This window comes from Calonectris borealis, chromosome 15, assembly GCF_964195595.1.
Source record: "Calonectris borealis chromosome 15, bCalBor7.hap1.2, whole genome shotgun sequence".
Lineage (NCBI taxonomy): Eukaryota > Metazoa > Chordata > Aves > Procellariiformes > Procellariidae > Calonectris > Calonectris borealis.
Window position 1 is genome coordinate 23,564,479 of NC_134326.1, and position 52,111 is coordinate 23,616,589.

General features: G+C 56.2%; 3 long non-coding RNA genes across 3 annotated transcripts; all 3 read left to right on the forward strand.

Annotated features, from left to right (window-relative positions):
- The first annotated feature begins 749 nt into the window (after nucleotides 1-749).
- On the forward strand, nucleotides 750-10,270 carry LOC142088904 (uncharacterized). The gene is made up of 6 exons (XR_012676062.1): nucleotides 750-2,039; nucleotides 2,570-2,993; nucleotides 5,033-5,096; nucleotides 5,593-7,077; nucleotides 8,335-8,466; nucleotides 9,848-10,270. It is a non-coding gene; the product is annotated as an uncharacterized LOC142088904 (long non-coding RNA).
- Nucleotides 10,271-17,740: 7,470 nt separating this feature from the next.
- On the forward strand, nucleotides 17,741-25,458 carry LOC142088908 (uncharacterized). Its single transcript, XR_012676063.1, has 5 exons — nucleotides 17,741-19,030; nucleotides 19,561-19,984; nucleotides 22,024-22,087; nucleotides 22,584-24,068; nucleotides 25,326-25,458. It is a non-coding gene; the product is annotated as an uncharacterized LOC142088908 (long non-coding RNA).
- Nucleotides 25,459-35,129: 9,671 nt separating this feature from the next.
- Nucleotides 35,130-44,648, forward strand: LOC142088909 (uncharacterized). Its single transcript, XR_012676064.1, has 7 exons — nucleotides 35,130-36,421; nucleotides 36,948-37,371; nucleotides 39,411-39,474; nucleotides 39,971-40,116; nucleotides 40,936-41,455; nucleotides 42,713-42,844; nucleotides 44,000-44,648. It is a non-coding gene; the product is annotated as an uncharacterized LOC142088909 (long non-coding RNA).
- The last annotated feature ends 7,463 nt before the right edge of the window (nucleotides 44,649-52,111 follow it).

Sequence of the window (52,111 nt, forward strand, 5' to 3'; positions counted from 1 at the left end):
CCCGTGGGGACGGGGACCCCCCAGCCCTCCCTGCAGGCAGATGGGCAACCTGTAGGCAATGGAGGCTGCCCGTCCCAGCGAGGTGCTCGAGTGTGGGGGTTTCACGGGCCGAGTCGAGGGAGGAGCTGCTGGAGAGAGGGATTAGAAACGGCCTTCTGCCCCCGAAACTGCTGGAGCATTTTAAGGGGAGGGACAAGTCCACCCCAGGGCCCCAAGGGGAAGACCTCGGAGCAGGGACTTGGGGTTGTTCCAGGAGCAAAAGCTGGTCCCAGCCAGCTCTCCTCTGCTCCCCCGGCACCGGGATCAGCCCCGTTTCTGCCAGAAGCATCACACAAGCGCTTGCCCTCCCCGGGGGCATCTTTGGGACTTGAGAAGAGGCGCAGCAGCTGGGTTTATGGGCTCAGAAATGGGCGCTAAGTGAGCTGGTTTGGGGGCCCAAAGCAGAAGCCGGTTTGGCCGTTTGTGCGGGGGGGTGGGAGGGCATTGGGGGCTGCAGGGGAAAGCAGGGGGTGGGCAGGGTGCGTGGACCCTCCCCAGGGGCGGGGGTCTGGTCCTGCTGGACCCTGAAGTGCGGGAGGCCGGCATGCACCAGGCCAAACTCAACGTCTGGGTGGTCTCTGCTTTTCAGACCCCGCACGCCCTCTTCGAGTCCAGCTCTTCCTTGTTGACTGCTTAGAATAGTTATTAACTAATTAGTTGTACAAACTAATTAATATATATACAATGTACAACTATGATATTTAATCCTAATAGTCAAGGTTTGACAGCGATTGATTTACGACCTTGTCAAAAGCCCAGGCTGTTGCAAATAGCTTGAGCTTGTAAGGAGAAGGAGCTGAAATCAACGGGAGCTTCAGTGCAGAGCTGGAGCTTCAATTAGCCAGAACCGTAGCAAGCAGGAGCTGGAACGAGACGGGGTGTCCGCTGTCTGGGGCATGCCTTAGCCAGAGGCAAAATTACCTGCAGCTGTAATGAGCAGGAGCTGCGATTCGCTGCAGTGTCTATTTGCCAGAGCATCCGTCGGCCGGACTGCACTCCCAGCACGGCTGAAGAGCAGCCAGGCGCAGGCAGGGCTGTCCCCAGCAAGGAGCTCCGAGCGGCAGGGAGGCGAGTTGTCCTTCTGCCAGCGGGCAGCCCGGCCTCTTCCCTCGGGGATTAAATCCACGCCACGTGCCTCTCTCTGCGTGGAGGGTCTCTCCCGGTCCCGTTCCCGAGGGCTGAAGTGAGGTGGGGGTCTCCCGGCTCTCCCAGGGGCCAGGCGGCAGCACGAGGCGGCGGTGTCTCCGCGGTACCTAGCAAAGGGGAGAGAAACCGGCCGGCTGGAGCTCCCGGGGTGCACGGCGTGGCCCCGCACGGCAGAATCCTTCCCTGTGTTTTCACCGTTGGCTGGGTGTGACAAACAGGTTCATTTTGTGCCTCCTCTTTTCCCAGCGTCACCTTCTGCGTCACGTGAAGAAAATCGTGCGTGGCTGATGCCGCTTGCTGCTCGGGTAATGGCACGTGTGGGGCTGGGGGAGCGGGGAGAAACATTGGCGCGTTCAAGGACGCTGCAGCTACTCCACATCAAACCCAGGGAAAAGGCAAATTTGCTGCCAGTGCAGAAAAGCTGATGAACAGTTGCCGTTAACAGAGCATGCCTCGTTCCTGAATTGGTCCCCGGGTAGTTACGAATGTTTTCCTTTCAGGTAAAAGAATGAACTTTCATCTACGATAAATTAAGAGCTGCCTGTGACCTTCTTTAGGGTCAAGTGTTTCTCTTCTGTTTGTTCATACTGATTTTATGGGCAGGTTGGAAATAGCCTTTTATTTTTATATGCATAACTCAATTTTTAGTAATATGTGGTGTCAGTATAGTTGATTTTTGAGCACCTAGGTAACACTAGAAATGTAATGAATGAAACACGACGGAAACTGATATTTAAACTTGATTTTTACTTGATTTTTTTTTTTTTCATTAGAGTGTTGATGGCATGTTGTCCTGTGGCTCAATCCATGTTCTGTTCAGTGGAGTCTTCAATCTAGGACTTTTAAGGAAAAAAGTTTGTGTCGTGGTTTAACCTGGCAGGCAGCCAAATACCACGCAGCCGCTCGCTGACTCCCCCCCCGCCCCCCCGAGTGGGACGGGGAGAGAATCGGAAGGGTAGGAGCGAGAAAAACTCGTGGGTTGAGATAAAGACAGTTTAATAGAACAGAAGAGGGAAAATAATAATAATAATAATGATAGAATATACAAAATGAGTGATACACAATACAATTGCTCACCACCCGCGCTGACCGATAACCAAGTAGCGATCGGTACTTCCTGGATCACGCCTACCGTTCATATACTTGAGCATGACATCACATGGTATGGAATACCCCATTAGCCAGCTGGGCTGGCTGTCCTGATTATGTTCCCTCCCATCTTGTGTACCTAGCTCAGTCAGTAGGCACGGGAGCTGTCCTTGGACTAGGAGGGCACTTAGCAACAACTGAAAACATCAGTGTGTTATCAACATTCTCCTCCTACTAAATCCAAAACACAGCACTAGGAAGAAATTTAACCCTATCCCAGCCGAAACTAGGACAGTTTGTCCTTCCAAAAAAGGGCTAGTCATTCATAGGATCGAGGTATAGACTTGGAGAGTCGCTTAAGTACGTGATCAGAATTAAAGCCAAATGTCGCTTAATGTTGCTGCTGTTGGTCTTCACTTTCATTAATTTCCCCGCTGCTCTGTCATGGTTGGGAGCTGTGAATCTGAATTTTTTTCACATTTTTCTCCCCAAGGAGAGGCTACCTTTAAAAGTTACTTAGTTTCCTCGCAAATGCATCGGTCAATAAAATTGAGTTATGATTCTTAAAACCACAAAAATGACATAAGTCTTACAGATCTGGACTATTTCTGAACACGTATTCATCACATGCAGATGTCATCGGGATACAGATCGTCTGCACTTCATGCTCTGACAAGACAACATGCTGAGACAGGGACGAGCTCCAAAAGAAAAAAAAGGTACAACGTCAAGGTTTTGTTTTGTTGTTGGTTTTTGTGGGGTTTTTGTGTTTGTGTTGGGTTTTGTTTGTTTGTTTTTTAAGAGTGCGCTGTTGACCGGTGGCAGCCTGCAGAGCTCTCTCGCTGCCTGACCTCTCCTTTTCTTCTCTGTCACTCCTCTTTCGTGGCTGTAATTTTCACTCGGGTAGTTTTAGAAGAGCAACGTAGTTACTTGCCTGTGTAAATGTGCTGGTAATACCTGGAAGGTAAATGCTTGAACCAGTAGCGAATAACGTGGCTACAAGTAGAATTTCTGAAGGAAGAACAACAACAACAGGAAGCAAGTAGCAAGTTACCACAAATTTGTATGCGTCAAACACATCAAAGTCTTACTGCCAAACATCGTTTGGCAATGTGTTCCAAATGGCTAGTTTTGGTAAACATAAACTTTCAGGAAGTTCAGGGTTGTGTGTGGAAAAACATGCCCCTCTGTCTAGGTGTCCTGCTATGTAAATAGCATCAGTCAGTAGCGCATCCAGTGGCAGGGCTGTTGTTCCCTACTCTCGATATTGCCGTAGTAGTGTTGTGATATTTCGACCTAAGAGACGGGTATAGGAATGGAAGGAGAATGCCTGCGTTCTGCAAGGGCTACGAATGCCGACCCTTTTCTCTGCCTGCTGCTTTCCTGTGCGTGAGATGAAACTGTATTGTTTTTCTCCCTTGTTCCCGGTCGAAATATTTCTGAAGCTGTCGCTACTGTGGGTTTGCAATTTGTGTTACTGCGTTTTTGTAGAGTTCTGGTTACGGATCATTTCTACCGTGGCAAAGTGTCAAGATACGGTTTTCAGTTTAAAGCTTTGAAAACTGCATTTGCTGAAATCGGAGTAGGTGAAGCGGATTGTTGTGGTTTAACCTGGCAGGCAGCTAAACACCACGCAGCTGCTCGCTCACTCCCCCTGCCCCCAAAGTGGGATGGGGGAGAGAATCGGAAAAAAAAGTGAAGTTCGTGGGGTGAGGTAAAGACAGTTTAATAGGACAGAAAAGGAAGGGGAAACAATCATAATGATAAAAGGATATACAAAATAAGCGATGCACAATGCGATTGCTCACCGCCCGCCGACGGATGCCCAGCCGGTCCCCGAGCGGCGGTCGCCGCCCCCCGGCCAACTCCCCCAGCGTATATACTGAGCGCGACGTCATATGGTATGGACTATCCCTTTGGCCGGTTTGGGTCAGCTGTCCTGGCTAAGGTCCCTCCCAGCTTCTCGCTGGCAGGGCATGAGAAGCTGAAAAGCCCTTGACTAGCGTAAGCGCTGCTTAGCAACAACTAAAACATCAGCGCGTTATCCACATTTTTCTCGTACTGAATCTAAAACAGAGCGCTATACCAGATACCAGGAAGAAAATTAACTCTATCCCAGCCGAAACCAGGACACCGATCTTGCGCGTGATCCCGCTGTGCTCGCAGGGGTGCTCAGTGGCTCCTCATCAAAACAGCGAGGTGTGTGTGTGGACGTCCGTAGGGTTGCGCTCGGGGTCTGAGAGCGTTATGTATTTTTGCTGTTGGAAGACGGAATAGAGCGTGTGCCCGTGAAATCTAATGACGGTCGAAGGTTGGGAGGGACCCTGAGCAGGTTTGGTGGCACAACTGCAGTTTTAAAAGATCTTGACCGTTTGGAGAAACGGCCTGGAAAAAAGGATTCCTCTTTTGCAGCGAGTTCACGAGGACAGATGGGTTGCTGTACTCTTTAACAAAAACACTCAACTTGGGACGTATAGGGTGAGGAAATCTCGGCTATGCTTAGGCTTGGGAAAACGTATGTAGGTATCTGTGTCTGTCACCTGCGTGTCTCTAGGAAAGTGAGTTCTAGCGAAACTAAAACTGCCAATGAGCCAACAAAAAGGCACGGTTGTCTAAAACATGTAGAAGCTCTAGCGGCCTGTCTCAACAACTGTACCAAAGATGATGCAAAATACTTTTTCCTCCTCTCAGTTGTAGTCTTCACAGAAAAGGAAGCTTTGTGCTAAACGTTGGGTTTTTTTTCCATTCGTCTCAGCAGAATGACAACTGCCGTGAAAGTACGAGACAGATGGAAAGGATCCATAGTGGTCTGCAAGTACGAGGTACGTCTGTGATACGTGTCTGCATTTTTCCTAAGGTGCTTGTAGTATGGACTTTACAGTTAACGTTAAGAATGTGGCAACTCTCCTTCTATATTTTTTTTTATGTGAAATATTTTAACACAAATACTAAAAATAAATAAGGTCTGTTCTGGAGCGTGGTACGCCTATGCAAAGCTTGCTTCCCTCCGTCTATTTTCTCTTCCTGCAAGCACAGTCTTCTGTTTCTGTGTGCTTACTATTAAAGGGTGCTGCGAAAGTAATGTTGGACTAGAAGAGGAAAGGAACCGTTTGTAGGAGTTCGGATGTTCGGGAGAAACAGACTTTGTATTCACGATAAAAGCTTTATGCTTTTTCGGTCAGTAGGTGTTTAAAATACCTTACAGTAGTACTCGAAAACCTTACTGAGATACTAGCATCTGTGCTAAAAGCCATCAAGGTCAAAGAAGAGACGTGGACAAAACGGGACAAATCGGCGTCGCTTCGGTGTGTTTTCCAGGCTTTCCCGAGAAGCGTTAGCAGCCTCATAACTAGCGACAGCGAGTCCTGACGTGTTTCCCATCAGAATGCATCTTCAGAGATGATGTACTTGGCAGAAGTCATCCGCAACGAGACTTTTCACTCTCTCTGGAAAAAAACAAAGTAGTAAGTCGATTTCCTTCCAAAGACCTAAGCGCAGCACGTCTTCCAACAGTCGATGTATCGCTGATCTTTGGTTCTCAGGTGTAACAGTCGAGATATCATAAAAACGCGTTCCTCCGCATGCTTGGGTACAGCCAAAAGCATTAGCAAATCTGCCAATCCCTTTTGGTAGCCTTATCTATTGCAGCAGTGGGGATTTCATATTCCCCACCGCCTGCTCCCCGCTCCCCCCCCCCCCCCCCCCCCCAAAAAAAAAAGTGAAACTATATGGGAGATCTCTTATCTCACTGATTTTTCTATCATAAATGAATTTTAAAAAAGAAAGTTAAAACTGTATAATTTACAAACTGATTTGCGTTGTTTAAACTGCAACTGCCGAATAGCTGTAGCGTATAATTTATTAGGTGTACTTAAGCAGTTAGGTAGTTGTTCTAAATGTTTAAAAAGAGGCAACTGAACGTTACGGGTTTTTTTTCCCAATCTTTTGGCAGAGTGCTCTGAAGTCCTTTATTTCTGTCTCGCTTTCAATGGCGCTTTTCCCCGGCAGTTCGGTAGCATCGGTCTCGGCGCAGCTGGCCAGGCGTCCCTCCTAGTCATGTAACACACGCAAAACCCCTGGTCAAATGATAGCTGTGTATTTTGGAGGTAGATAATTTAACGGTATGAATTCACAGCTATGCAATTTAAATTAATGCAAAAGGAAAATCAAATATTTTTATAGCATAAGTATTCTTCTTGTACGTGTATAAACATACGCGCACCTTTTTAGCATAAAATGAATTGCTGAGATTTGTTCTTTCTTTTTCATTTTACTCTTCAAAGTTTTACACTTCACTTTCAGCTTTATTGACCAAGCAAGCAAGATGCGCAGCAGCAGCAGCAGCAGCGCAAGGGCTGGAGCTGTGGTGGTGGATCCGTGAGCGTAGATTCTGATTACGGTACACCCTTGTCCTGCAGCCTCACGGGGTTATCTCCCTGCAGCGGTGCTGTAAGGAAGGGACGAGGCGTTTTCCAACACCAGCAAGAGCGTTTACTTCTCTGCGAAGAACGTGTTCAAAATCGTGTCAATTAGTCTTAATGCTGATTTTAAGCGTTCGAATCGCTCGAGCTTTTAAAGGCCGTGTTGTATTTCGAGCTGACCTGTTTGCCTAGCATCCTCCTTTAGCTCAACTACTACCCTATCCCTTATCCGACTGAATTCCTCTGCTTCCTTCGGTGCTGCTATTTTTTTAATATGCTGAAATGTCATTTGGGATTTTTGTTTTTCAGATGTAAGCGTCCCGTGCTGCTCAAGAGAGACCCCCAGCCCAGGTTTGCCTGCCGGTCGTTAGGCGTGCTGATGGTAAGGGGCCAGCTGCCAGCCTGCGGGACAGGGGCTGGGGGGGGGGGGGCTGCAACCGTTTGGGGGGGGCCGCCCCTCCTTTATTTTTCTAGCAGAGCCCCCCTTTTTGGCGGGGGTGCGTGCGTACATACGTAAATGGCATTATTAAAGTAACGAGCTGCCGGTTGGGGCCGTTTCCCTCGTTTTGTGCCTTTTTGGGGGGGTGATGATGTCATTTGGGGCACCCCAACATCACCGCGGGGGTGATGATGCCGTGGAGGAGCAGGTGAGTGGGGAATGGGGGGTCATGGGGGGGATCCCCCCCAAAAAAGGGGGTCACAGCCCAAAAAATGCCTGAAAATTCATGGGGGGGGGGGGTTAAAAATTTTTAAAAACTGTAAATACGTGTGTGAGGCCTTGAAATAGAGAAAAGTCTCTCGTTGTTATATATATTGAAAAATAATATTCATTTATATGTATAAAAGGATTTCAAAATAAGAACCTATATCTGTCATAGTATATAAAGGATTTTAGAGTATAAAAAAATTTGGAAGACATATATAGGGTTTTAAAATACAAAAATAACTCGTGTATATATATAAATTAAAAAATAAAGGACTTTAAAATGCAAAAAGGATGATATATTTTATATACGAAGGAATTTAAAATAGAAAAAAGTCTGAATAGATATAGCTATCTACACTTACTACGTGTTACCTAGAGAGTCTAAATAGATATTGTATGTAATCTAAGAGATTATATCTAAGTCTAAATAGATATCTAAGTCTAAATAGATATCTAAGTCTAAATAGATATCTAAGTCTATAAAACTCGACACACCCCACCCCGTCCCCCGAAACACCTCTCTGCTGAAGATATAAAAGCGCTTTCAAAAGCTGCCTCTTCCCTGTTCTCCTTTTCCGCCTTTTCCCATCCTGGTTTGGGGCCAGTTCCCCCAACAGGGACTTTCCCCTGCAGGACCGTGCACAGAGAGCGGGACCTGCCGCCATGGCATAAAAATACCACAAAACCCCTGATTCAGGGCCTGCAAGGGCTGAAAAAAAAACAACCCACAATTCTGGGGGAAAAATACCCAACTTGGAGCTCCCGGGAGAGCCAAATCCACCTGGATTTGGGCAGCCGGAAAGCAAAAAAACCCCCATTTTCATGCACAAAACCAAAAGCAAAAATCACCAATTTTTGTTGTGAATAAGCATTGAAAAACCTCCAAATTGAATATTTTGGAAAAGGAAAAAAACCCCAATTTTTATATTATAGAAAAGCAAAAAACCCCCCAATTTGGGGTGAAACACCAGCCATTTGAGGGGCATCGCTCATGGTCATCCAGTGTGGGTCATCCAGTGTGGGTCAGTTATCGGGAACTGTTTTATCTGTTGCGGAGTATCCCAGGTGAGTTATCTGCTGTGGATGGTCCTGGGTGGACCCCCTGGTGTAGGTCATCCCCACGCATGTTCCCCCATGCATGTTTCTACCCACACACACCCCTCCCAGTGTCCGCCCCTCCTTTCCCGCGCGAGGTTGTTTCCCCCGCGCGAGGTTGTTGTTTCCCCCGCGCCACGCCCCCCATATCCCCTGCCCTCCTACCTCGTGCCGCACTGCCCTCCTCTCTCCTCTCCCTCCTCCCACCCCCCCGTGTTCCGCACTGCCTCCCCGTAACCCCTCTGCCCCGGACCCCTGGGGTGCTGCCTGCCCCGCCAACCTGCCCTCCGCCCAACTCTGACACCCCCCTCCCACTCCCCTGCACCCCACTCCCACCCCGCTCTCCCTCCTCCTGCGTTTTGGGTATGTGCTGAAAACAGCGTTCATGACGCAGGGGTGTGTTAGTTCCTGCTGAGCAGCGCTTGCACAGCGCTGGGGGCTGTTCTGTTCCTCAGCCTGCCCTGCCAGCGAGCAGGCTGGGGGTGCACAAGGGTTTGGGAGGGGACACAGCTGGGAGAGCTGACCCCAACTGACCCAAGGGATATTCCAGACCGTATGATGTCATGTAATAAAACTAGGGGGGAGGTTGCCAGGGGGGCCGCTGCTGGGCTGCGGCTGGCTGGGCATCGGTCGGTTGGTGGCGAGCAATTGTTTTCATTTGTACTGCTTGCCTGTCTTGGGTTTTTCTCTGTTGTTGTTTTTTTGGTCCCCCCCCCCCTTTTCCTTATAAGTGGAGTTTTTTCACTTTTGCCCTTCCAATTCTCTACCCCATTCCACTGAGGGAGGGGAGCGAGTGAGTGGTTGTGTGGTGCTTAGATGCCGGCTGGGATTAAACCATGACACAAGGTGAGTTGCAAGCCCTGCCTGGCTTAAATGCTTTAGGCTCTCCGTGTTATTCCTGCCATCTTGCTAGGCCATCCTTGTTCTTTCCTGCTGCTTTAAAGTGCCTTGTGCTCCATAAGCAGGCTGGGAAGTATGGTTGTTGCAGAAACTGCTACACCCTGTGCCTCCTTCTCAGGTTGTTAGCTTTGCCCGTTGTATGGGCTGCCGAGGTCGTCGGCTCTGCACGGGACGCAGGCAGCCTGCAGAGCTTAACGCCAAGCCATTCCTTTCCCCTCTGCGCAGCAGCGGTTCTGCCGCTGCTACAGGCAGCCACTCGCTCGAGGGCGAGGGGCTGGGATGACGACAGGCTGCTGCACGCTTCAGTCGAACTAAGACGCCCCCCAAGCTACTGGGAAGAAAGTTAACCCAGTCCCAGCTGGAACCAGGACAGCAGCTAAGGGAACCGAGCTGCTCACCTGTCACGTTGGCAGAACAGCCCCTCCAGCCCACTAAGTACTGCGTGTTGCAGGCAGCAAAGTGCAACTGTGACGCTTGCTGGCAGGAGCGGCAAGGAGTGCAGAGCTACGCGCCCTGTACAGAGCAAGGATGGAACCTGCCGGCTCTACGGTCATCTGCTGAGGACACCTAATACACCAACATGCCTCTTCGCTTTCCCTGCTTCATTTCTAATTACTTTGCACGCTGGAGGGCAGGGTGGTAAGTGACGTCGTGCAGTGTCTCTCCTCCAAGTGACAAGCCCTGCATGGCAAGCCTTGTGTGTGTGCAGGATGAGGAGAGCAGAGTGCTGATAGCACAGAGGTGAGGAAAGGTGCAAACACCACAACAAAGCCCCAGGACCACCAGCGTATCGCTCGTTTGCAGATCAGCCACTGGCACCGGGTCTGCTCAGAAGCGCGGTTTCCTGATCGACATAGCTGCCCCTCTCCTGCTTTCAGGGTGTCACCTGTGTTGCCTTATTTTTTTTTTAAATCTCTCTCCGGCATCTGTTGAGTCGCTGCTGTCACTGCCACAACCCAGATGCCACATGCAGACCGAGACAGCAATCCCTGGGGCTTCCTCTGGGTTAGAAAGAAACCTGTTCCACGGGTTCCCCGTGCTGCTTCTCCTCCCCAGGTAATGGTCTGGGGGGCACAGACTGATACCACCGGACTTTTAAAGCAGCCGAAGGGAAAGGACTGAAATGCTGGAGCCACCGGGTGTTTTTGATACAGAGGTGACGAAGATTAGTGCCCGGGCCGCGAGTGGGAAAAGGGCAGAGAAATCTAAGCCCAGTGCCCCCAGTAAGCAGTTACCATCTTTCGATGGTACGAACTGGGCGGAGAGATGGGGAAAGGGTCGGTGAGACGGCGGTGGCACCCGGCGGCCAGAATTGGGTACTGCAGCTCTTGAGACGCGCATGCGCAGTAGCGCGTTTTTCTTTGCTCGCTGCTGCCACCGAGCGAACAGAATTCGGTACTGCAGCTCGGGAGCCGCGCATGCGCAGTGGCGCGCTTTTCTTTGCTCGCTGCTGCCACCGAGCGACCAGAATTCGGTACTGCAGCTCGGGAGCCGCGCATGCGCAGTGGCGCGCTTTTCTTTGCTCGCTGCTGCCACCGAGCGACCAGAATTCGGTACTGCAGGTCTTGAGCCGCGCATGCGCGCTGGTGCGCCTCTTTTTGCTCGCTGCTGCCACCGAACGATCAAAACTGGGTACTGCAGCCCTTGAGCCGCGTATGCGCGGTGGCGCGCTTTTCTTTGCTCGCTGCTGCCACCGAGCGACCAGGATTCGGTACTGCAGCGTGGGAGCCGCGCATGCGCAGGGGCGCGCTATTCTTTGCTCGCTGCTGCCACCGAGCGACCAAAATTTCCTACTGCAGGTCTTGAGCCGCGCATGCGCGCTGGCGCGCTTGTCTTTGCTCGCTGCTGCCACCGAGCGACCAAAATTTGGTACTGCAGCTCTTGAGCCGCGCATGCGCGCTGGCGTGCTTTTTCTTTGCTCGCTGCTACCACCGAGCGACCAGAACTCGGTACTGCAGCGCGGGCGCGACGCATGCGCAGTTGCGCGCTTTTCTTTGCTCGCTGCTGCCACCGAGCGACCAAAATTCGGTACTGCAGCTCTTGAGCCGCGCATGCGCGCTGGCGCGCTTTTCTTTGCTCGCTGCTGCCACCGAGCGACCAAAATTCGGTACTGCAGCTCGGGAGCCGCGCATGCGCGTTGGCGCGCTTTTCTTTGCTCGCTGCTGCCACCGAGCGAACAGTATTCGGTACTGCAGGTCGGGAGCCGCGTATGCGCGGTGGCGCGCTATTCTTTGCTCGCTGCTGCCACCGAGCGACCAGAATTTGGTACTGCCGCGTGGGAACTGCGCATGCGCGTTGGCGCGCTTTTCTTTGCTCGCTGCTGCCACCGGGCGACCAAAATTTCCTACTGCAGGTCTTGAGCCGCGCATGCGCGCTGGCGCGCTTTTCTTTGCTCTCTGCGGCCACCGAGCGACCAAAATTTGGTACTGCAGCTCTTGAGCCGCGCATGCGCGCTGGCGCGCTTTTCTTTGCTCGCTGCTGCCACCGAGCGACCAATATTCGGTACTGCAGCTCTTGAGCCGCGCATGCGCGCTGGCGCGCTTTTCTTTGCTCGCTGCTGCCACCGAGCGACCAAAATTCGGTACTGCAGGTCTTGAGCCGCGCATGCGCGCTGGTGCGCCTCTTTTTGCTCGCTGCTGCCACCGAACGATCAAAACTGGGTACTGCAGCCCTTGAGCCGCGTATGCGCGGTGGCGCGCTTTTCTTTGCTCGCTGCTGCCACCGAGCGACCAGGATTCGGTACTGCAGATCGGGAGCCGCGCATGCGCAGGGGCGCGCTATTCTTTGCTCGCTGCTGCCACCGGGCGACCAAAATTTCGTACTGCAGGTCTTGAGCCGCGCATGCGCGCTGGCGCGCTTGTCTTTGCTCGCTGCTGCCACCGAGCGACCAAAATTTGGTACTGCAGCTCTTGAGCCGCGCATGCGCGCTGGCGTGCTTTTCTTTGCTCGCTGCTGCCACCGAGCGACCAGAACTCGGTACTGCAGCGCGGGCGCGACGCATGCGCAGTTGCGCGCTTTTCTTTGCTCGCTGCTGCCACCGAGCGACCAAAATTCGGTACTGCAGCTCTTGAGCCGCGCATGCGCGGTGGCGCGCTTTTCTTTGCTCGCTGCTGCCACCGAGCGACCAGTATTCGGTACTGCAGGTCGGGAGCCGCGCATGCGCGGTGGCGCGCTTTTCTTTGCTCGCTGCTGCCACCGAGCGACCAGAATTCGGTACTGCCGCGTGGGAACTGCGCATGCGCGTTGGCGCGCTATTCTTTGCTCGCTGCTGCCACCGGGCGACCAAAATTTCGTACTGCAGGTCTTGAGCCGCGCATGCGCGCTGGCGCGCTTTTCTTTGCTCTCTGCGGCCACCGAGCGACCAAAATTTGGTACTGCAGCTCTTGAGCCGCGCATGCGCGCTGGCGCGCTTTTCTTTGCTCGCTGCTGCCACCGAGCGACCAAAGCTCGGTACTGCAGGTCTTGAGCCGCGCATGCGCGCTGGCGCCCCCCTTCTCCGCGCTGCCGCCCGCCAGTAACGCCAATGTCGTACTGTGGTTCCTGCGGGGTGATGCCGCCGCTTTCGTTGCTTCGTCCGGGTAAGGATACGCTGCTGCCGCCCCACGTGCGCGGTGCCGGCGGGCGCTGGGCGCGCAAAGCGCGGACTTGCAGCGCCGGTGCCGCCCCCGGGCACGCGCCGCCCGGCGGGTGCTCGCTGGTGCTGCCGCCCCGTGGCCGAATCGCGGTACTGCAGCGCCGGCACCGCACAGGTGCGCAGCCGCGCCGCCGCCGCCGCCTTCGCTGCTGCCGCCCCGAAGCCGAAGCGTGGTACTGCAGCCCGGCGTCCGCGCGCCGGCTCTGGCCCCTCCATTCGCGGTCCCCATCCCGGTGCATCCCTCATCCCGGTGCATTCCTCATCCCGGGCGGCAACAGTTAGGTTGCCCCCCCTCGCATGCCAGCGCCCCCAAGAGTGTCGGCGTGTCCCGGTCCTGTCCCCAGCCCTGGGGCAGCTCCCCGTCCCCTGTCCCTGTGGCTGATCTTTGGGCTCTGTGTTCCCCCAATAAAACACGGGGACGGAGGGCACCCCTGGGGACAGGGGGCGGGGACCCCCAGAGAGTGGGCTGTGCTGCCATCGCTCCTTGGTGCTGGCCCTGCTTGTCCCCTGACCCCCCAGCGGTGACCAGCTCCGGGCCACTGGCGGGAACCCTCACTGTCACCTTCCCCCCATGCCGGTTGCCACCAGCGACAGGGACAGCAAGGCCCCCCCCCCCCCCGCCACGCACACGGGTGTGCAGGGGCACAGGCCACCCCCGTCAGGTGGACACGCTGGGGACACCGTCTGCCCCAGGGGTGTTTGGGGTCCCCAGGGTGGGAGCGGTGCTGCAGGATGCCGGATCCCCCCTGCGCAAGCCCTGCAGACCCAGGTGGAGCACAGGCATCCCCCAGCCCTGTCTCCGCGTGGCCGTGGGTCAGTGCTGCCATTGCGTGGCCAGCGGCTGGGAGGACACAGCTCCCGCCGGCTGGGGCCAGAGGAGCCCGGCAGCCTGGGGACCCCCGGGAAGGGCTGGCTGGGGTGGGGACTCGGCGCCCAGGGCCCAGGGCACCCCAGAGACCCGACAACAGGGTGCAGCATGAACTATTTTATTACCTGTGCAGTATCCATGAGTGAGTCCCTGTCGTGGTTTAACCCCAGCCAGCAAAAATAAACGCCACGCAGCCGCTCGATCACACCCCCCCCGGTGGGATGGGGGAGAGAATCGGGAGGGCACAAGTAGGAAAGCTCCCGGGTTGAGATAAAAACAGTTTAATAATTGAAATAAAACTAAGTAGAACAGTAATAATAACAATGAGAACAACAACAATAACAGAATACACAAAGCAGGCAATGCACAACACAACCGCTCACCGACCGCCGACCGCGTGTCACGAACGGGGGGCGAGCCCCCCCACATACCTGTTTTTTATACTGAGCATGATGTCACATGGTATAGAATACTCCATTGGCCAGCTGGGTCCACCACTCCGGCTGTGCTCCCCACTCCCGGTGCAAGCATCACCCAGCAACAGCCAAAGCATCAATGGGCCATCAACGTTCCTTTCACACCGAACCTAAAACACAGCACACCCCCCAAGCTACTGGGAAGAAGGTTAACTTTGTCCCAGCCGGAACCAGGACAGTCCCCATCATTCCCATCCTGTTCCCCCAGTGGGTCGGGGTCCCAGCTGCCGCTGGGGGTCGCTGCAGGTGTGGGGGGTGGGATCCCTTCTCCCCAGAGTGCCCCCCACCTCCCCAGGGTCATCCCTCCCAGTCTCAACCCCCCACATGGCGTCCCCAATCTCCCGAGAAACACCTCTGTCCCCAAATGTCCCCCTACTCCACTCCCAGGGTCCTTCTCGGACCCCAGGATTCCCCCTCCCGCCCCATCCCGAGGCCCCCCCCCCATCCCCACGGTCACCCCCAGCCCTGAGACACACCCCCCCCCTCCTCTCAGCACGGCAGGTGCCTGGGGAGATGCTGGGAAGAGCCGGCACCGCCGTCTCGGGGTCCCGCTGACCCTCATCCCCCCTAAAGTCTTGCACCATGCTCTGCTCCTTAGGGGGAGTGCCCACAGTCGGGGGGGTGGGGGCTCCCCTCCTCCCCAGGGAACCCCCCCAATCTGTCCAGGGCACCCTCTGCCACCTCCCCAGGGTCCAATCACCGTAACAGGGTCTGACCCTGAGATCCCGCTGGTTAACATCAGGTCCAAGAGTAGGTTCCTCATTACTCCTTGATTAGTTCTTAGGTGCCAGCTCGAGCTGGGTGCCTCCAGAGAGGGACCCCTACCCCGGATCGCCCTCCTTGCACACCCGCACCCGTTGCAGGAGGGTCCACGCACACCATGGGAGCCACGTGAGAACCGGAGGCGGCCTCGAGCCTGCCCAGCAGCAGTCAAAACACCCCAGTGGTTTCAGACACCGGCTGTTTTGCTCCCAAACCCAAGAGAAAAATAACCACCACTGTCACACGAGGGTCCTGCACAACTACCGCTGTCACACGAGGGTCCTGCACAATCGCCACCATCGCACAAGGGTCCCCGTGCACCTGCCCGCCATTGCACAAGGGTCCCCTGCACACCAACCAGTTGCATAAGGGTCTTCCTGCACTGCCCCCCCCATCGCACGGGGGTCTCCACACACCGACCCCCCGTGCGCAAGGGTCCCTACACAATCACCACCGTTGCACGGGGGTCCCTGCACAGCCCCCCGCACTGCACAAGGCGCCGTGCGCATGCGTACTTCCGGGGCGGGGACTACAACTCCCGGCGTGCCCCCCGCGGGCGGCCCGGAGGAGCCGCGCGCTGATTGGCTGCGGAGGATATTTCAACAGGGCGCGCGGCGGGGTCTGCACCCAGGCGGCGGCGGCGGCGGCGGCGGCGGCGGCGGCGGCGGCGGCGGCGGCGGCGGCGGCGGCGGCGGCGGCGGCGGCGGCGGCGGCGGCGGCGGCGGCGGCGGCGGCGGCGGGCTGAGGGGAGACCGGGGGCCGTGGGGCTTGGGGGGCTGCGTGCCCTAGATGCGCTGGGGAGTGGGGCTGCGTGCCCTAGATGCGCTGGGGAGTGGGGCTGCGCGTCCCGGAGGGGGCCGGGGAGTGGGGCTGGGGGGGGGCTGCGCGTCCCGGAGGGGGCCGGGGAGTGGGGCTGGCGGGGGGCTGCGCGTCCCGGAGGGGGCCGGGGAGTGGGGCTGGCGGGGGGCTGCGCGTCCCGGAGGGGGCCGGGGAGTGGGGCTGGGGGGGGCTGCGCGTCCCGGAGGGGGCCGGGGAGTGGGGCTGGGGGGGGCTGTGCGTCCCGGGGGGGCCGGGGAGTGGGGCTGGGGGGGTTGTGTATCCCGGGGGGGCCGGGGAGTGGGGCTGGGGGGGCTGTGTGCCCTAGATGCGCTGAGGAGTGGGGCTGTGTGTTCTAGGGGGGCTGGGGAGTGGGGCTTGGGGGGGCTGCGGTGCCCCAAGGAGCTGGGGAATGGGGCTGTGGGTCCTGGCGGGACTTGCGAGTGGGGCTTGGGGCTCCCAGGGGGCTGGAAAATGGTTGTGGGTCGGGTGCTGTGAACACCGGGGGTCCTGGGGCTGGGAGGTGCTTGCAAACACTGGGGAGGGGCTGCGAGCATGGGGGGCACAAGGGTTGCACCAGGGTCGGTGCACGATCACCACCATTGTACGGGTATCGATGTAGAGGCAGCCGCGCTGCACGAGGCGCCGTGCGCATGCGCACTCCGGAGGCGGGGACTACAACTCCCGGCGTGCCCCGCGCGGGCGGTCCGGTGGAGCCGCGCGCTGATTGGCTGCGGAGGGTATTTCAACGGGGCGCGCGGCGGGGTGTGCACCGAAGCGGCGGCGCAGCGTGAGTGTGAGGGGCCGCGGGCCCGGGGAGCCGAGGAGTGGGGCTGTGGCGGGGGGGGCGGTCCTGCAGGCTCCGCGGAGGGGGGCTGGGGGGGGGCTCCAGGCGGAGGAGGGGCTGTGAGCATCTGGGGAGTGGGGCTGGGGGGGGGGCTGTGTGCCCTAGGGGGGCCGCGCAGTGGGGCCGGGGGGGGGGAGGGGCGGCGGCGGCGCTGTGTGCAAACAGACCCCCCCTGCGAGTTCCTACTGTAGCCCCGTGGGGACGGGGACCCCCCAGCCCTCCCTGCAGGCAGATGGGCAACCTGTAGGCAATGGAGGCTGCCCGTCCCAGCGAGGTGCTCGAGTGTGGGGGTTTCACGGGCCGAGTCGAGGGAGGAGCTGCTGGAGAGAGGGATTAGAAACGGCCTTCTGCCCCCGAAACTGCTGGAGCATTTTAAGGGGAGGGACAAGTCCACCCCAGGGCCCCAAGGGGAAGACCTCGGAGCAGGGACTTGGGGTTGTTCCAGGAGCAAAAGCTGGTCCCAGCCAGCTCTCCTCTGCTCCCCCGGCACCGGGATCAGCCCCGTTTCTGCCAGAAGCATCACACAAGCGCTTGCCCTCCCCGGGGGCATCTTTGGGACTTGAGAAGAGGCGCAGCAGCTGGGTTTATGGGCTCAGAAATGGGCGCTAAGTGAGCTGGTTTGGGGGCCCAAAGCAGAAGCCGGTTTGGCCGTTTGTGCGGGGGGGTGGGAGGGCATTGGGGGCTGCAGGGGAAAGCAGGGGGTGGGCAGGGTGCGTGGACCCTCCCCAGGGGCGGGGGTCTGGTCCTGCTGGACCCTGAAGTGCGGGAGGCCGGCATGCACCAGGCCAAACTCAACGTCTGGGTGGTCTCTGCTTTTCAGACCCCGCACGCCCTCTTCGAGTCCAGCTCTTCCTTGTTGACTGCTTAGAATAGTTATTAACTAATTAGTTGTACAAACTAATTAATATATATACAATGTACAACTATGATATTTAATCCTAATAGTCAAGGTTTGACAGCGATTGATTTACGACCTTGTCAAAAGCCCAGGCTGTTGCAAATAGCTTGAGCTTGTAAGGAGAAGGAGCTGAAATCAACGGGAGCTTCAGTGCAGAGCTGGAGCTTCAATTAGCCAGAACCGTAGCAAGCAGGAGCTGGAACGAGACGGGGTGTCCGCTGTCTGGGGCATGCCTTAGCCAGAGGCAAAATTACCTGCAGCTGTAATGAGCAGGAGCTGCGATTCGCTGCAGTGTCTATTTGCCAGAGCATCCGTCGGCCGGACTGCACTCCCAGCACGGCTGAAGAGCAGCCAGGCGCAGGCAGGGCTGTCCCCAGCAAGGAGCTCCGAGCGGCAGGGAGGCGAGTTGTCCTTCTGCCAGCGGGCAGCCCGGCCTCTTCCCTCGGGGATTAAATCCACGCCACGTGCCTCTCTCTGCGTGGAGGGTCTCTCCCGGTCCCGTTCCCGAGGGCTGAAGTGAGGTGGGGGTCTCCCGGCTCTCCCAGGGGCCAGGCGGCAGCACGAGGCGGCGGTGTCTCCGCGGTACCTAGCAAAGGGGAGAGAAACCGGCCGGCTGGAGCTCCCGGGGTGCACGGCGTGGCCCCGCACGGCAGAATCCTTCCCTGTGTTTTCACCGTTGGCTGGGTGTGACAAACAGGTTCATTTTGTGCCTCCTCTTTTCCCAGCGTCACCTTCTGCGTCACGTGAAGAAAATCGTGCGTGGCTGATGCCGCTTGCTGCTCGGGTAATGGCACGTGTGGGGCTGGGGGAGCGGGGAGAAACATTGGCGCGTTCAAGGACGCTGCAGCTACTCCACATCAAACCCAGGGAAAAGGCAAATTTGCTGCCAGTGCAGAAAAGCTGATGAACAGTTGCCGTTAACAGAGCATGCCTCGTTCCTGAATTGGTCCCCGGGTAGTTACGAATGTTTTCCTTTCAGGTAAAAGAATGAACTTTCATCTACGATAAATTAAGAGCTGCCTGTGACCTTCTTTAGGGTCAAGTGTTTCTCTTCTGTTTGTTCATACTGATTTTATGGGCAGGTTGGAAATAGCCTTTTATTTTTATATGCATAACTCAATTTTTAGTAATATGTGGTGTCAGTATAGTTGATTTTTGAGCACCTAGGTAACACTAGAAATGTAATGAATGAAACACGACGGAAACTGATATTTAAACTTGATTTTTACTTGATTTTTTTTTTTTTCATTAGAGTGTTGATGGCATGTTGTCCTGTGGCTCAATCCATGTTCTGTTCAGTGGAGTCTTCAATCTAGGACTTTTAAGGAAAAAAGTTTGTGTCGTGGTTTAACCTGGCAGGCAGCCAAATACCACGCAGCCGCTCGCTGACTCCCCCCCCGCCCCCCCGAGTGGGACGGGGAGAGAATCGGAAGGGTAGGAGCGAGAAAAACTCGTGGGTTGAGATAAAGACAGTTTAATAGAACAGAAGAGGGAAAATAATAATAATAATAATGATAGAATATACAAAATGAGTGATACACAATACAATTGCTCACCACCCGCGCTGACCGATAACCAAGTAGCGATCGGTACTTCCTGGATCACGCCTACCGTTCATATACTTGAGCATGACATCACATGGTATGGAATACCCCATTAGCCAGCTGGGCTGGCTGTCCTGATTATGTTCCCTCCCATCTTGTGTACCTAGCTCAGTCAGTAGGCACGGGAGCTGTCCTTGGACTAGGAGGGCACTTAGCAACAACTGAAAACATCAGTGTGTTATCAACATTCTCCTCCTACTAAATCCAAAACACAGCACTAGGAAGAAATTTAACCCTATCCCAGCCGAAACTAGGACAGTTTGTCCTTCCAAAAAAGGGCTAGTCATTCATAGGATCGAGGTATAGACTTGGAGAGTCGCTTAAGTACGTGATCAGAATTAAAGCCAAATGTCGCTTAATGTTGCTGCTGTTGGTCTTCACTTTCATTAATTTCCCCGCTGCTCTGTCATGGTTGGGAGCTGTGAATCTGAATTTTTTTCACATTTTTCTCCCCAAGGAGAGGCTACCTTTAAAAGTTACTTAGTTTCCTCGCAAATGCATCGGTCAATAAAATTGAGTTATGATTCTTAAAACCACAAAAATGACATAAGTCTTACAGATCTGGACTATTTCTGAACACGTATTCATCACATGCAGATGTCATCGGGATACAGATCGTCTGCACTTCATGCTCTGACAAGACAACATGCTGAGACAGGGACGAGCTCCAAAAGAAAAAAAAGGTACAACGTCAAGGTTTTGTTTTGTTGTTGGTTTTTGTGGGGTTTTTGTGTTTGTGTTGGGTTTTGTTTGTTTGTTTTTTAAGAGTGCGCTGTTGACCGGTGGCAGCCTGCAGAGCTCTCTCGCTGCCTGACCTCTCCTTTTCTTCTCTGTCACTCCTCTTTCGTGGCTGTAATTTTCACTCGGGTAGTTTTAGAAGAGCAACGTAGTTACTTGCCTGTGTAAATGTGCTGGTAATACCTGGAAGGTAAATGCTTGAACCAGTAGCGAATAACGTGGCTACAAGTAGAATTTCTGAAGGAAGAACAACAACAACAGGAAGCAAGTAGCAAGTTACCACAAATTTGTATGCGTCAAACACATCAAAGTCTTACTGCCAAACATCGTTTGGCAATGTGTTCCAAATGGCTAGTTTTGGTAAACATAAACTTTCAGGAAGTTCAGGGTTGTGTGTGGAAAAACATGCCCCTCTGTCTAGGTGTCCTGCTATGTAAATAGCATCAGTCAGTAGCGCATCCAGTGGCAGGGCTGTTGTTCCCTACTCTCGATATTGCCGTAGTAGTGTTGTGATATTTCGACCTAAGAGACGGGTATAGGAATGGAAGGAGAATGCCTGCGTTCTGCAAGGGCTACGAATGCCGACCCTTTTCTCTGCCTGCTGCTTTCCTGTGCGTGAGATGAAACTGTATTGTTTTTCTCCCTTGTTCCCGGTCGAAATATTTCTGAAGCTGTCGCTACTGTGGGTTTGCAATTTGTGTTACTGCGTTTTTGTAGAGTTCTGGTTACGGATCATTTCTACCGTGGCAAAGTGTCAAGATACGGTTTTCAGTTTAAAGCTTCGAAAACTGCATTTGCTGAAATCGGAGTAGGTGAAGCGGATTGTTGTGGTTTAACCTGGCAGGCAGCTAAACACCACGCAGCTGCTCGCTCACTCCCCCTGCCCCCAAAGTGGGATGGGGGAGAGAATCGGAAAAAAAAGTGAAGTTCGTGGGGTGAGGTAAAGACAGTTTAATAGGACAGAAAAGGAAGGGGAAACAATCATAATGATAAAAGGATATACAAAATAAGCGATGCACAATGCGATTGCTCACCGCCCGCCGACGGATGCCCAGCCGGTCCCCGAGCGGCGGTCGCCGCCCCCCGGCCAACTCCCCCAGCGTATATACTGAGCGCGACGTCATATGGTATGGACTATCCCTTTGGCCGGTTTGGGTCAGCTGTCCTGGCTAAGGTCCCTCCCAGCTTCTCGCTGGCAGGGCATGAGAAGCTGAAAAGCCCTTGACTAGCGTAAGCGCTGCTTAGCAACAACTAAAACATCAGCGCGTTATCCACATTTTTCTCGTACTGAATCTAAAACAGAGCGCTATACCAGATACCAGGAAGAAAATTAACTCTATCCCAGCCGAAACCAGGACACCGATCTTGCGCGTGATCCCGCTGTGCTCGCAGGGGTGCTCAGTGGCTCCTCATCAAAACAGCGAGGTGTGTGTGTGGACGTCCGTAGGGTTGCGCTCGGGGTCTGAGAGCGTTATGTATTTTTGCTGTTGGAAGACGGAATAGAGCGTGTGCCCGTGAAATCTAATGACGGTCGAAGGTTGGGAGGGACCCTGAGCAGGTTTGGTGGCACAACTGCAGTTTTAAAAGATCTTGACCGTTTGGAGAAACGGCCTGGAAAAAAGGATTCCTCTTTTGCAGCGAGTTCACGAGGACAGATGGGTTGCTGTACTCTTTAACAAAAACACTCAACTTGGGACGTATAGGGTGAGGAAATCTCGGCTATGCTTAGGCTTGGGAAAACGTATGTAGGTATCTGTGTCTGTCACCTGCGTGTCTCTAGGAAAGTGAGTTCTAGCGAAACTAAAACTGCCAATGAGCCAACAAAAAGGCACGGTTGTCTAAAACATGTAGAAGCTCTAGCGGCCTGTCTCAACAACTGTACCAAAGATGATGCAAAATACTTTTTCCTCCTCTCAGTTGTAGTCTTCACAGAAAAGGAAGCTTTGTGCTAAACGTTGGGTTTTTTTTCCATTCGTCTCAGCAGAATGACAACTGCCGTGAAAGTACGAGACAGATGGAAAGGATCCATAGTGGTCTGCAAGTACGAGGTACGTCTGTGATACGTGTCTGCATTTTTCCTAAGGTGCTTGTAGTATGGACTTTACAGTTAACGTTAAGAATGTGGCAACTCTCCTTCTATATTTTTTTTTATGTGAAATATTTTAACACAAATACTAAAAATAAATAAGGTCTGTTCTGGAGCGTGGTACGCCTATGCAAAGCTTGCTTCCCTCCGTCTATTTTCTCTTCCTGCAAGCACAGTCTTCTGTTTCTGTGTGCTTACTATTAAAGGGTGCTGCGAAAGTAATGTTGGACTAGAAGAGGAAAGGAACCGTTTGTAGGAGTTCGGATGTTCGGGAGAAACAGACTTTGTATTCACGATAAAAGCTTTATGCTTTTTCGGTCAGTAGGTGTTTAAAATACCTTACAGTAGTACTCGAAAACCTTACTGAGATACTAGCATCTGTGCTAAAAGCCATCAAGGTCAAAGAAGAGACGTGGACAAAACGGGACAAATCGGCGTCGCTTCGGTGTGTTTTCCAGGCTTTCCCGAGAAGCGTTAGCAGCCTCATAACTAGCGACAGCGAGTCCTGACGTGTTTCCCATCAGAATGCATCTTCAGAGATGATGTACTTGGCAGAAGTCATCCGCAACGAGACTTTTCACTCTCTCTGGAAAAAAACAAAGTAGTAAGTCGATTTCCTTCCAAAGACCTAAGCGCAGCACGTCTTCCAACAGTCGATGTATCGCTGATCTTTGGTTCTCAGGTGTAACAGTCGAGATATCATAAAAACGCGTTCCTCCGCATGCTTGGGTACAGCCAAAAGCATTAGCAAATCTGCCAATCCCTTTTGGTAGCCTTATCTATTGCAGCAGTGGGGATTTCATATTCCCCACCGCCTGCTCCCCGCTCCCCCCCCCCCCCCCCCCCCCAAAAAAAAAAGTGAAACTATATGGGAGATCTCTTATCTCACTGATTTTTCTATCATAAATGAATTTTAAAAAAGAAAGTTAAAACTGTATAATTTACAAACTGATTTGCGTTGTTTAAACTGCAACTGCCGAATAGCTGTAGCGTATAATTTATTAGGTGTACTTAAGCAGTTAGGTAGTTGTTCTAAATGTTTAAAAAGAGGCAACTGAACGTTACGGGTTTTTTTTCCCAATCTTTTGGCAGAGTGCTCTGAAGTCCTTTATTTCTGTCTCGCTTTCAATGGCGCTTTTCCCCGGCAGTTCGGTAGCATCGGTCTCGGCGCAGCTGGCCAGGCGTCCCTCCTAGTCATGTAACACACGCAAAACCCCTGGTCAAATGATAGCTGTGTATTTTGGAGGTAGATAATTTAACGGTATGAATTCACAGCTATGCAATTTAAATTAATGCAAAAGGAAAATCAAATATTTTTATAGCATAAGTATTCTTCTTGTACGTGTATAAACATACGCGCACCTTTTTAGCATAAAATGAATTGCTGAGATTTGTTCTTTCTTTTTCATTTTACTCTTCAAAGTTTTACACTTCACTTTCAGCTTTATTGACCAAGCAAGCAAGATGCGCAGCAGCAGCAGCAGCAGCGCAAGGGCTGGAGCTGTGGTGGTGGATCCGTGAGCGTAGATTCTGATTACGGTACACCCTTGTCCTGCAGCCTCACGGGGTTATCTCCCTGCAGCGGTGCTGTAAGGAAGGGACGAGGCGTTTTCCAACACCAGCAAGAGCGTTTACTTCTCTGCGAAGAACGTGTTCAAAATCGTGTCAATTAGTCTTAATGCTGATTTTAAGCGTTCGAATCGCTCGAGCTTTTAAAGGCCGTGTTGTATTTCGAGCTGACCTGTTTGCCTAGCATCCTCCTTTAGCTCAACTACTACCCTATCCCTTATCCGACTGAATTCCTCTGCTTCCTTCGGTGCTGCTATTTTTTTAATATGCTGAAATGTCATTTGGGATTTTTGTTTTTCAGATGTAAGCGTCCCGTGCTGCTCAAGAGAGACCCCCAGCCCAGGTTTGCCTGCCGGTCGTTAGGCGTGCTGATGGTAAGGGGCCAGCTGCCAGCCTGCGGGACAGGGGCTGGGGGGGGGGGGGCTGCAACCGTTTGGGGGGGGCCGCCCCTCCTTTATTTTTCTAGCAGAGCCCCCCTTTTTGGCGGGGGTGCGTGCGTACATACGTAAATGGCATTATTAAAGTAACGAGCTGCCGGTTGGGGCCGTTTCCCTCGTTTTGTGCCTTTTTGGGGGGGTGATGATGTCATTTGGGGCACCCCAACATCACCGCGGGGGTGATGATGCCGTGGAGGAGCAGGTGAGTGGGGAATGGGGGGTCATGGGGGGGATCCCCCCCAAAAAAGGGGGTCACAGCCCAAAAAATGCCTGAAAATTCATGGGGGGGGGGGGTTAAAAATTTTTAAAAACTGTAAATACGTGTGTGAGGCCTTGAAATAGAGAAAAGTCTCTCGTTGTTATATATATTGAAAAATAATATTCATTTATATGTATAAAAGGATTTCAAAATAAGAACCTATATCTGTCATAGTATATAAAGGATTTTAGAGTATAAAAAAATTTGGAAGACATATATAGGGTTTTAAAATACAAAAATAACTCGTGTATATATATAAATTAAAAAATAAAGGACTTTAAAATGCAAAAAGGATGATATATTTTATATACGAAGGAATTTAAAATAGAAAAAAGTCTGAATAGATATAGCTATCTACACTTACTACGTGTTACCTAGAGAGTCTAAATAGATATTGTATGTAATCTAAGAGATTATATCTAAGTCTAAATAGATATCTAAGTCTAAATAGATATCTAAGTCTAAATAGATATCTAAGTCTATAAAACTCGACACACCCCACCCCGTCCCCCGAAACACCTCTCTGCTGAAGATATAAAAGCGCTTTCAAAAGCTGCCTCTTCCCTGTTCTCCTTTTCCGCCTTTTCCCATCCTGGTTTGGGGCCAGTTCCCCCAACAGGGACTTTCCCCTGCAGGACCGTGCACAGAGAGCGGGACCTGCCGCCATGGCATAAAAATACCACAAAACCCCTGATTCAGGGCCTGCAAGGGCTGAAAAAAAAACAACCCACAATTCTGGGGGAAAAATACCCAACTTGGAGCTCCCGGGAGAGCCAAATCCACCTGGATTTGGGCAGCCGGAAAGCAAAAAAACCCCCATTTTCATGCACAAAACCAAAAGCAAAAATCACCAATTTTTGTTGTGAATAAGCATTGAAAAACCTCCAAATTGAATATTTTGGAAAAGGAAAAAAACCCCAATTTTTATATTATAGAAAAGCAAAAAACCCCCCAATTTGGGGTGAAACACCAGCCATTTGAGGGGCATCGCTCATGGTCATCCAGTGTGGGTCATCCAGTGTGGGTCAGTTATCGGGAACTGTTTTATCTGTTGCGGAGTATCCCAGGTGAGTTATCTGCTGTGGATGGTCCTGGGTGGACCCCCTGGTGTAGGTCATCCCCACGCATGTTCCCCCATGCATGTTTCTACCCACACACACCCCTCCCAGTGTCCGCCCCTCCTTTCCCGCGCGAGGTTGTTTCCCCCGCGCGAGGTTGTTGTTTCCCCCGCGCCACGCCCCCCATATCCCCTGCCCTCCTACCTCGTGCCGCACTGCCCTCCTCTCTCCTCTCCCTCCTCCCACCCCCCCGTGTTCCGCACTGCCTCCCCGTAACCCCTCTGCCCCGGACCCCTGGGGTGCTGCCTGCCCCGCCAACCTGCCCTCCGCCCAACTCTGACACCCCCCTCCCACTCCCCTGCACCCCACTCCCACCCCGCTCTCCCTCCTCCTGCGTTTTGGGTATGTGCTGAAAACAGCGTTCATGACGCAGGGGTGTGTTAGTTCCTGCTGAGCAGCGCTTGCACAGCGCTGGGGGCTGTTCTGTTCCTCAGCCTGCCCTGCCAGCGAGCAGGCTGGGGGTGCACAAGGGTTTGGGAGGGGACACAGCTGGGAGAGCTGACCCCAACTGACCCAAGGGATATTCCAGACCGTATGATGTCATGTAATAAAACTAGGGGGGAGGTTGCCAGGGGGGCCGCTGCTGGGCTGCGGCTGGCTGGGCATCGGTCGGTTGGTGGCGAGCAATTGTTTTCATTTGTACTGCTTGCCTGTCTTGGGTTTTTCTCTGTTGTTGTTTTTTTGGTCCCCCCCCCCCTTTTCCTTATAAGTGGAGTTTTTTCACTTTTGCCCTTCCAATTCTCTACCCCATTCCACTGAGGGAGGGGAGCGAGTGAGTGGTTGTGTGGTGCTTAGATGCCGGCTGGGATTAAACCATGACACAAGGTGAGTTGCAAGCCCTGCCTGGCTTAAATGCTTTAGGCTCTCCGTGTTATTCCTGCCATCTTGCTAGGCCATCCTTGTTCTTTCCTGCTGCTTTAAAGTGCCTTGTGCTCCATAAGCAGGCTGGGAAGTATGGTTGTTGCAGAAACTGCTACACCCTGTGCCTCCTTCTCAGGTTGTTAGCTTTGCCCGTTGTATGGGCTGCCGAGGTCGTCGGCTCTGCACGGGACGCAGGCAGCCTGCAGAGCTTAACGCCAAGCCATTCCTTTCCCCTCTGCGCAGCAGCGGTTCTGCCGCTGCTACAGGCAGCCACTCGCTCGAGGGCGAGGGGCTGGGATGACGACAGGCTGCTGCACGCTTCAGTCGAACTAAGACGCCCCCCAAGCTACTGGGAAGAAAGTTAACCCAGTCCCAGCTGGAACCAGGACAGCAGCTAAGGGAACCGAGCTGCTCACCTGTCACGTTGGCAGAACAGCCCCTCCAGCCCACTAAGTACTGCGTGTTGCAGGCAGCAAAGTGCAACTGACGCTTGCTGGCAGGAGCGGCAAGGAGTGCAGAGCTACGCGCCCTGTACAGAGCAAGGATGGAACCTGCCGGCTCTACGGTCATCTGCTGAGGACACCTAATACACCAACATGCCTCTTCGCTTTCCCTGCTTCATTTCTAATTACTTTGCACGCTGGAGGGCAGGGTGGTAAGTGACGTCGTGCAGTGTCTCTCCTCCAAGTGACAAGCCCTGCATGGCAAGCCTTGTGTGTGTGCAGGATGAGGAGAGCAGAGTGCTGATAGCACAGAGGTGAGGAAAGGTGCAAACACCACAACAAAGCCCCAGGACCACCAGCGTATCGCTCGTTTGCAGATCAGCCACTGGCACCGGGTCTGCTCAGAAGCGCGGTTTCCTGATCGACATAGCTGCCCCTCTCCTGCTTTCAGGGTGTCACCTGTGTTGCCTTATTTTTTTTTTAAATCTCTCTCCGGCATCTGTTGAGTCGCTGCTGTCACTGCCACAACCCAGATGCCACATGCAGACCGAGACAGCAATCCCTGGGGCTTCCTCTGGGTTAGAAAGAAACCTGTTCCACGGGTTCCCCGTGCTGCTTCTCCTCCCCAGGTAATGGTCTGGGGGGCACAGACTGATACCACCGGACTTTTAAAGCAGCCGAAGGGAAAGGACTGAAATGCTGGAGCCACCGGGTGTTTTTGATACAGAGGTGACGAAGATTAGTGCCCGGGCCGCGAGTGGGAAAAGGGCAGAGAAATCTAAGCCCAGTGCCCCCAGTAAGCAGTTACCATCTTTCGATGGTACGAACTGGGCGGAGAGATGGGGAAAGGGTCGGTGAGACGGCGGTGGCACCCGGCGGCCAGAATTGGGTACTGCAGCTCTTGAGACGCGCATGCGCAGTAGCGCGTTTTTCTTTGCTCGCTGCTGCCACCGAGCGAACAGAATTCGGTACTGCAGCTCGGGAGCCGCGCATGCGCAGTGGCGCGCTTTTCTTTGCTCGCTGCTGCCACCGAGCGACCAGAATTCGGTACTGCAGCTCGGGAGCCGCGCATGCGCAGTGGCGCGCTTTTCTTTGCTCGCTGCTGCCACCGAGCGACCAGAATTCGGTACTGCAGGTCTTGAGCCGCGCATGCGCGCTGGTGCGCCTCTTTTTGCTCGCTGCTGCCACCGAACGATCAAAACTGGGTACTGCAGCCCTTGAGCCGCGTATGCGCGGTGGCGCGCTTTTCTTTGCTCGCTGCTGCCACCGAGCGACCAGGATTCGGTACTGCAGCGTGGGAGCCGCGCATGCGCAGGGGCGCGCTATTCTTTGCTCGCTGCTGCCACCGAGCGACCAAAATTTCCTACTGCAGGTCTTGAGCCGCGCATGCGCGCTGGCGCGCTTGTCTTTGCTCGCTGCTGCCACCGAGCGACCAAAATTTGGTACTGCAGCTCTTGAGCCGCGCATGCGCGCTGGCGTGCTTTTTCTTTGCTCGCTGCTACCACCGAGCGACCAGAACTCGGTACTGCAGCGCGGGCGCGACGCATGCGCAGTTGCGCGCTTTTCTTTGCTCGCTGCTGCCACCGAGCGACCAAAATTCGGTACTGCAGCTCTTGAGCCGCGCATGCGCGCTGGCGCGCTTTTCTTTGCTCGCTGCTGCCACCGAGCGACCAAAATTCGGTACTGCAGCTCGGGAGCCGCGCATGCGCGCTGGTGCGCCTCTTTTTGCTCGCTGCTGCCACCGAACGATCAAAACTGGGTACTGCAGGTCGGGAGCCGCGTATGCGCGGTGGCGCGCTTTTCTTTGCTCGCTGCTGCCACCGAGCGACCAGGATTCGGTACTGCAGCGTGGGAGCCGCGCATGCGCAGGGGCGCGCTATTCTTTGCTCGCTGCTGCCACCGAGCGACCAAAATTTCCTACTGCAGGTCTTGAGCCGCGCATGCGCGCTGGCGCGCTTTTCTTTGCTCGCTGCTACCACCGAGCGACCAGAATTCGGTACTGCAGCGCGGGCGCGACGCATGCGCAGTTGCGCGCTTTTCTTTGCTCGCTGCTGCCACCGAGCGACCAAAATTCGGTACTGCAGCTCGGGAGCCGCGCATGCGCGTTGGCGCGCTTTTCTTTGCTCGCTGCTGCCACCGAGCGAACAGTATTCGGTACTGCAGGTCGGGAGCCGCGTATGCGCGGTGGCGCGCTATTCTTTGCTCGCTGCTGCCACCGAGCGACCAGAATTTGGTACTGCCGCGTGGGAACTGCGCATGCGCGTTGGCGCGCTTTTCTTTGCTCGCTGCTGCCACCGGGCGACCAAAATTTCCTACTGCAGGTCTTGAGCCGCGCATGCGCGCTGGCGCGCTTTTCTTTGCTCTCTGCGGCCACCGAGCGACCAAAATTTGGTACTGCAGCTCTTGAGCCGCGCATGCGCGCTGGCGCGCTTTTCTTTGCTCGCTGCTGCCACCGAGCGACCAATATTCGGTACTGCAGCTCTTGAGCCGCGCATGCGCGCTGGCGCGCTTTTCTTTGCTCGCTGCTGCCACCGAGCGACCAAAATTCGGTACTGCAGGTCTTGAGCCGCGCATGCGCGCTGGTGCGCCTCTTTTTGCTCGCTGCTGCCACCGAACGATCAAAACTGGGTACTGCAGCCCTTGAGCCGCGTATGCGCGGTGGCGCGCTTTTCTTTGCTCGCTGCTGCCACCGAGCGACCAGGATTCGGTACTGCAGATCGGGAGCCGCGCATGCGCAGGGGCGCGCTATTCTTTGCTCGCTGCTGCCACCGGGCGACCAAAATTTCGTACTGCAGGTCTTGAGCCGCGCATGCGCGCTGGCGCGCTTGTCTTTGCTCGCTGCTGCCACCGAGCGACCAAAATTTGGTACTGCAGCTCTTGAGCCGCGCATGCGCGCTGGCGTGCTTTTCTTTGCTCGCTGCTGCCACCGAGCGACCAGAACTCGGTACTGCAGCGCGGGCGCGACGCATGCGCAGTTGCGCGCTTTTCTTTGCTCGCTGCTGCCACCGAGCGACCAGAATTCGGTACTGCAGCTCTTGAGCCGCGCATGCGCGGTGGCGCGCTTTTCTTTGCTCGCTGCTGCCACCGAGCGACCAGTATTCGGTACTGCAGGTCGGGAGCCGCGCATGCGCGGTGGCGCGCTTTTCTTTGCTCGCTGCTGCCACCGAGCGACCAGAATTCGGTACTGCCGCGTGGGAACTGCGCATGCGCGTTGGCGCGCTATTCTTTGCTCGCTGCTGCCACCGGGCGACCAAAATTTCGTACTGCAGGTCTTGAGCCGCGCATGCGCGCTGGCGCGCTTTTCTTTGCTCTCTGCGGCCACCGAGCGACCAAAATTTGGTACTGCAGCTCTTGAGCCGCGCATGCGCGCTGGCGCGCTTTTCTTTGCTCGCTGCTGCCACCGAGCGACCAAAACTCGGTACTGCAGGTCTTGAGCCGCGCATGCGCGCTGGCGCCCCCCTTCTCCGCGCTGCCGCCCGCCAGTAACGCCAATGTCGTACTGTGGTTCCTGCGGGGTGATGCCGCCGCTTTCGTTGCTTCGTCCGGGTAAGGATACGCTGCTGCCGCCCCACGTGCGCGGTGCCGGCGGGCGCTGGGCGCGCAAAGCGCGGACTTGCAGCGCCGGTGCCGCCCCCGGGCACGCGCCGCCCGGCGGGTGCTCGCTGGTGCTGCCGCCCCGTGGCCGAATCGCGGTACTGCAGCGCCGGCACCGCACAGGTGCGCAGCCGCGCCGCCGCCGCCGCCTTCGCTGCTGCCGCCCCGAAGCCGAAGCGTGGTACTGCAGCCCGGCGTCCGCGCGCCGGCTCTGGCCCCTCCATTCGCGGTCCCCATCCCGGTGCATCCCTCATCCCGGTGCATTCCTCATCCCGGGCGGCAACAGTTAGGTTGCCCCCCCTCGCATGCCAGCGCCCCCAAGAGTGTCGGCGTGTCCCGGTCCTGTCCCCAGCCCTGGGGCAGCTCCCCGTCCCCTGTCCCTGTGGCTGATCTTTGGGCTCTGTGTTCCCCCAATAAAACACGGGGACGGAGGGCACCCCTGGGGACAGGGGGCGGGGACCCCCAGAGAGTGGGCTGTGCTGCCATCGCTCCTTGGTGCTGGCCCTGCTTGTCCCCTGACCCCCCAGCGGTGACCAGCTCCGGGCCACTGGCGGGAACCCTCACTGTCACCTTCCCCCCATGCCGGTTGCCACCAGCGACAGGGACAGCAAGGCCCCCCCCCCCCCCGCCACGCACACGGGTGTGCAGGGGCACAGGCCACCCCCGTCAGGTGGACACGCTGGGGACACCGTCTGCCCCAGGGGTGTTTGGGGTCCCCAGGGTGGGAGCGGTGCTGCAGGATGCCGGATCCCCCCTGCGCAAGCCCTGCAGACCCAGGTGGAGCACAGGCATCCCCCAGCCCTGTCTCCGCGTGGCCGTGGGTCAGTGCTGCCATTGCGTGGCCAGCGGCTGGGAGGACACAGCTCCCGCCGGCTGGGGCCAGAGGAGCCCGGCAGCCTGGGGACCCCCGGGAAGGGCTGGCTGGGGTGGGGACTCGGCGCCCAGGGCCCAGGGCACCCCAGAGACCCGACAACAGGGTGCAGCATGAACTATTTTATTACCTGTGCAGTATCCATGAGTGAGTCCCTGTCGTGGTTTAACCCCAGCCAGCAAAAATAAACGCCACGCAGCCGCTCGATCACACCCCCCCCGGTGGGATGGGGGAGAGAATCGGGAGGGCACAAGTAGGAAAGCTCCCGGGTTGAGATAAAAACAGTTTAATAATTGAAATAAAACTAAGTAGAACAGTAATAATAACAATGAGAACAACAACAATAACAGAATACACAAAGCAGGCAATGCACAACACAACCGCTCACCGACCGCCGACCGCGTGTCACGAACGGGGGGCGAGCCCCCCCACATACCTGTTTTTTATACTGAGCATGATGTCACATGGTATAGAATACTCCATTGGCCAGCTGGGTCCACCACTCCGGCTGTGCTCCCCACTCCCGGTGCAAGCATCACCCAGCAACAGCCAAAGCATCAATGGGCCATCAACGTTCCTTTCACACCGAACCTAAAACACAGCACACCCCCCAAGCTACTGGGAAGAAGGTTAACTTTGTCCCAGCCGGAACCAGGACAGTCCCCATCATTCCCATCCTGGTCCCCCAGTGGGTCGGGGTCCCAGCTGCCGCTGGGGGTCGCTGCAGGTGTGGGGGGTGGGATCCCTTCTCCCCAGAGTGCCCCCCACCTCCCCAGGGTCATCCCTCCCAGTCTCAACCCCCCACATGGCGTCCCCAATCTCCCGAGAAACACCTCTGTCCCCAAATGTCCCCCTACTCCACTCCCAGGGTCCTTCTCGGACCCCAGGATTCCCCCTCCCGCCCCATCCCGAGGCCCCCCCCCCATCCCCACGGTCACCCCCAGCCCTGAGACACACCCCCCCCCTCCTCTCAGCACGGCAGGTGCCTGGGGAGATGCTGGGAAGAGCCGGCACCGCCGTCTCGGGGTCCCGCTGACCCTCATCCCCCCTAAAGTCTTGCACCATGCTCTGCTCCTTAGGGGGAGTGCCCACAGTCGGGGGGGTGGGGGCTCCCCTCCTCCCCAGGGAACCCCCCCAATCTGTCCAGGGCACCCTCTGCCACCTCCCCAGGGTCCAATCACCGTAACAGGGTCTGACCCTGAGATCCCGCTGGTTAACATCAGGTCCAAGAGTAGGTTCCTCATTACTCCTTGATTAGTTCTTAGGTGCCAGCTCGAGCTGGGTGCCTCCAGAGAGGGACCCCTACCCCGGATCGCCCTCCTTGCACACCCGCACCCGTTGCAGGAGGGTCCACGCACACCATGGGAGCCACGTGAGAACCGGAGGCGGCCTCGAGCCTGCCCAGCAGCAGTCAAAACACCCCAGTGGTTTCAGACACCGGCTGTTTTGCTCCCAAACCCAAGAGAAAAATAACCACCACTGTCACACGAGGGTCCTGCACAACTACCGCTGTCACACGAGGGTCCTGCACAATCGCCACCATCGCACAAGGGTCCCCGTGCACCTGCCCGCCATTGCACAAGGGTCCCCTGCACACCAACCAGTTGCATAAGGGTCTTCCTGCACTGCCCCCCCCATCGCACGGGGGTCTCCACACACCGACCCCCCGTGCGCAAGGGTCCCTACACAATCACCACCGTTGCACGGGGGTCCCTGCACAGCCCCCCGCACTGCACAAGGCGCCGTGCGCATGCGTACTTCCGGGGCGGGGACTACAACTCCCGGCGTGCCCCCCGCGGGCGGCCCGGAGGAGCCGCGCGCTGATTGGCTGCGGAGGATATTTCAACAGGGCGCGCGGCGGGGTCTGCACCCAGGCGGCGGCGGCGGCGGCGGCGGCGGCGGCGGCGGCGGCGGCGGCGGCGGCGGCGGCGGCGGCGGCGGCGGCGGCGGCGGCGGCGGCGGCGGCGGCGGCGGCGGCGGCGGCGGGCTGAGGGGAGACCGGGGGCCGTGGGGCTTGGGGGGCTGTGTGCCCTAGATGCGCTGGGGAGTGGGGCTGCGTGCCCTAGATGCGCTGGGGAGTGGGGCTGCGCGTCCCGGAGGGGGCCGGGGAGTGGGGCTGGGGGGGGGCTGCGCGTCCCGGAGGGGGCCGGGGAGTGGGGCTGGCGGGGGGCTGCGCGTCCCGGAGGGGGCCGGGGAGTGGGGCTGGCGGGGGGCTGCGCGTCCCGGAGGGGGCCGGGGAGTGGGGCTGGGGGGGGCTGCGCGTCCCGGAGGGGGCCGGGGAGTGGGGCTGGGGGGGGCTGTGCGTCCCGGGGGGGCCGGGGAGTGGGGCTGGGGGGGTTGTGTGTCCCGGGGGGGCCGGGGAGTGGGGCTGGGGGGGCTGTGTGCCCTAGATGCGCTGAGGAGTGGGGCTGTGTGTTCTAGGGGGGCTGGGGAGTGGGGCTTGGGGGGGCTGCGGTGCCCCAAGGAGCTGGGGAATGGGGCTGTGGGTCCTGGCGGGACTTGCGAGTGGGGCTTGGGGCTCCCAGGGGGCTGGAAAATGGTTGTGGGTCGGGTGCTGTGAACACCGGGGGTCCTGGGGCTGGGAGGTGCTTGCAAACACTGGGGAGGGGCTGCGAGCATGGGGGGCACAAGGGTTGCACCAGGGTCGGTGCACGATCACCACCATTGTACGGGTATCGATGTAGAGGCAGCCGCGCTGCACGAGGCGCCGTGCGCATGCGCACTCCGGAGGCGGGGACTACAACTCCCGGCGTGCCCCGCGCGGGCGGTCCGGTGGAGCCGCGCGCTGATTGGCTGCGGAGGGTATTTCAACGGGGCGCGCGGCGGGGTGTGCACCGAAGCGGCGGCGCAGCGTGAGTGTGAGGGGCCGCGGGCCCGGGGAGCCGAGGAGTGGGGCTGTGGCGGGGGGGGCGGTCCTGCAGGCTCCGCGGAGGGGGGCTGGGGGGGGGCTCCAGGCGGAGGAGGGGCTGTGAGCATCTGGGGAGTGGGGCTGGGGGGGGGGCTGTGTGCCCTAGGGGGGCCGCGCAGTGGGGCCGGGGGGGGGGAGGGGCGGCGGCGGCGCTGTGTGCAAACAGACCCCCCCTGCGAGTTCCTACTGTAGCCCCGTGGGGACGGGGACCCCCCAGCCCTCCCTGCAGGCAGATGGGCAACCTGTAGGCAATGGAGGCTGCCCGTCCCAGCGAGGTGCTCGAGTGTGGGGGTTTCACGGGCCGAGTCGAGGGAGGAGCTGCTGGAGAGAGGGATTAGAAACGGCCTTCTGCCCCCGAAACTGCTGGAGCATTTTAAGGGGAGGGACAAGTCCACCCCAGGGCCCCAAGGGGAAGACCTCGGAGCAGGGACTTGGGGTTGTTCCAGGAGCAAAAGCTGGTCCCAGCCAGCTCTCCTCTGCTCCCCCGGCACCGGGATCAGCCCCGTTTCTGCCAGAAGCATCACACAAGCGCTTGCCCTCCCCGGGGGCATCTTTGGGACTTGAGAAGAGGCGCAGCAGCTGGGTTTATGGGCTCAGAAATGGGCGCTAAGTGAGCTGGTTTGGGGGCCCAAAGCAGAAGCCGGTTTGGCCGTTTGTGCGGGGGGGTGGGAGGGCATTGGGGGCTGCAGGGGAAAGCAGGGGGTGGGCAGGGTGCGTGGACCCTCCCCAGGGGCGGGGGTCTGGTCCTGCTGGACCCTGAAGTGCGGGAGGCCGGCATGCACCAGGCCAAACTCAACGTCTGGGTGGTCTCTGCTTTTCAGACCCCGCACGCCCTCTTCGAGTCCAGCTCTTCCTTGTTGACTGCTTAGAATAGTTATTAACTAATTAGTTGTACAAACTAATTAATATATATACAATGTACAACTATGATATTTAATCCTAATAGTCAAGGTTTGACAGCGATTGATTTACGACCTTGTCAAAAGCCCAGGCTGTTGCAAATAGCTTGAGCTTGTAAGGAGAAGGAGCTGAAATCAACGGGAGCTTCAGTGCAGAGCTGGAGCTTCAATTAGCCAGAACCGTAGCAAGCAGGAGCTGGAACGAGACGGGGTGTCCGCTGTCTGGGGCATGCCTTAGCCAGAGGCAAAATTACCTGCAGCTGTAATGAGCAGGAGCTGCGATTCGCTGCAGTGTCTATTTGCCAGAGCATCCGTCGGCCGGACTGCACTCCCAGCACGGCTGAAGAGCAGCCAGGCGCAGGCAGGGCTGTCCCCAGCAAGGAGCTCCGAGCGGCAGGGAGGCGAGTTGTCCTTCTGCCAGCGGGCAGCCCGGCCTCTTCCCTCGGGGATTAAATCCACGCCACGTGCCTCTCTCTGCGTGGAGGGTCTCTCCCGGTCCCGTTCCCGAGGGCTGAAGTGAGGTGGGGGTCTCCCGGCTCTCCCAGGGGCCAGGCGGCAGCACGAGGCGGCGGTGTCTCCGCGGTACCTAGCAAAGGGGAGAGAAACCGGCCGGCTGGAGCTCCCGGGGTGCACGGCGTGGCCCCGCACGGCAGAATCCTTCCCTGTGTTTTCACCGTTGGCTGGGTGTGACAAACAGGTTCATTTTGTGCCTCCTCTTTTCCCAGCGTCACCTTCTGCGTCACGTGAAGAAAATCGTGCGTGGCTGATGCCGCTTGCTGCTCGGGTAATGGCACGTGTGGGGCTGGGGGAGCGGGGAGAAACATTGGCGCGTTCAAGGACGCTGCAGCTACTCCACATCAAACCCAGGGAAAAGGCAAATTTGCTGCCAGTGCAGAAAAGCTGATGAACAGTTGCCGTTAACAGAGCATGCCTCGTTCCTGAATTGGTCCCCGGGTAGTTACGAATGTTTTCCTTTCAGGTAAAAGAATGAACTTTCATCTACGATAAATTAAGAGCTGCCTGTGACCTTCTTTAGGGTCAAGTGTTTCTCTTCTGTTTGTTCATACTGATTTTATGGGCAGGTTGGAAATAGCCTTTTATTTTTATATGCATAACTCAATTTTTAGTAATATGTGGTGTCAGTATAGTTGATTTTTGAGCACCTAGGTAACACTAGAAATGTAATGAATGAAACACGACGGAAACTGATATTTAAACTTGATTTTTACTTGATTTTTTTTTTTTTCATTAGAGTGTTGATGGCATGTTGTCCTGTGGCTCAATCCATGTTCTGTTCAGTGGAGTCTTCAATCTAGGACTTTTAAGGAAAAAAGTTTGTGTCGTGGTTTAACCTGGCAGGCAGCCAAATACCACGCAGCCGCTCGCTGACTCCCCCCCCGCCCCCCCGAGTGGGACGGGGAGAGAATCGGAAGGGTAGGAGCGAGAAAAACTCGTGGGTTGAGATAAAGACAGTTTAATAGAACAGAAGAGGGAAAATAATAATAATAATAATGATAGAATATACAAAATGAGTGATACACAATACAATTGCTCACCACCCGCGCTGACCGATAACCAAGTAGCGATCGGTACTTCCTGGATCACGCCTACCGTTCATATACTTGAGCATGACATCACATGGTATGGAATACCCCATTAGCCAGCTGGGCTGGCTGTCCTGATTATGTTCCCTCCCATCTTGTGTACCTAGCTCAGTCAGTAGGCACGGGAGCTGTCCTTGGACTAGGAGGGCACTTAGCAACAACTGAAAACATCAGTGTGTTATCAACATTCTCCTCCTACTAAATCCAAAACACAGCACTAGGAAGAAATTTAACCCTATCCCAGCCGAAACTAGGACAGTTTGTCCTTCCAAAAAAGGGCTAGTCATTCATAGGATCGAGGTATAGACTTGGAGAGTCGCTTAAGTACGTGATCAGAATTAAAGCCAAATGTCGCTTAATGTTGCTGCTGTTGGTCTTCACTTTCATTAATTTCCCCGCTGCTCTGTCATGGTTGGGAGCTGTGAATCTGAATTTTTTTCACATTTTTCTCCCCAAGGAGAGGCTACCTTTAAAAGTTACTTAGTTTCCTCGCAAATGCATCGGTCAATAAAATTGAGTTATGATTCTTAAAACCACAAAAATGACATAAGTCTTACAGATCTGGACTATTTCTGAACACGTATTCATCACATGCAGATGTCATCGGGATACAGATCGTCTGCACTTCATGCTCTGACAAGACAACATGCTGAGACAGGGACGAGCTCCAAAAGAAAAAAAAGGTACAACGTCAAGGTTTTGTTTTGTTGTTGGTTTTTGTGGGGTTTTTGTGTTTGTGTTGGGTTTTGTTTGTTTGTTTTTTAAGAGTGCGCTGTTGACCGGTGGCAGCCTGCAGAGCTCTCTCGCTGCCTGACCTCTCCTTTTCTTCTCTGTCACTCCTCTTTCGTGGCTGTAATTTTCACTCGGGTAGTTTTAGAAGAGCAACGTAGTTACTTGCCTGTGTAAATGTGCTGGTAATACCTGGAAGGTAAATGCTTGAACCAGTAGCGAATAACGTGGCTACAAGTAGAATTTCTGAAGGAAGAACAACAACAACAGGAAGCAAGTAGCAAGTTACCACAAATTTGTATGCGTCAAACACATCAAAGTCTTACTGCCAAACATCGTTTGGCAATGTGTTCCAAATGGCTAGTTTTGGTAAACATAAACTTTCAGGAAGTTCAGGGTTGTGTGTGGAAAAACATGCCCCTCTGTCTAGGTGTCCTGCTATGTAAATAGCATCAGTCAGTAGCGCATCCAGTGGCAGGGCTGTTGTTCCCTACTCTCGATATTGCCGTAGTAGTGTTGTGATATTTCGACCTAAGAGACGGGTATAGGAATGGAAGGAGAATGCCTGCGTTCTGCAAGGGCTACGAATGCCGACCCTTTTCTCTGCCTGCTGCTTTCCTGTGCGTGAGATGAAACTGTATTGTTTTTCTCCCTTGTTCCCGGTCGAAATATTTCTGAAGCTGTCGCTACTGTGGGTTTGCAATTTGTGTTACTGCGTTTTTGTAGAGTTCTGGTTACGGATCATTTCTACCGTGGCAAAGTGTCAAGATACGGTTTTCAGTTTAAAGCTTCGAAAACTGCATTTGCTGAAATCGGAGTAGGTGAAGCGGATTGTTGTGGTTTAACCTGGCAGGCAGCTAAACACCACGCAGCTGCTCGCTCACTCCCCCTGCCCCCAAAGTGGGATGGGGGAGAGAATCGGAAAAAAAAGTGAAGTTCGTGGGGTGAGGTAAAGACAGTTTAATAGGACAGAAAAGGAAGGGGAAACAATCATAATGATAAAAGGATATACAAAATAAGCGATGCACAATGCGATTGCTCACCGCCCGCCGACGGATGCCCAGCCGGTCCCCGAGCGGCGGTCGCCGCCCCCCGGCCAACTCCCCCAGCGTATATACTGAGCGCGACGTCATATGGTATGGACTATCCCTTTGGCCGGTTTGGGTCAGCTGTCCTGGCTAAGGTCCCTCCCAGCTTCTCGCTGGCAGGGCATGAGAAGCTGAAAAGCCCTTGACTAGCGTAAGCGCTGCTTAGCAACAACTAAAACATCAGCGCGTTATCCACATTTTTCTCGTACTGAATCTAAAACAGAGCGCTATACCAGATACCAGGAAGAAAATTAACTCTATCCCAGCCGAAACCAGGACACCGATCTTGCGCGTGATCCCGCTGTGCTCGCAGGGGTGCTCAGTGGCTCCTCATCAAAACAGCGAGGTGTGTGTGTGGACGTCCGTAGGGTTGCGCTCGGGGTCTGAGAGCGTTATGTATTTTTGCTGTTGGAAGACGGAATAGAGCGTGTGCCCGTGAAATCTAATGACGGTCGAAGGTTGGGAGGGACCCTGAGCAGGTTTGGTGGCACAACTGCAGTTTTAAAAGATCTTGACCGTTTGGAGAAACGGCCTGGAAAAAAGGATTCCTCTTTTGCAGCGAGTTCACGAGGACAGATGGGTTGCTGTACTCTTTAACAAAAACACTCAACTTGGGACGTATAGGGTGAGGAAATCTCGGCTATGCTTAGGCTTGGGAAAACGTATGTAGGTATCTGTGTCTGTCACCTGCGTGTCTCTAGGAAAGTGAGTTCTAGCGAAACTAAAACTGCCAATGAGCCAACAAAAAGGCACGGTTGTCTAAAACATGTAGAAGCTCTAGCGGCCTGTCTCAACAACTGTACCAAAGATGATGCAAAATACTTTTTCCTCCTCTCAGTTGTAGTCTTCACAGAAAAGGAAGCTTTGTGCTAAACGTTGGGTTTTTTTTCCATTCGTCTCAGCAGAATGACAACTGCCGTGAAAGTACGAGACAGATGGAAAGGATCCATAGTGGTCTGCAAGTACGAGGTACGTCTGTGATACGTGTCTGCATTTTTCCTAAGGTGCTTGTAGTATGGACTTTACAGTTAACGTTAAGAATGTGGCAACTCTCCTTCTATATTTTTTTTTATGTGAAATATTTTAACACAAATACTAAAAATAAATAAGGTCTGTTCTGGAGCGTGGTACGCCTATGCAAAGCTTGCTTCCCTCCGTCTATTTTCTCTTCCTGCAAGCACAGTCTTCTGTTTCTGTGTGCTTACTATTAAAGGGTGCTGCGAAAGTAATGTTGGACTAGAAGAGGAAAGGAACCGTTTGTAGGAGTTCGGATGTTCGGGAGAAACAGACTTTGTATTCACGATAAAAGCTTTATGCTTTTTCGGTCAGTAGGTGTTTAAAATACCTTACAGTAGTACTCGAAAACCTTACTGAGATACTAGCATCTGTGCTAAAAGCCATCAAGGTCAAAGAAGAGACGTGGACAAAACGGGACAAATCGGCGTCGCTTCGGTGTGTTTTCCAGGCTTTCCCGAGAAGCGTTAGCAGCCTCATAACTAGCGACAGCGAGTCCTGACGTGTTTCCCATCAGAATGCATCTTCAGAGATGATGTACTTGGCAGAAGTCATCCGCAACGAGACTTTTCACTCTCTCTGGAAAAAAACAAAGTAGTAAGTCGATTTCCTTCCAAAGACCTAAGCGCAGCACGTCTTCCAACAGTCGATGTATCGCTGATCTTTGGTTCTCAGGTGTAACAGTCGAGATATCATAAAAACGCGTTCCTCCGCATGCTTGGGTACAGCCAAAAGCATTAGCAAATCTGCCAATCCCTTTTGGTAGCCTTATCTATTGCAGCAGTGGGGATTTCATATTCCCCACCGCCTGCTCCCCGCTCCCCCCCCCCCCCCCCCCCCCCAAAAAAAAAGTGAAACTATATGGGAGATCTCTTATCTCACTGATTTTTCTATCATAAATGAATTTTAAAAAAGAAAGTTAAAACTGTATAATTTACAAACTGATTTGCGTTGTTTAAACTGCAACTGCCGAATAGCTGTAGCGTATAATTTATTAGGTGTACTTAAGCAGTTAGGTAGTTGTTCTAAATGTTTAAAAAGAGGCAACTGAACGTTACGGGTTTTTTTTCCCAATCTTTTGGCAGAGTGCTCTGAAGTCCTTTATTTCTGTCTCGCTTTCAATGGCGCTTTTCCCCGGCAGTTCGGTAGCATCGGTCTCGGCGCAGCTGGCCAGGCGTCCCTCCTAGTCATGTAACACACGCAAAACCCCTGGTCAAATGATAGCTGTGTATTTTGGAGGTAGATAATTTAACGGTATGAATTCACAGCTATGCAATTTAAATTAATGCAAAAGGAAAATCAAATATTTTTATAGCATAAGTATTCTTCTTGTACGTGTATAAACATACGCGCACCTTTTTAGCATAAAATGAATTGCTGAGATTTGTTCTTTCTTTTTCATTTTACTCTTCAAAGTTTTACACTTCACTTTCAGCTTTATTGACCAAGCAAGCAAGATGCGCAGCAGCAGCAGCAGCAGCGCAAGGGCTGGAGCTGTGGTGGTGGATCCGTGAGCGTAGATTCTGATTACGGTACACCCTTGTCCTGCAGCCTCACGGGGTTATCTCCCTGCAGCGGTGCTGTAAGGAAGGGACGAGGCGTTTTCCAACACCAGCAAGAGCGTTTACTTCTCTGCGAAGAACGTGTTCAAAATCGTGTCAATTAGTCTTAATGCTGATTTTAAGCGTTCGAATCGCTCGAGCTTTTAAAGGCCGTGTTGTATTTCGAGCTGACCTGTTTGCCTAGCATCCTCCTTTAGCTCAACTACTACCCTATCCCTTATCCGACTGAATTCCTCTGCTTCCTTCGGTGCTGCTATTTTTTTAATATGCTGAAATGTCATTTGGGATTTTTGTTTTTCAGATGTAAGCGTCCCGTGCTGCTCAAGAGAGACCCCCAGCCCAGGTTTGCCTGCCGGTCGTTAGGCGTGCTGATGGTAAGGGGCCAGCTGCCAGCCTGCGGGACAGGGGCTGGGGGGGGGGGGGCTGCAACCGTTTGGGGGGGGCCGCCCCTCCTTTATTTTTCTAGCAGAGCCCCCCTTTTTGGCGGGGGTGCGTGCGTACATACGTAAATGGCATTATTAAAGTAACGAGCTGCCGGTTGGGGCCGTTTCCCTCGTTTTGTGCCTTTTTGGGGGGGTGATGATGTCATTTGGGGCACCCCAACATCACCGCGGGGGTGATGATGCCGTGGAGGAGCAGGTGAGTGGGGAATGGGGGGTCATGGGGGGGATCCCCCCCAAAAAAGGGGGTCACAGCCCAAAAAATGCCTGAAAATTCATGGGGGGGGGGGGTTAAAAATTTTTAAAAACTGTAAATACGTGTGTGAGGCCTTGAAATAGAGAAAAGTCTCTCGTTGTTATATATATTGAAAAATAATATTCATTTATATGTATAAAAGGATTTCAAAATAAGAACCTATATCTGTCATAGTATATAAAGGATTTTAGAGTATAAAAAAATTTGGAAGACATATATAGGGTTTTAAAATACAAAAATAACTCGTGTATATATATAAATTAAAAAATAAAGGACTTTAAAATGCAAAAAGGATGATATATTTTATATACGAAGGAATTTAAAATAGAAAAAAGTCTGAATAGATATAGCTATCTACACTTACTACGTGTTACCTAGAGAGTCTAAATAGATATTGTATGTAATCTAAGAGATTATATCTAAGTCTAAATAGATATCTAAGTCTAAATAGATATCTAAGTCTAAATAGATATCTAAGTCTATAAAACTCGACACACCCCACCCCGTCCCCCGAAACACCTCTCTGCTGAAGATATAAAAGCGCTTTCAAAAGCTGCCTCTTCCCTGTTCTCCTTTTCCGCCTTTTCCCATCCTGGTTTGGGGCCAGTTCCCCCAACAGGGACTTTCCCCTGCAGGACCGTGCACAGAGAGCGGGACCTGCCGCCATGGCATAAAAATACCACAAAACCCCTGATTCAGGGCCTGCAAGGGCTGAAAAAAAAACAACCCACAATTCTGGGGGAAAAATACCCAACTTGGAGCTCCCGGGAGAGCCAAATCCACCTGGATTTGGGCAGCCGGAAAGCAAAAAAACCCCCATTTTCATGCACAAAACCAAAAGCAAAAATCACCAATTTTTGTTGTGAATAAGCATTGAAAAACCTCCAAATTGAATATTTTGGAAAAGGAAAAAAACCCCAATTTTTATATTATAGAAAAGCAAAAAACCCCCCAATTTGGGGTGAAACACCAGCCATTTGAGGGGCATCGCTCATGGTCATCCAGTGTGGGTCATCCAGTGTGGGTCAGTTATCGGGAACTGTTTTATCTGTTGCGGAGTATCCCAGGTGAGTTATCTGCTGTGGATGGTCCTGGGTGGACCCCCTGGTGTAGGTCATCCCCACGCATGTTCCCCCATGCATGTTTCTACCCACACACACCCCTCCCAGTGTCCGCCCCTCCTTTCCCGCGCGAGGTTGTTTCCCCCGCGCGAGGTTGTTGTTTCCCCCGCGCCACGCCCCCCATATCCCCTGCCCTCCTACCTCGTGCCGCACTGCCCTCCTCTCTCCTCTCCCTCCTCCCACCCCCCCGTGTTCCGCACTGCCTCCCCGTAACCCCTCTGCCCCGGACCCCTGGGGTGCTGCCTGCCCCGCCAACCTGCCCTCCGCCCAACTCTGACACCCCCCTCCCACTCCCCTGCACCCCACTCCCACCCCGCTCTCCCTCCTCCTGCGTTTTGGGTATGTGCTGAAAACAGCGTTCATGACGCAGGGGTGTGTTAGTTCCTGCTGAGCAGCGCTTGCACAGCGCTGGGGGCTGTTCTGTTCCTCAGCCTGCCCTGCCAGCGAGCAGGCTGGGGGTGCACAAGGGTTTGGGAGGGGACACAGCTGGGAGAGCTGACCCCAACTGACCCAAGGGATATTCCAGACCGTATGATGTCATGTAATAAAACTAGGGGGGAGGTTGCCAGGGGGGCCGCTGCTGGGCTGCGGCTGGCTGGGCATCGGTCGGTTGGTGGCGAGCAATTGTTTTCATTTGTACTGCTTGCCTGTCTTGGGTTTTTCTCTGTTGTTGTTTTTTTGGTCCCCCCCCCCCTTTTCCTTATAAGTGGAGTTTTTTCACTTTTGCCCTTCCAATTCTCTACCCCATTCCACTGAGGGAGGGGAGCGAGTGAGTGGTTGTGTGGTGCTTAGATGCCGGCTGGGATTAAACCATGACACAAGGTGAGTTGCAAGCCCTGCCTGGCTTAAATGCTTTAGGCTCTCCGTGTTATTCCTGCCATCTTGCTAGGCCATCCTTGTTCTTTCCTGCTGCTTTAAAGTGCCTTGTGCTCCATAAGCAGGCTGGGAAGTATGGTTGTTGCAGAAACTGCTACACCCTGTGCCTCCTTCTCAGGTTGTTAGCTTTGCCCGTTGTATGGGCTGCCGAGGTCGTCGGCTCTGCACGGGACGCAGGCAGCCTGCAGAGCTTAACGCCAAGCCATTCCTTTCCCCTCTGCGCAGCAGCGGTTCTGCCGCTGCTACAGGCAGCCACTCGCTCGAGGGCGAGGGGCTGGGATGACGACAGGCTGCTGCACGCTTCAGTCGAACTAAGACGCCCCCCAAGCTACTGGGAAGAAAGTTAACCCAGTCCCAGCTGGAACCAGGACAGCAGCTAAGGGAACCGAGCTGCTCACCTGTCACGTTGGCAGAACAGCCCCTCCAGCCCACTAAGTACTGCGTGTTGCAGGCAGCAAAGTGCAACTGTGACGCTTGCTGGCAGGAGCGGCAAGGAGTGCAGAGCTACGCGCCCTGTACAGAGCAAGGATGGAACCTGCCGGCTCTACGGTCATCTGCTGAGGACACCTAATACACCAACATGCCTCTTCGCTTTCCCTGCTTCATTTCTAATTACTTTGCACGCTGGAGGGCAGGGTGGTAAGTGACGTCGTGCAGTGTCTCTCCTCCAAGTGACAAGCCCTGCATGGCAAGCCTTGTGTGTGTGCAGGATGAGGAGAGCAGAGTGCTGATAGCACAGAGGTGAGGAAAGGTGCAAACACCACAACAAAGCCCCAGGACCACCAGCGTATCGCTCGTTTGCAGATCAGCCACTGGCACCGGGTCTGCTCAGAAGCGCGGTTTCCTGATCGACATAGCTGCCCCTCTCCTGCTTTCAGGGTGTCACCTGTGTTGCCTTATTTTTTTTTTAAATCTCTCTCCGGCATCTGTTGAGTCGCTGCTGTCACTGCCACAACCCAGATGCCACATGCAGACCGAGACAGCAATCCCTGGGGCTTCCTCTGGGTTAGAAAGAAACCTGTTCCACGGGTTCCCCGTGCTGCTTCTCCTCCCCAGGTAATGGTCTGGGGGGCACAGACTGATACCACCGGACTTTTAAAGCAGCCGAAGGGAAAGGACTGAAATGCTGGAGCCACCGGGTGTTTTTGATACAGAGGTGACGAAGATTAGTGCCCGGGCCGCGAGTGGGAAAAGGGCAGAGAAATCTAAGCCCAGTGCCCCCAGTAAGCAGTTACCATCTTTCGATGGTACGAACTGGGCGGAGAGATGGGGAAAGGGTCGGTGAGACGGCGGTGGCACCCGGCGGCCAGAATTGGGTACTGCAGCTCTTGAGACGCGCATGCGCAGTAGCGCGTTTTTCTTTGCTCGCTGCTGCCACCGAGCGAACAGAATTCGGTACTGCAGCTCGGGAGCCGCGCATGCGCAGTGGCGCGCTTTTCTTTGCTCGCTGCTGCCACCGAGCGACCAGAATTCGGTACTGCAGCTCGGGAGCCGCGCATGCGCAGTGGCGCGCTTTTCTTTGCTCGCTGCTGCCACCGAGCGACCAGAATTCGGTACTGCAGGTCTTGAGCCGCGCATGCGCGCTGGTGCGCCTCTTTTTGCTCGCTGCTGCCACCGAACGATCAAAACTGGGTACTGCAGCCCTTGAGCCGCGTATGCGCGGTGGCGCGCTTTTCTTTGCTCGCTGCTGCCACCGAGCGACCAGGATTCGGTACTGCAGCGTGGGAGCCGCGCATGCGCAGGGGCGCGCTATTCTTTGCTCGCTGCTGCCACCGAGCGACCAAAATTTCCTACTGCAGGTCTTGAGCCGCGCATGCGCGCTGGCGCGCTTGTCTTTGCTCGCTGCTGCCACCGAGCGACCAAAATTTGGTACTGCAGCTCTTGAGCCGCGCATGCGCGCTGGCGTGCTTTTTCTTTGCTCGCTGCTACCACCGAGCGACCAGAACTCGGTACTGCAGCGCGGGCGCGACGCATGCGCAGTTGCGCGCTTTTCTTTGCTCGCTGCTGCCACCGAGCGACCAAAATTTGGTACTGCAGCTCTTGAGCCGCGCATGCGCGCTGGCGTGCTTTTTCTTTGCTCGCTGCTACCACCGAGCGACCAGAACTCGGTACTGCAGCGCGGGCGCGACGCATGCGCAGTTGCGCGCTTTTCTTTGCTCGCTGCTGCCACCGAGCGACCAAAATTCGGTACTGCAGCTCTTGAGCCGCGCATGCGCAGTGGCGCACTTTTCTTTGCTCGCTACTACCACCGAGCGACCAAAATTCGGTACTGCAGGTCTTGAGCCGCGCATGCGCGCTGGTGCGCCTCTTTTTGCTCGCTGCTGCCACCGAACGATCAAAACTGGGTACTGCAGGTCGGGAGCCGCGTATGCGCGGTGGCGCGCTTTTCTTTGCTCGCTGCTGCCACCGAGCGACCAGGATTCGGTACTGCAGCGTGGGAGCCGCGCATGCGCAGGGGCGCGCTATTCTTTGCTCGCTGCTGCCACCGAGCGACCAAAATTTCCTACTGCAGGTCTTGAGCCGCGCATGCGCGCTGGCGCGCTTTTCTTTGCTCGCTGCTACCACCGAGCGACCAGAATTCGGTACTGCAGCGCGGGCGCGACGCATGCGCAGTTGCGCGCTTTTCTTTGCTCGCTGCTGCCACCGAGCGACCAAAATTCGGTACTGCAGCTCGGGAGCCGCGCATGCGCGTTGGCGCGCTTTTCTTTGCTCGCTGCTGCCACCGAGCGAACAGTATTCGGTACTGCAGGTCGGGAGCCGCGTATGCGCGGTGGCGCGCTATTCTTTGCTCGCTGCTGCCACCGAGCGACCAGAATTTGGTACTGCCGCGTGGGAACTGCGCATGCGCGTTGGCGCGCTTTTCTTTGCTCGCTGCTGCCACCGGGCGACCAAAATTTCGTACTGCAGGTCTTGAGCCGCGCATGCGCGCTGGCGCGCTTTTCTTTGCTCTCTGCGGCCACCGAGCGACCAAAATTTGGTACTGCAGCTCTTGAGCCGCGCATGCGCGCTGGCGCGCTTTTCTTTGCTCGCTGCTGCCACCGAGCGACCAATATTCGGTACTGCAGCTCTTGAGCCGCGCATGCGCGCTGGCGCGCTTTTCTTTGCTCGCTGCTGCCACCGAGCGACCAAAATTCGGTACTGCAGGTCTTGAGCCGCGCATGCGCGCTGGTGCGCCTCTTTTTGCTCGCTGCTGCCACCGAACGATCAAAACTGGGTACTGCAGCCCTTGAGCCGCGTATGCGCGGTGGCGCGCTTTTCTTTGCTCGCTGCTGCCACCGAGCGACCAGGATTCGGTACTGCAGATCGGGAGCCGCGCATGCGCAGGGGCGCGCTATTCTTTGCTCGCTGCTGCCACCGGGCGACCAAAATTTCGTACTGCAGGTCTTGAGCCGCGCATGCGCGCTGGCGCGCTTGTCTTTGCTCGCTGCTGCCACCGAGCGACCAAAATTTGGTACTGCAGCTCTTGAGCCGCGCATGCGCGCTGGCGTGCTTTTCTTTGCTCGCTGCTGCCACCGAGCGACCAGAACTCGGTACTGCAGCGCGGGCGCGACGCATGCGCAGTTGCGCGCTTTTCTTTGCTCGCTGCTGCCACCGAGCGACCAAAATTCGGTACTGCAGCTCGGGAGCCGCGCATGCGCGGTGGCGCGCTTTTCTTTGCTCGCTGCTGCCACCGAGCGACCAGTATTCGGTACTGCAGGTCGGGAGCCGCGCATGCGCGGTGGCGCGCTTTTCTTTGCTCGCTGCTGCCACCGAGCGACCAGAATTCGGTACTGCCGCGTGGGAACTGCGCATGCGCGTTGGCGCGCTATTCTTTGCTCGCTGCTGCCACCGGGCGACCAAAATTTCGTACTGCAGGTCTTGAGCCGCGCATGCGCGCTGGCGCGCTTTTCTTTGCTCTCTGCGGCCACCGAGCGACCAAAATTTGGTACTGCAGCTCTTGAGCCGCGCATGCGCGCTGGCGCGCTTTTCTTTGCTCGCTGCTGCCACCGAGCGACCAAAACTCGGTACTGCAGGTCTTGAGCCGCGCATGCGCGCTGGCGCCCCCCTTCTCCGCGCTGCCGCCCGCCAGTAACGCCAATGTCGTACTGTGGTTCCTGCGGGGTGATGCCGCCGCTTTCGTTGCTTCGTCCGGGTAAGGATACGCTGCTGCCGCCCCACGTGCGCGGTGCCGGCGGGCGCTGGGCGCGCAAAGCGCGGACTTGCAGCGCCGGTGCCGCCCCCGGGCACGCGCCGCCCGGCGGGTGCTCGCTGGTGCTGCCGCCCCGTGGCCGAATCGCGGTACTGCAGCGCCGGCACCGCACAGGTGCGCAGCCGCGCCGCCGCCGCCGCCTTCGCTGCTGCCGCCCCGAAGCCGAAGCGTGGTACTGCAGCCCGGCGTCCGCGCGCCGGCTCTGGCCCCTCCATTCGCGGTCCCCATCCCGGTGCATCCCTCATCCCGGTGCATTCCTCATCCCGGGCGGCAACAGTTAGGTTGCCCCCCCTCGCATGCCAGCGCCCCCAAGAGTGTCGGCGTGTCCCGGTCCTGTCCCCAGCCCTGGGGCAGCTCCCCGTCCCCTGTCCCTGTGGCTGATCTTTGGGCTCTGTGTTCCCCCAATAAAACACGGGGACGGAGGGCACCCCTGGGGACAGGGGGCGGGGACCCCCAGAGAGTGGGCTGTGCTGCCATCGCTCCTTGGTGCTGGCCCTGCTTGTCCCCTGACCCCCCAGCGGTGACCAGCTCCGGGCCACTGGCGGGAACCCTCACTGTCACCTTCCCCCCATGCCGGTTGCCACCAGCGACAGGGACAGCAAGGCCCCCCCCCCCCCCGCCACGCACACGGGTGTGCAGGGGCACAGGCCACCCCCGTCAGGTGGACACGCTGGGGACACCGTCTGCCCCAGGGGTGTTTGGGGTCCCCAGGGTGGGAGCGGTGCTGCAGGATGCCGGATCCCCCCTGCGCAAGCCCTGCAGACCCAGGTGGAGCACAGGCATCCCCCAGCCCTGTCTCCGCGTGGCCGTGGGTCAGTGCTGCCATTGCGTGGCCAGCGGCTGGGAGGACACAGCTCCCGCCGGCTGGGGCCAGAGGAGCCCGGCAGCCTGGGGACCCCCGGGAAGGGCTGGCTGGGGTGGGGACTCGGCGCCCAGGGCCCAGGGCACCCCAGAGACCCGACAACAGGGTGCAGCATGAACTATTTTATTACCTGTGCAGTATCCATGAGTGAGTCCCTGTCGTGGTTTAACCCCAGCCAGCAAAAATAAACGCCACGCAGCCGCTCGATCACACCCCCCCCGGTGGGATGGGGGAGAGAATCGGGAGGGCACAAGTAGGAAAGCTCCCGGGTTGAGATAAAAACAGTTTAATAATTGAAATAAAACTAAGTAGAACAGTAATAATAACAATGAGAACAACAACAATAACAGAATACACAAAGCAGGCAATGCACAACACAACCGCTCACCGACCGCCGACCGCGTGTCACGAACGGGGGGCGAGCCCCCCCACATACCTGTTTTTTATACTGAGCATGATGTCACATGGTATAGAATACTCCATTGGCCAGCTGGGTCCACCACTCCGGCTGTGCTCCCCACTCCCGGTGCAAGCATCACCCAGCAACAGCCAAAGCATCAATGGGCCATCAACGTTCCTTTCACACCGAACCTAAAACACAGCACACCCCCCAAGCTACTGGGAAGAAGGTTAACTTTGTCCCAGCCGGAACCAGGACAGTCCCCATCATTCCCATCCCATCCTGGTCCCCCAGTGGGTCGGGGTCCCAGCTGCCGCTGGGGGTCGCTGCAGGTGTGGGGGGTGGGATCCCTTCTCCCCAGAGTGCCCCCCACCTCCCCAGGGTCATCCCTCCCAGTCTCAACCCCCCACATGGCGTCCCCAATCTCCCGAGAAACACCTCTGTCCCCAAATGTCCCCCTACTCCACTCCCAGGGTCCTTCTCGGACCCCAGGATTCCCCCTCCCGCCCCATCCCGAGGCCCCCCCCCCATCCCCACGGTCACCCCCAGCCCTGAGACACACCCCCCCCCTCCTCTCAGCACGGCAGGTGCCTGGGGAGATGCTGGGAAGAGCCGGCACCGCCGTCTCGGGGTCCCGCTGACCCTCATCCCCCCTAAAGTCTTGCACCATGCTCTGCTCCTTAGGGGGAGTGCCCACAGTCGGGGGGGTGGGGGCTCCCCTCCTCCCCAGGGAACCCCCCCAATCTGTCCAGGGCACCCTCTGCCACCTCCCCAGGGTCCAATCACCGTAACAGGGTCTGACCCTGAGATCCCGCTGGTTAACATCAGGTCCAAGAGTAGGTTCCTCATTACTCCTTGATTAGTTCTTAGGTGCCAGCTCGAGCTGGGTGCCTCCAGAGAGGGACCCCTACCCCGGATCGCCCCTCCTTGCACACCCGCACCCGTTGCAGGAGGGTCCACGCACACCATGGGAGCCACGTGAGAACCGGAGGCGGCCTCGAGCCTGCCCAGCAGCAGTCAAAACACCCCAGTGGTTTCAGACACCGGCTGTTTTGCTCCCAAACCCAAGAGAAAAATAACCACCACTGTCACACGAGGGTCCTGCACAACTACCGCTGTCACACGAGGGTCCTGCACAATCGCCACCATCGCACAAGGGTCCCCGTGCACCTGCCCGCCATTGCACAAGGGTCCCCTGCACACCAACCAGTTGCATAAGGGTCTTCCTGCACTGCCCCCCCCATCGCACGGGGGTCTCCACACACCGACCCCCCGTGCGCAAGGGTCCCTACACAATCACCACCGTTGCACGGGGGTCCCTGCACAGCCCCCCGCACTGCACAAGGCGCCGTGCGCATGCGTACTTCCGGGGCGGGGACTACAACTCCCGGCGTGCCCCCCGCGGGCGGCCCGGAGGAGCCGCGCGCTGATTGGCTGCGGAGGATATTTCAACAGGGCGCGCGGCGGGGTCTGCACCCAGGCGGCGGCGGCGGCGGCGGCGGCGGCGGCGGCGGCGGCGGCGGCGGCGGCGGCGGCGGCGGCGGCGGCGGCGGCGGCGGCGGCGGCGGCGGCGGCGGCGGCGGCGGCGGCGGCCTGAGGTGCCGCGGGCACGGCGGGCTGAGGGGAGACCGGGGGCCGTGGGGCTTGGGGGGCTGTGTGCCCTAGATGCGCTGGGGAGTGGGGCTGCGTGCCCTAGATGCGCTGGGGAGTGGGGCTGCGCGTCCCGGAGGGGGCCGGGGAGTGGGGCTGGGGGGGGGCTGCGCGTCCCGGAGGGGGCCGGGGAGTGGGGCTGGCGGGGGGCTGCGCGTCCCGGAGGGGGCCGGGGAGTGGGGCTGGCGGGGGGCTGCGCGTCCCGGAGGGGGCCGGGGAGTGGGGCTGGGGGGGGCTGCGCGTCCCGGAGGGGGCCGGGGAGTGGGGCTGGGGGGGGCTGTGCGTCCCGGGGGGGCCGGGGAGTGGGGCTGGGGGGGTTGTGTGTCCCGGGGGGGCCGGGGAGTGGGGCTGGGGGGGCTGTGTGCCCTAGATGCGCTGAGGAGTGGGGCTGTGTGTTCTAGGGGGGCTGGGGAGTGGGGCTTGGGGGGGCTGCGGTGCCCCAAGGAGCTGGGGAATGGGGCTGTGGGTCCTGGCGGGACTTGCGAGTGGGGCTTGGGGCTCCCAGGGGGCTGGAAAATGGTTGTGGGTCGGGTGCTGTGAACACCGGGGGTCCTGGGGCTGGGAGGTGCTTGCAAACACTGGGGAGGGGCTGCGAGCATGGGGGGCACAAGGGTTGCACCAGGGTCGGTGCACGATCACCACCATTGTACGGGTATCGATGTAGAGGCAGCCGCGCTGCACGAGGCGCCGTGCGCATGCGCACTCCGGAGGCGGGGACTACAACTCCCGGCGTGCCCCGCGCGGGCGGTCCGGTGGAGCCGCGCGCTGATTGGCTGCGGAGGGTATTTCAACGGGGCGCGCGGCGGGGTGTGCACCGAAGCGGCGGCGCAGCGTGAGTGTGAGGGGCCGCGGGCCCGGGGAGCCGAGGAGTGGGGCTGTGGCGGGGGGGGCGGTCCTGCAGGCTCCGCGGAGGGGGGCTGGGGGGGGGGCTCCAGGCGGAGGAGGGGCTGTGAGCATCTGGGGAGTGGGGCTGGGGGGGGGGCTGTGTGCCCTAGGGGGGCCGCGCAGTGGGGCCGGGGGGGGGGAGGGGCGGCGGCGGCGCTGTGTGCAAACAGACCCCCCCTGCGAGTTCCTACTGTAGCCCCGTGGGGACGGGGACCCCCCAGCCCTCCCTGCAGGCAGATGGGCAACCTGTAGGCAATGGAGGCTGCCCGTCCCAGCGAGGTGCTCGAGTGTGGGGGTTTCACGGGCCGAGTCGAGGGAGGAGCTGCTGGAGAGAGGGATTAGAAACGGCCT